General features: G+C 42.3%; 1 protein-coding gene across 1 annotated transcript; it reads left to right on the top strand.

Moving 5' to 3' along the window:
* The first annotated feature begins 18530 nt into the window (after positions 1-18530).
* On the top strand, positions 18531-71810 carry LOC143935365 (protein-glutamine gamma-glutamyltransferase E-like). The gene is made up of 13 exons (XM_077459186.1): positions 18531-18595; positions 41287-41460; positions 44384-44617; positions 44702-44820; positions 44901-45029; positions 47514-47691; positions 49897-50026; positions 50492-50595; positions 54848-55090; positions 55777-56103; positions 59064-59224; positions 61095-61228; positions 68900-71810. The coding sequence occupies exons 1-13, from the start codon at positions 18589-18591 to the stop codon at positions 69051-69053; spliced, it is 2094 nt and encodes a 697-aa protein (XP_077315312.1). The 5' UTR covers positions 18531-18588; the 3' UTR covers positions 69054-71810.
* Positions 71811-72089: the final 279 nt, after the last annotated feature.

Below are 72089 nucleotides of genomic sequence, written 5' to 3'. Positions count from 1 at the left end.
GAAGCCAGGAAATTGTTTTTCCCTCTTTTTGTCCCAATCCCTCCGGTGAGAAGGAACTAAAATTTCATTATTTGGATGTTAGGAGATGTATCCTACACTATCTGGAACTGACCAAGACATTCAGAAGGTCAGATTCCTTATTTGTTTTGTTTTCCGGGGCCAGAAAAGGTTGTAAAGCGTCCCGACGCACTATTGCTAGATGGCTCAGAGTAGCCATCGAGCAGGCTTATTCAGTTGCAGGGAAAGAAATCCCAGTGGGTATTAAAGCACACTCCACTAGAGCTATGGCAGCCTCCCAGGCAGAAAGAGCGGGAGCAACGCCAGAGCAGATTTGCAGAGCAGCAACATGGTCCAGCTATTCCACTTTCGTAAAACACTACAGAGTGGATCTGGTGTCGGCAGGTGAGCAGACCTTTGGGCGAAAGGTTTTGCAAGCTGTAGTCCCACCCTAACTGGTAAGTGCTCGTTTATCCTCTCAAAGTGGCTGTCCTGAAAGACGATTAGGGAAAATTAGAGTTACGCTTACCGGTAACGTCTTTTCCAGTAGTCTTTCAGGACAGCCCTAGTTCCCACCCGAAATTTGGGGGGAGTCTTACAAAAGACCAGAGCGCAGCAAGATAATGGTATTTGATAAATATGTTATTAATGTGTTCTTGTGTCTCCCCAGCTGGCCGGAGGTAATCTCGATATAAACTGAGGTCCGGCAGGGGAAGTAAGAATTTATGGGCTGGCGCAGTGTTTCCAGAGGAAGAGGAGGAGTCTATCTCATAGTGGCTGTCCTGAAAGACTACTGGAAAAGACGTTACCGGTAAGCGTAACTCTAATTTTTGCAAGTGTTTTTGAATATTCTTAATATGACTACATATCAATTCAAATTCTCTCCTTTTTCATACTCCAGATCACTTGCCCTGCTCAACAAACTGGACTCCCTTGTTTTTATCCCCACAGTCCAGCTGCTTTTCTTGCCACCCTTCTCCGTTCTACAATCTGGTCTTGCTGTTTCCTTTTTCCCCTTTCTCAACTCTACTTTACTGCCTCTTTTATTTACCCCACCAAAAATCCTATTTTTCTGCCTCCTTACTCCTCTATACAATCCAGTCTAGATACTGTAGGCCCGAAGCAAAAAAAAAATAGAATATTAGACGAAGGGTAGACATGACTAAGACAACAGAGGAATCAAGGAGATATAGGGTCAATTCTAAGGATCAGGAGATTTGAGGTTACTTACCAAGTTTGGCTAGATTGAAGATTGAGGAGGGGTTATGAAGGTGTCAAGGAGTGATTCGAAAATCTTCAAACAATTGGAAATAAACTTCCTACTCTCTCACCCTGCATTATGGATTGGTGCTAATTGGTGGTAAGACAGTTGGGGTCTTCAGAGACATTCAAAACTTAGTTATATCTGATACAATCTATGGGATGGCATCCTATGTTGAATTTGTTACATGTACAGTAGTTATCTGGAAAGAGTTGGGATTGTCCCCGAGCTGGTGTGGTGTCATTGTTGGTTCTGTTTTAATCACCTCAGTACCCTGCCTTAGCCTAAAGACTCTTGCAGAGCATGGCTCTTGTTCTGAGTGGATGTCCATGAATGTCCTCCCAGGACACGCCTCCCGTGTGCCCCCTGGGGTGAATATTGGGCACGTTCTGTGACCACTGTGTCCTTTGGACTAAGCTGATCTCAGATCTAGGTAAAGAGCCAATCACAGTGGCCATTTACCAAGTGATCGGCTGTGTGCAATCACAGCTGTTCACATGTAAACAAACATGGCCTCCAAAACTGTGATTGGCAGTGAGGAGTGAAATCAAAAATGTACGCCATTAGAAAGCCTGAAGGCAGTGCTTGGTTTTCGGGGTCCTGTATGTGAATAGACTGCCAAAAAGTCTCACACGTGTGGTATCCCCATACTCAGGAGAAGCAGCAAAATGTATTTTTGGGTGTAATTACACATATAACTATGCCATGTTTGAACAATATATCATTTAGTGACAACTCTGTGTAAAAAAATAAAAAATAAAAATGTAATTTTCCCCAAACTTATGGCAAAATATAAAATATTCCATGGACTCAACATGCCTCTCAGCAAAAAGCTTGTGTCTTTTTTCCAAAATGGGGTCATTTGGGGGGGTTTTGTGCTATCTTGACATTTCATGATCTAAAACACTGTGATAGGTAGTGAGGAAGTGAAATCACCATTTTACACCCTTAGAGAGCCTGAAGGCGGTAATTGGATTTCAAGGTCCTGTATACGGCTAGGCTCCCAAAAAGTCTCACACATGTGGTATCCCTGTACTCAGGAGAAGCAGCAGAATGTATTTTGGGGTGTAATTCTACATATAACTATGGCATGTTTGAGCAATATATAATTTAGTGAAAAAAAAAGTTTGTAATTTTCCTGCCACTTGTGGCAAAATCTAAAATATTCCATGGACAATATGCCTCTCATCAAATAGCTTGGGGTGTCTACTTTCCAAAATGGAGTCATTTGGGGGGGGGCTTTGTACTGTTCTGCCATTTTAACACCTCCTGAAATGAGATAGTCATAAACTAAAAGCTGCATAAATTCCAGAAAATGTACCCTAGTTTGTAGACACTAACTTTTGCGTATATATACAATTATTGCCATTTTTTTTTACCAAAGACATGTAGCTGAATACATTTTGGCCTAAATGTATGACTAAAATTTAGTTTATTGGATTTTTTTTTTATAACAAAAATTTGAAAATATAATTTTTTTTTAAATGTTCAGTCTTTTTCCACTTGTATTTCAAAAAATAAAAATCACAGAGGCAATCAAATACCATCAAAAGAAATCTCTATGGGGAAAAAAGGATGCAAATTTTGTTTGGATATAACATTGCAAGACTGCGCAATTGCCTGTTAGAACAGCGCAGTGCCAAATTGTAAAAAGTGCTCTAGTCATTGAGTAGCCAAATCTTCCGGGGCTGAAGTGGTTAAAGTCTTCTCTAGATCTTTGTACAATTGGCTTTGCAAAATTAATTTTGATTGAGTTCCTTAAAAGTCCTATATACCGTAACATGTTCTCTGGTTATACATAATTTCCAGAATGTTAGCACCAATCTCAGTTTCAAGTCACATGTAAGGTACTATATATTCTTTGTACCTAAAAATCCCATATTTAATTCTGCTTTAAATTTGAACTGCTGTCTCTGTTTCTGTTGGGGAGGTTTTACTTTCTGTCTCCCTGTTTCTGGATATCTCTCCTATGGGGCCACAAACAACAATATATACAAATCATTTTTAAAATGAGAAGGGCTAACCTTGTCACGTTTATATTGCTGCCTCTAACCCCCTAAAATTATTGTCCCTTACCTGTCATCCTGGTAAAGCCCTGTATGTTCAGTCCAAAATGCAACACATCAGTGCTTATGATAATTGGATGCCATAGTAGCACCTACTTTGTTGTAAGTATATATTTCATAGTTTTCAACATACTCCTTCGCCGCCAGCTCATGTACAGACTGGGAGATCTGGGAGTACACAGATACCAAAGAAACAAGGTGCTCTGGCCTCTGTACTCACAAATGATAAAATCCAGCATGTAAATAATAGTGTTGTTGATGATTTATCTATGCTTAGCCGGCATGTAATACATAAACTGTCTCCTACATCCATGACATGGCTAGACACGGCACTAGATGAATCCCTCCAGGGGTACCAGCCCTTTCCTCAGAACTGCACTGGCTGACAAAATACTTGATTGGATGCAGACGCTTTTTGGTCAACCGTTTTCTGCCTGGCTTTTTAGATTTTTCAATAGAGGGGCGTTGACCATCCACTGAGTAAATTTTGCCTAGTTTTGATATTTGTACAGTGTATGGCCAACTTTACATCATGTTTCAGTGACCACCTTTAGTAAGGGTGAAAAGTTTTGGAGCGCCATAGTAAACTTTTATAAGGTCCCGCTTATCTTGTTATAAAAGTTTTTATTATGTTTTCATACAACAGATGTACAGTAATATCATATGTGGAAATACAATATTTGACGGAATAGAAAATAATTAAATTAAGTTTTATTAGTAACTAGAAAAGCTATAATTTCTGGGAAAATTGTGTGAAGTGTTCTTGCCTCTACCTATTGGAGTGGGCGGAGTAACTGGGTGGAGTGGCTTGAGTAACTGTGTTGTGCTGTGTGGTTGGAGTGGCTGGAGTAACTGTGAAAAGTGTTAAAAAGCTTAATATTTTAAAAAAATATAAATAGTAGTAAAAAAGTTGAAGAAGTCCCATCATTAGCTGAAAGAGTGATACATTTTTTTCAAAAATGATTTTTTTTTCAATTCTTTTTTTTCATGGGGTGGACATAATGTTTTGCCTGATAATGGGGTGGTCATAATGTTTTTGGCTGATCATGAGGTGGTCATAATGTTTTGGCCGATCATGGCGTGGACATAATGATTTGGTTGATCATGGCGTGGACATAATGATTTGGTTGATCATGGGGGGGTCATAATGTTTTGGCCGATCATGGGGTGGTCATAATGTTTTGGCCGATCATGGGGTGGTCATAATGTTTTGGCCGATCATGGCATGGACATAATGATTTGGCTGATCATGGGGGGGATCATAATGTTTTGGCCGATCATGGCGTGGACATAATGATTTGGTTGATTATGGGGGGGTCATAATGTTTTGGCTGATCATGGGGTGGTCATAATGATTTAGCTGATCATGGGGTTGTCAGCTTTTGTCAACTCTCACTCTAGTTTTGAACATTTTGCCATTCATTCCTATGGGACCAATTTTGCCACAAAAACAACAATATTTCGTGAACCATTCAGCGAAACGTTCCACAAAGTAATGGCACACCAAATGGGAACAATCTGCACGTTTCGGTATATTATTGTCTATGTAGTGTAAAAGCTGTGGGAGGAGTTATGGTGGTAAATTAGATATAATAAGAATAATAATATATATATGCGAGATAACAGTAAGTGGTCTTGCTATGCAAGAACACTTAATGAACATTAAAACAAGCTATAAGGTAAAAATTAGTAGATGATACAAAGTTACTTGTAACATATATGACTGAAATTAGGATACTTCTTATTCCAGGAATGATTATGGAGAATAGAAATAATTCAATAGAATATTTATGGTTTTGAGTGAAGAACCAGGTGGTTAAAATATGTATGAGATGGTACATTAGGAGTGTTACAGGGCAAGCAAGAGAAATAGGTATGTTTTCCAGGCCCAAGGTGCTGCAAATTGGCTCGGCATTATCTGGAAATATGAGTAATATTTCAGATTATCCCGCAAGACTCCTATTATAGTAAAAATAACTAGTGTAAAGAGACGGGGAAGCTTAGATAATGTTATGATGAAGGTCCCCTTATCTCATCTCATTCCTGTCTCTTTGCTCTCTGGAGACCCTGGGCAAGGGCTGGTAGACCTTTGATCATTGCCCTGTGTCCTGTAACCTTGATGCACCTGAAGCTGCTAAAAATGTCACAAGTAGCTGAGTCCTCATAAAATCAATCTCATCGTCACCATGATTTATCGGATAATGAGCATGTAAAAATGTCAAACTGATGTGATAATCTCTGCTGTGTTGTTGTAAAAGCAAAAGAGAAATATTATGATCCTGTCACACAATCAACTAGAGAAATGTACTACCATCTGATGGAAGAGAGGGTGTAAAAACTCTAGCAGATAAAACCCTTGTATGACACAGCCCTTCGTTTTAAAGCAGTAGTAAACCTGCTGACATTTTTTTTCAGACCTGTAAGTGAAAATGCATAATGAGCTAGCATGCACCGCATACTAGCTCATTATGAAATACTTTCCTTAGAACGAGGCCCCCGACATCCCAGCTGATACACGCCGAGGGAGCTGACATGTTCCCTCGGCGTGTCTTCCAGATATCGCGGCTCCGGTGCTGTGAGTGGCCGGAGCAGCGATATCGTCACTCCCGCGCATGCGTGCAGGAGATTTCTTTCTGGCAGAGTCCAGTGTCTGCTGGGCTTCCAGCCGAGAATCCCCTGTGCGCATGCGCCGCTGCAGTCAGCGGCTCATTGCGAGGGGAATATTTTTTTTACCTACAGTTAAGCCTTATTATAGACTTACCTGTAGGTAAAAGTAAAAAAAAAAAGACTATACAACTACTTTAAGTTCTAAAATAAATGTAATATGTTCTACTCCTTTAGTAGTACATGATTAACTTTGAAACTACTACTTGATTTAAAAAACATTCAAATCTTTGTTGTAGAGACTGTTTGCATAGCTGAACTTCACCAATCTTAGTAAATAGGGTTAAGCTATGTTTGCCTCAATTATCCATTTATGTGCAAAATATATATATATTTTTAAATATGATTGGGTGATAAAAGTGTATACACCTTTACCTTAATTGCTAAGGTACTTTGCTAACTGAACAATCTCTGCTCCTTTAGGGCCCTCATTAGTCTATGTTGATGTGCATTGTATTAAAGTGCTTGTAAAGCTTCTTTAAAAAAAAAAGACAAATATGTTATACCTATCTGCTCTGTGCAATGGTTTTGCACACCACAGCCCTGATCCTTCTCTTCTGGGGTCCCCCGTCGGTACTCCTGGCTCCACTACCCCGCCAAGTGCACCCATAGCAAGCTGCTAGCTATGGGGGCACTCGGGCATGCTCACTCCCAAGCCCTGCTCCTGGTGTTCATAAGAGAAAGCAGGGGTCAACCCCGACCCCACTCCCTCATTACTGGCTCTGATTGACAGCAGCAGGAACCAATGGCTCATGCTGCTGTACCTGAGCCAATGAGGAGCAGGAGAGCCAGAAGAAACTTGGCTCTCACACACATCGCTGGATCAAGATAAGTATTTAGAGGGGCTGTGGGGGGGACTGCATGCAGAAGGTTTTTTACCTTACTGCATGTTGCAGTAAGGTAAAAAACCTTCTGCCTCTACAACCACTTTAAGGCAGCCAATTCATTTTAAGTAGGCTTCAACATATGCAAACGCATGGAAAAATAAATACTTGCATCACTTGTGGTAACGCAGTGTACCACAATGCACAAATCTTTCACATCTGTGTGTTGTTGTGTGCAGGCACAATTTTCTTTATTGTACATGTGCATTGGGGTGCCACTTAGAATGAATGGCAGGGCATCCCAATCCTAATAAATCAACCTAATTGTGTTGCAAATACTGGCCATACCAGACTTTCCGCCAACAAATGTTGACTAGCATGCTCTCAAATTTTTCCGCCAACAAATGTGTGTTGTCGGACTTTCCGATCGTGTGTACAAAAGTCCAAAGTATAAACACGCATACTTGGAATCAAGGACGAGCCAGAAACGCTTGGTCTTGTAAAACTAGCGTTCGTAATGGAGATGTCACGTACATCTTGTTCGTCACTACGTTGGTAATTGTTGGCCAAAATTTGTGTGACCATGTTTATGCAAGACAAGTTGGAGCCAACATCCTTCGGACAAAATTCCACAGTTTGTTGACAGAAAGTCTGATCGTGTGTATGAGGCTTAACTCTGCTGAAGAGACAGATGAGTACACCCACCTTAAACTCTGCTGGAAATCCATTAGGTACACCCACCTCAAATTTTGTTGGTAATCCAGAAAGTACACGCTAGAGTTTGGGGACACTTGTTTTAGGGGCAAAGTCAGGAGTATGTTTGTTGTTTGTTTTTTTGTATCACATCCTCCTGTTACAGCAAATTCTACTAAACACTTTCAAGTTTCCAACTAGGGCACTGGCTCTGTTACTATAAGAACATTTTATATATTCTACTATTTATAATTTGCTAACATTTTACAGCTCCTCTCAGCACTGGAAGCCGAATACTGTGACACCACCTGTAACACATTTTAAAGAGCTATCTGCAGAACCAATTTAACATGTTGAACCAGAACAACATTGTTGTTACAATGTAATGCATTTGTTAAAAAAAAATGCAGCAATGTGGATCGAGAACTAAAAACACCTGTCTGACATTGCTCTAAATATCCTGATTAGTTTAAAGATTTTTTTTGGTCAAGGCAACGCATTACAAGAAGACCGTTAGAATTGTTTGGTAATGGCAATTTCAAAACGCTACTTCTAAATAATTGAATTTATTTTCATGCCTTATTTTTCTTTTCCTCTCAATTTTTTTTCCATGGTAGACATTTTTACTAAGGGCAGATTAATCCATCTCCCTTTACTTCCTGGAACTCTGTGTAGAACTCTAAGCGTGGTACACACAATGAGAATATTGGACAAACTTTATTATTTTTTGCTTGCTAGCCTCATATCGTAAATCAAGAGGTTCCTTAAGTTATGAAAATTCTTGTACGACAACAGAATACAGCTTCGGAATTGATGTAATGTCTTGTATTGTAATGTATTCTTTCATTTCCAAACATGCGTAGACTCTGTCTTCTGATTTATTTATTTTTTTCAGAATACTGTACCGATTAAAGAAAATCTTCATTCTGATATTTGTCCCTGCAGATAATATAGCATCAACTGTCATGATCGGCTCTCGAAAGCTGTGTACTAATGATCAGATTATCATACGATCTTTTGGAAAATTGGTATTTTTTGTCCGATTTTTGGATCGTGTATACTAGGCTTAAGTTTGCCTCCTGGAATGTGGCAGTAAGTTGCCAAGATGCAACTGTGAAGCCCTGGCTACATCACCAGTGACTTAAGAAACAAGAAAGTAGAAAAATAGAAATTGTAAGTAAAAGCAAAATATGGAAGATGGTTGCACATCGCCATGCAGAGCTGTATGTTGCTCTGATTTTTATTGACGGGGGAAAGGTCTATTTTAAGGTCACATTCACGCACAGTTTACCCAGTGTTAACACAATGCACATTATCACATGGATATACAATATATACAGTATGTTGCAATGTGGTGATATTTGTTTTGAATGTCCCTTAACACACCACATTGCTCTCCATTGTAACACACCACAAAATGCATATGCATTGGGATGTGTTGCATTGGGAAATAAAGGGTCTGAGATGTTATAACGTGCCTTGGGACATCCAAACAAAATGAATGGGCAGCCTTAAAGCAGTAGAATAGTCTATTTTTAAACTTGTACCTACAGGTAAGCCTATAATAAGGCTCACCTGTAGGTAAAAAAAAATCTCCTAAACCTGTACGGTTTAGGAGATATTCCCCGTGCAATGAGCCCCTGACTGCAGCGGCGCATGCACACAGGGGATTCTCGGCTGAAAGCCTGACAGATGCCGGACCTTGCCGGAAAGAAGTCTCCCATGTGCTTTCGTGGGAGTGACGACATCGCGGCTCCAGCCACTCAGTGCTGAAGCCGCAATACCCAGAAGACACGCCAAGGCAACATGTCAACTCCCTTGGCGTGGACCAGGTGAGTTACCGATGCCTCGTTCTAAGGTGAGTATTTCAGTGCATACTAGCTCATTATGCCTTTTGCCTTACAGGGGTATTAAAAAAAAAAGTGTCAGAGGGTATACAACCACTTCAATGCATCGTACCTCAATGTGCAAATTCACAAGTTTTAACATAGCTCCCAACTGTCCCTGATTTCGAGGGACTGTCCCAGATTTGGAACAATGTCGATTTTGGTCTGATCTATAAAGTTGTATATAAAATGCACCTTTTATCTTTCAAAAAGTGTTTCTCAGTGCTAAACCTTTCATCCAATTTCTAAAATGCTGCATTTGTAAATTTTAAAAGCCAATATAAAGGAAGAGTAGTGGTAAAAAAAAGCCCTTATGCATTTAATTAACCTTTTTTGGGGTTATTTCTCCGTTAAGGGGGTGTGGTAGGGGCGTGTCTTATGCCTACATACGTTTGCTAGTAGGTGTCCCTCATTCAAATCTCAAAATGTTGGGAGGTATGGTTTTAACACTACAACATTGTAGCTCCAGCCTTCGGCAGCAGCATGTAAATGCTTGACAGCATGAGAGCAAATCCAATGAAATAATAATATAAAAATAACTGTATATTATAGAGGCTGGATTCACACCTATGCATTTTTAGTGCTTTTTGCAATTTGCAGATTTGCTCTACAGAACATATTCCATAGGAAACCATGTTAAATGGAGTGTAGTGCAAATCTGCAAAATGCAAAAAAGCACTAAAACTGCATAGGTGTAAATCCAGCCTAAAGAAAAAAAAATGGCAACAACAATAAAAGCATCCTTTTTTGGAATAAAAGGCATTGCAAGAGGCTCAGAAAGAAGACAACTATGCAATATTAGTGAGGTTTTTATTTTTGTTCTGGATAGAATGTAGGATTAGAACATCTGTTAGTTTCCTTTTGCTCCCAATGTCCCCATTAGATTTATTTTCTCTGACTTCCTCTGCTTGTCTCACCAGCAGAGTACCAGCAGTACGAAACATAAGAAAAAAAATGTAGCAGAGATAAATGCAGCAATAAAACCCCCAAAACTATATGCTAGAAATCACAGCTACAGTTCCTTTAAATGCTGGCCTATTGTCAGACAGGTATGCTCACAGATTTTTTTTGTAAAAAAAAAAATAACATGTAATTTTAGAGCCATTATAAAAATGATGGTGGTAGTGGTCATGCCAAAGGGAATATATCATCAACCAACAAATTGCTGGGTGCAAAAGATCAAGAAACCTTAAGCAAACATTATAGAAACCATTCATTAGATTTGTAGGTTTGCGTGTTTATATTAATTGCTGTTTAGGCACCAAGTGTGCACATTTTTAAGATGTACTTAGTTCTTTTAAATTTATGGCATTCTGCTTGTGACACGTGTCTGGTGATAAGTTGGGTCACAGACTTTTTTGTGCATGAGTTTAGTGCTAGAGAATTGAACCCATAAAGGATCAAAATCACAAGATGCAATTAAACCAAACCAGTACTGTATTTTGAAAAGGAAAAGGTTGGCCTAAATGCCACTACCTTTGTTGTTGATATCTTCCCTTTATTTCACTCCTCCTATTCACCTGCTGGAGCCCTTAACAATGCAATTTTTCAGTGAAGGACTGGGCTGGGAAGCTGTGGGGAATTTGCCCCTTGAGCCAGTATAAATAATTGGATTGTCTGGCGTCTCTGAGTGAGTAGAGATGCACTATATTGTCAAAAGTATTGGGAGAATGCCTTTACGTGCACATGAAATTTAATGGCATTCCAGTCCTAGTCCATAGGGTTTAATATTGAATTGGCCCACCCTTTGCAGCTATAACAGCTTCAACTCTTCTGGGAAGGCTGTCCACAAGGTTTAGGAGTGTGTCCATGGGAATGTTTGACCATTCTTCCAGAAGGGCATTTGTGAGGTCAGGCACTGATATTGGATAAGAATGCCTGGCTCGCAGCCACCGCTGTAATTCCTCCACAAGGTGTTCTATCAAGTTGAGGTCAGAACTCTGTGCAGGCCAGTCAAGTTCTTCCACCCCAAACTCACTCATCGAAGTCTTTATGGACCTAGCTGTGTGCACTGGTCCAAATCATTTGGTTGATTATGGTGTGGGGTTGTTTTTCAGAGGTTGGGCTTGGCCCCCTTAGTTCCAGTGAAGGGAACTCTTAGCCGTCAGCATGCCAATACATTCTGAACAATTTTATACTCTCAACTTTGTGGGAACAGTTTGGGGATGGCCCCTTCCTGTTCCAACATGAGTCGTGCCAGTGGACAAAGCAAGGTCCATAAAGACATGGATGAGCAAGTTTGGGGTGGAGGAACTTGACTGGCCTGACCTAAACCCTATAGAACACCTTTGGGATGAATTAAAGCAGAGACTGCGAACCAAGCCTTCTCATCCAACATCAGTGCCTGACCTCACAAATGCGCTTTTGGAAGAATGGTAAAACATTCCCGTAGACGCACTCCTAAACATTGTGGATAGACTTCCCAGAAGTATTGAAGCTGTTATAGCTACAAATGGTGGGCCAGCTTGATATTGAACCCTACAGACTAAGACTGGGATGCCATTAAAGTTCATGTGCGTGCAAAGGCAGGTGTCCCTATACTTTTGACAATATAGTGTACCTCACCATTCAGACACTGATCAGCAACCACAGTCAGATATGTGGTGGCCATTATTTAGCTATGTTATAAGCTGCAAATACAATATCTGGCAAAGGAAAGTCTTTAAGATCCAACATCCATTGCAGCTCTTACATGTCATGTGATTCGATGCCAAGAGCTCCAAAGAAAGCTGACAATTGAAGATGGAAAAGTGTGCCACAATAAATCATGTCCATCATGAACATCTACTTTTTATCATGCCCACCAATCACTGCAGCACCATTGAATACTTTGCGGTCTACTCTTTTAGCCAACAGAAACATGTCCCTACCATAAAAGGGTAGTTGGTTGTGTTTTCCACCCAAACCATATGTTCCCATTCTCCCCAGAGCATCTCTCTTTATTTCTTTTCACTATCATCACCTGAATCACCAATAGTTTACCCTGGTAAGAACCCAGAACTTGCATACTATTTATTGTATATTTTAGTATACCTTTTCTCCATGCTTTAGTGGGCTAATAGGATGGCAGGGGAGGAAAAGGAAAAGTAAAAATCAGCAGGGTAGGGGATGGGCTGTCAAGCCTGGTATTTTACCATGAATGGGAAAAAAACAAAAAAAATACAAACAAGAACGCTACTGTGCGACATTTTAGACTAAATTGGCAGCATAAAACCACAGTAAAAATGATGTATGCTATAAAGTACATTGTAAAAGGTGGCCATAAAAAAGCACAGGGCTTTGCATTTTCCAACTGTTCTCTATCAGTCCTGTGTTTTTCTTGTTTGATATATTGAGCAGCCTTCCTCAGAGTTCTGTGGAACCCTAGGGTTTCTCCAGAGGTTGCTAGGGGTTCCTTGAGCAATAAGTAGTTTCTGCCTCTCAGATTACTAACTGCTGACAACATTGATCTTTATACCCAACTGCAAAGGGGAAATTTTCCCAATGACCACAAATGTAAGGTACATTCTTCTTAATGACCATCATACTATTGTAACATGAGTTGTAGATAGAGTAATTATTAGCAGGGGTTCCCTGATACCAGAACGTTTTTTCACGGGTTCCTCCATGTTAACAAGTTTGAGAAATAATAAGGATAATAACTTTAAACCTACAATGATTTTTAAAATGATTCTGCTGATTTAAAGCACTTGCACAAGGTGAGGGAAATCCTGAAAACAGGACTACTTGGGTGTATTTGAGGTTGGAAACCACCTAACCCTAAACTTTACACCAAAATTAAGGCATAACTTCATCTCTTATTCTATCCATGACACTCAACCCTAACCTTCAGGGTAAGTCTGAAACATAGCTGCAACCATTGAAGCAGAATTAAACTGTTGTGTGCTTGATGGACTCTTTCCATATTGTGCACCATATAGTTGCACATTATAGTACACTTACCTTACTTGTATGCCCCTCTCTAGTGCTTTGCTCCTCTTCTTTTCTGCTACTATAAAATTCCTCTTCAGCAATTGGGAGGTCACTGATGATGTAACTCATTGTATGGCCACTTATGATGTAGAGCAGGGATATGCAATTAGCGGACCTCCAGCTGTTGCAAAACTACAAGCCCCATCTTGCTCTGCCTCTGGGTGTCATGCTTGTGGCTGTCAGTCTTGCAATGCCTCATGGGATTTGTAGTTCTGCAACAGTTGGAGGTCCGCTAATTGCATATCCCTGATGTAGAGTAACTCCTGTGCATAGGAGCTACATAGTCTCCGACACCAACATCTTACAGATGCCAAGAGTGTAAACTGCTCAATGCATGCACTCTAAAGTGTACATAAAAAAAATGCTAGGGAAAAGAGGAAGAAGTTTTTTGTCTGAATGAAATACTTGTATAGCGCACAATGCGAACTGAATCGCCTCAGAAGAGACTTGCCATGTTTCATCAGCCAAAATTCCTTACCTCCTAGCAATATTTAATTTGTAGACTTTATTTATGGTTAAACTCGTAAAGCTAACTTTACAGTCAACTGTCTAAGTGCCAAAAATTTTGCAGGATTCAAATATCAAGCCTATATGATCTACAAAACAACTGACAGACACTTTGAAGGCAAAACTTTTTTTATTAATCCAGTTTTAGATACACCGGTTTGGTTTTTATTGCTGTATGTGTCCCTGTTGGGGATATTTACCCTCTCTATTTTCCCCGGTGACTGCTATCGTTGAATGTGAAACTGAGGGAAAATCCCAAATTTGGGGATGTCGCCAGAAAAGGAATAGAGGGGAATAGAAGGGTGATCTTCTAATGGGTTCACTAGTTCTGGTGACCCTAGTATACTCTCTTTGAAGGGATGTCCTCTCACATCTTGTTGTGGCTATAAGACAGGAAGTGAAGGCTAATATCCCCAATAGGACCCCAACGGCACAAAATAAACAACAGGTGTTATAACTCTTCCTTACGCTATCAAAAAGGAAAAAAAGTTTTGGCTTCAGTTCTACTTTAACATTTCTGAATGCATCATACTAAATGTAAATTTCAGGAACACCCAAGATCCCTTCTGAGTCTGGTAGTCACATTTTCTTTGTATCCCCCAGAGGTTTTCATAAAACATACTGGTGCAATTTCAGTTTTTTTCCACAGTACCACCTGCTGCCATTGCAGCAAAAAATACTCAACTAAAGGCCAGGAAATGTTTTCAGACATCATAGGCTGCAAAGGAGTCTTCGTCATTCATTCTGTGAATAAACTATTGGTATTGTGCACCCAGAATTTTGCACCTTGTGGAAGGAAATAATTCTGTATCAATAAAAATACTAATGATCATTATTAACTGTAGTTCAAAATAGACAAAATAAATATATGAAAAAAGAAAAACATTTTTATATTCTTCACAGACTCTACCACTCGTTTCGCTTATTCTCGTTCACTAATTTCTTTTGAATCTCTTTTTTCTAGATGACACCCTCAGAGACATGCCATTTGCTTTGTTTACAAATTCCAGTTTGATACTTATGAACTCAAGTCAGGGAGAGCTTGTGCATCATGGGAGAGGGATTTGGACCAGAAGTTGTTGGATCGTGATTGGAGGAATGTCAATACCTCAATTCATAAGGGCACGCTAGATGTCTTAAATCAAAAAAATGGATACAAGCTCAGGAAACAATGGTACAAGGCACCTACTGTACTCCACAAGATGTCACCTTTGCTCTCAAATTCTTGTTGGTGCTGGGAGTAGGACAAAGGTACCACTTCATATCTGGTGGTTCTGCCTGGTGATTCAACATATTTGGAAGGTAGTTTATTATACAGTGGTTACATTTTCTACTCTCCCAGTAGACGTTTCTCCAGCCCATTACCTTCTTCATCTCTCGTTTATGCCGCTTTGACTATATCAGTGCACTGGCATGCTGAACTGATTCCATCAACTAAAGACTGGCTTCAGAGAATCAAGTGTATTGCTGGTACAGAAGAACTGATCCACATCGCTCAGAACAAGGTTTCATGTCTACTTGGGTCTGTTGAACGCACTTTTGAATGACACCTTCTTATCAAGCAATTACTGTGGACACAGGCTGTACTTTCAGAATCTGGTCTGAACACCCAGATGGCCCCCTGATAGTTTGCGTCCTTATAGTGTGTTGCCTTTAAGGCTCCCTCGACCAAGGGACATGCCCAGAGGTAGGTATTCGGGCAGGTTTCTTAATGGTCACTTCAATTCATTCTCCATATCCCCCCTATTGCTTTTGCCCCCCAAGGGGAGGTTTTCCCTTCTTCCCCCTCTCTGTTTTTTTTCTCTTATCCTCCTCCCCTCTTTCCCCTTCTTTTTTCAGACCTCTTCTTTCCTCTTGTTCCTGCTGTCCTTTTCAGGCCCTTGAGATGAGTTGGCCAATTTGAGACCTGGCCTACATACAAGATCCATGTCTGGTTCTGGGAAGGATGTGCCCTACACCCTCTTATGGGGATAGTATAGTTCTGGTAATAGGTGATTTCTTTTTTTATCATAGGGGCAGATAGCCCTGTCATATTGGCTGGGTAATTCTGATATGTTGCTGATTTGTTAGCCTAATGCAAACAATATGGTCTTTTTCCCAACAGGAGCCCTGGCCTGGGAATGCTAGACTTCTTAATGCTATACTTTCTATTGATGGCTGATTATATTTCACTTTGTACTCTTATTCTGTGTTATTTTGTGTACTCTGTATGTGTATTGATCTTTGATGGTTCCTATTCTTTTTCTGAGTATTACCTGCAAACTGCTGGGCATGTGACAAAAATATATTCAGTGTTCTCGTTTTTCTCCATAGCAAATATTTTTTGATGTTTTTCAAACATAGAACACTTAAGCCCCGTACACACGATCGGACTTTCTGACAACAAAACCATGGAATTTTGTCCGAAGGGTGTTGGCTCAAACTTGTCTTGCATACACACGGTCATACAAATGTTGGCCAACAATTACGAACATAGTGCCGTACTAGTCGTACTACGTGGTTTGTCAGCTCTTTAGCGCCACCCTTTGGGCTCCTTCTGCTAATTTAGTGTTAGTAGAAGTTTGGTGGGCGTTGATTCGCGCTTTTCTTTTCACGTTTTTCATTTAGCGTTTTTCAGTTTGCGCTTTTCATTTCGTGCTTTTCAGTTCTTTTCTGAATGGCCGTTCGTCAACCAGACGTGTTGCGAAATCGGAGGCGATAACGTGTTATTTATTATTGGCCTTGGAGTTATTGCTTTGACATTATTATTTTTTGTTGAATATTGATCTGATTTGGTATATTTTCTATATTTTTGGATGCATAGAATGCACTTTTTGGTTAGGTTCTGTTGGCAGATAGCATGTCTAATTTTTTATTTTATTTTTTTATGGACAATAAAAAAAATTGAGGAGAATAATACTTCAAAAATACAAATAAAGATTGTTGCGCTAACTCAAAAATAATAATTTAATTTAATAATAATAATTTTTTTAATAATAAATATAAAATAAAAAATAAAATAAACAGAATGGCAGCTCGCACTATATTGCAGGGCACAATATAAACAAAGAAAATGCGGCGCACAAAGCAAAAAAATTATATATAAACACATTTAACCACTTGACAACTGGGCACTTAAACACCCCTTGTGACCAGACCAATTTTCAGCTTTCGGTGCCCTCACACTTTGAATGACAATTACTCAGTCATGTAACACTGTACCCAAATGAATGTTTTGTCCTTTTTTATTTCCCCCACAAATAGAGCTTTCTTTTGGTGGTATTTGATCACCTCTGTGTGAGGAGGGAGAGTGGCGCTGACAGATGATCTCATACGTTTACATATGAGATCATCTCCCATTGGGCACGCCGATCACGCTGTAAACGGCCAATCACAGCGGGGGACACGGCCAGCACAGAACTTCCCTGATGCACACTCGCGGGAGCGTGCATTGCGGAAGTAAACAGGAGGACGTCCAGGGAGGCCTCCCGTCAAATATGGCCAGCTTTAGCATCTCAAGAAATGAGATAGGCCGTCAGTACTTCAGGTGTGATCAATTTTCAGAGATTGGCACCATAGCTTGTAGACTCTATAACTTTCACAAAGACCAAATAATATTCACCAATTTGGGTTATTTTTACCAAAGATATGTAGTGGTATAAATTTTGGCCAAAATATATGAAGAAAAATTACTAATTTGCTAAATTTTATAACAGAAATGAAGAAAAATGCATTTTTTTCAGAATCTTCGGTCTTTTTTCTTTTATGGCTCAAAAAAAAAAAAAAAAAAAAACAGTGGTGATTAAATACCACCAAAAGAAAGCTGTTTGTGTGTGAAAAAAAAGGACAAAAATTTCAAATAGGTCCAGTGTTGCATGACTGAGTAATTGTCATTCAAAATGTGAGTGCACCAAAAGCTGAAAATTGGTCTGGTTATTAAGGGGGTTTAAGTGCCCAGTGGTCAAGTGGTTAAAGAAGAAGAGAATATGCATTTGGAGATTTCATAATTTGCCACGTCACAAATGTTAATTCTCCATTATGAATGCTAGTTTACAAGACCGACCGCTTCTGCTTCCGAGCATGCGTGTTTGTACTTTGGACTTTTGTCCGACAGACTTGTGTACACACAATCAGAAAATCCAACAACACACATTTGTTGGCGGAAAATTTGAAGACATGCTAGCCAATATTTTGTTGGCAGAAAGTCCGACAACAAATGTCCAATGGAGCATACACACAGTCGGATTTTCCACCAACAGCCTGACATCAATTTTCCATCCGAAATTTTGATCGCGTGTATGGGGCTTTACTCAGTATTGCGTCAAACTGCAGTTCTCAAATGGTTGTCTGTACCCTAAAATCAACTGCCAAACTGCATAAAATCAACTGCCAAACTGCAGCATTTTAGCAATGTAGAGACCTAAGCAATCAAAATGGCTCATGTGATTCCTCTCACTGAAATAGAAGTCTTTCATGCAACAAATGAAAGTCATTCAATCATCTGTCTGTAATGTGATGTTTAATCTTAGGATCTGTATTACCTTAAAATGATCTTGTATCTATCTCTTCTGTCTAATAACATACGCCTAATTAAAGTACTTTGATTCCTTTCCAACGTATTTACATTGTGATTAACTAGTAGGAGGAGAACTAGCTTCAGTTATAAATACAGCTTAAATCTGACCTGCTGTCTTTATGAACGCACACAGTCTGAATCACAGAAGGAATACATCGGCACAATGGCAGGTGAGTACTGCAATAAATTCATTTGAAGATGTTTTCCTATATGAATCAATGACAGGTACAGAACCCGGGTGAAGATAGACTTGGACTCAATTCTACCTTCAGTTGTGCTATTTCATTGTTTTGTTGATTGAACATTTGTATGTATGTTGAATTTATATGTTGTACAATATGTATTGTCTGATTGGAAGTTCATGAAGCTTTATTCAGAATATTCATTACTTCCTTATTTATTCAAAATATAACAGGGATCAAACATCCTTTTTAGAAGTGAACTGCAGTATATATACTCTGGAAAATTTTACAGTTATTGAGCATCTTTAAAGTATATCAAAAGACAGATATGGTTGTTAAGAGTTAGAACCTCTATCAAATGTTTATGGCTGTCTGTATCTCCTTTTGGGGAGCTTCACCCCCATCTATTTGTCCTGTTGACCATTGTTACCAAGACTGAATGTGAGAGAAAATCCATATTACAGAGCAAAAATATGGATACTTGTTCTGGTGACAACTTCCTAAGAGAAGATTTCCCTTCATTGAAAGAAAATCCTCACTTCCTGTTGTGCCTTGAGACAGGAAGTGAAGGAAAATCTCCCCAAATGAACACAAGCAGTGAAAAAAAGGGGTTTTAACATTTTTCCTTTCTACCTAAAATTTGAAAAATGGTTTTAGATGCTTTAAGAAGTACTATACATGGTCATTGTGTATAATTTCATTTTTTTTTAAAAGTAAAGTCTCATTAACTGTATAAAAGGTGGAAAGATAAGACCCTTTGTATTTTATTGCTGTCCATGTCCTGGGTGGCCAATTTCACCTTACTTTCTATCCTGATGAACAATATGATGGGTATTTGGACAGTGTGTGAAGTTCAAGCACCTGCTACAGATAACCTCGGGAAAGAACAATCCCAATAACAGTAAGTCTGGCATCCAGCTGATCCCCAATCTAAGAGTTGTTGGCTGTTCAATCATACAACACAATGAGCAAAGGGGTAGAAGGATCTAACAAAGAATAATGGTAAGGTGAAGGATAGCATCACTTACCCAGTATTGAAATTACTGTACTTCTAAATAATATCAGTACCAATATAAAATATTATTAACAGTAGTGGTAATAATGGTCAAAGTAGTATTAATAGCAGTAGCAGAGGTACTGGTATATTCATAGTTGCTATTGTTTCTTGCATTCAGGGCTTTTTTCCAACGGGAACACTGGGGAATGTAGTTCCTGCAGCATTACATTTATATAATAGCAAGGGGTGTGCTGGTGGATCCATTGATGCTGGCTGCTGGAGGATCTATTGTCACTGTGGGATCTGTTTTTGAGTGAGGGCATATTGTTGCTGGTTGAGGATCTATTGTTGAGGGTGAAGTCTATTGTTGCTGGCTGCTGGAGGGTCTATTGATTCTGCCTGCTGAAAGATCTGATGTTGTTGCTGGGGGGTCTAATGTTGCTGATGTGTTGCTGTGTGGGGGACGTGTCTATTGTTGTGTGGAGGAGGATCTATTGTTACTTGAGGGGACCTATTATTGTTGGGGTGGGGTCTATTGTTGTTGGGGGGGAGCTATTATTGCTGGCTCCAGCATATCTGTTTTACTGCTTTTCTTGTTATTGGACAAGAACAAATTCTATACAAATTGTTTAGCACCACAAAATGATATTTGGGACAGGACTGACAGGTGGGTAGGGAGTAGAGCCAAGGGACGGTGCTTGGAGGTGGGTAGGGCGCATAGACAAGGGGCACTCAGAAGGGGGGGGTTCCTGCACCTATTTTCTGAAAAAAAAGCCCTGCCTGTATTTATAAATTTGCCAGCAATTTGTGCATTTTTGTAAATATTTTATTATATCTTTTCATATGACAACACTAAAGAAATTACACTTTGCTACAATGTAAAGTAGTGAGTGTACAGCTTTTATAACAGTGTAATTCCCCATACACACGTTCCCATTATCAGACCACAAAAGTCGCTTTCGGACAGATCGTTCGATAATCTGATCGTTAGTATGCAGCTTTCATCAGCTGATCATGACAGTCCGTCCAACCAAATCCGAAGGGACAAACAGGCAAACTTTGGTCGGATGACAGCCCATCATATGACAATTGTGTAGTCAGTACAATATGCGTACTATAAAAGACGTTCGACAAACACCACACATGATCGGAAACACAAAAATAAACCAGAAGGACACACGGATCACACGTATTTGAAATCATTTAAAATGCGTAGCTACGCACAACGGAAGATTTTTCCAGAATCGTACGACAAAAATCTTACACACATTTTGCACTGTTGTATTCGATCTTGGTTGTATGCAACAAAATGTGAACGATCTGTCTTACGATAATCGGAACGTGTGTACGGGGCATATGTTTGCCCCACAAATGCTCAATAGGGTTTAGGTCTGGAGACATTCTTGGCCAGTCCATCACCTTTACCTTCAGCTTATTTAGCAAGGCAGTGGTCGTCTTAGAGGTGGTGTTTGGGGTTGTTATTTTGGAATACGGCCCTGCAGCCCAGTCTCCGAAGGGAGAGGCGCATGCTCTGCTTCGGTATGTCACAGTACACATTGGCATTCATAGTTCCCTCAATGAACTTTAGCTCCCCAGTGCAAGCAGTACTCATGCAGCCCCAGACCATGACACTCCCATCAAAATGCTTTACTTTAGGCAAGACACACTTTTTTTTTTTTTTTTTTTTTTTTTTTTTTTTACTCCTCACCTGGTCGCCGCCACACACACTTGACACCATCTGAACCAAATACGTTTATCTTAGTCTGATTAGACCACAGGACATGGTTCCAGTAATCCATGTCCCTAGTCTGCTTGTGTTCAGCAAACTGTTTGCAGGCTTTCTTGTGCATCGCCTTTAGAAGATGCTTCCTTCTGCAATGACAGCCATGCAGACCAATTTGATGCCGTGTGTGACGTATAGTCTGAGCACTGACAGGCTGACCCCCCACCCCTTCAACCTCTGCAGCAATTCTGGCAGCACTCATATGTCCATTTTCCAAAGACAACCTCTAGATATGACACTGAGCATGTGCACTCAACCTCTTTGGTCGACCATGACGACGCCTGTTTTGAATGGAACCTGTCCTGTTAAACTGCTGTTTAAACAGGACAGAGGTTGAGTGCACATGCTCAGGATCAAATCCAGAGATTGTCTTTGGGAAATAGACATATGAGTGCTGCCAGCATTGCTGCAGAGATTGAAGGGGTGGGGGGTCAGCCTGTCAGTGCTCAGACCATACACCTCACACTGGATTCAATTGGTCTGCATGGCTGTACTCCCAGAAGGAAGCCTCTTCTAAAGATGCACAAGAAAACCTGCAGACAGTTTGCTAAGACAAGCAGACTAAGGACATGGATTACTGGAACCGTGGTCTGATGAGACCAAGATAAACTACAGTCAAGCATGGTAGTGGGAATGTCATGGTCTGGGGCTGCATGAGTGCTGTTGGCACACTCACTACTTTACATTGTAGCAAAGTGTAATTTCTTCAGTGTTGTCACATGAAAAGATATAATAAAATATGTACAAAAAAATCTGAGGGGTGTATTCACTTTTGTGAGATCCTGTATATACTGTATGTGTGTGTGTGTAGCGCTGGCTCCTTACGAGCATGCACTATATGTTTTTAAAAGTTAATATTCTTGAAACCACAGTTGGGTTTTAGGACTAATTTTACTAAATTATGATTTCAGTACCAGTCCAGCTGGATTGCACTGGGTTCTCCTTGGCCGCAGGTGTCGCTCTCAACGCCGGCAAGTGGTAGAACGCAGTTTAGTTGGGTGTACTGAGTGCCACGTTTTCTCGGAACCAGCCAAGTGAGAGTGTTCTCCTGATGTGCATTGTGGGAGGTGGTATTTAAGCTGCTGACATCACTTTACGCGGTTCAGTGCCAGAGAACTTTTCTGTCTGTTTGGTTCTGGTCCTCCTGACCAGCCCCCATGGCCCTCCTGGCCTGGGGTGCGGTTCCATGCATTTCCAAGTCTCAGGGCTGGATAGCCAGAGGCAAAGCAACTGAAGGGACAGGCCTGATTGGATGTCGAGGCCTGGTGATTCAAGGATGGTCCGGTGCCGTCTCATCTGAGAGGCCCAGCAACGGGAGAAGCATCCAGGGGAAGACTCTTCAGGAGAAGGCCATGCACAAGGCTGGTTTCTCTGGAGCAGCCTGGAAGCTCAGTTGTATAACATTTCATGGATCCACACTCATAGGGTATCGCTGGACCGGTTGTGAGATACTGTTACCGTATGATAGCTCTATAAATTTGTCTATGTCCCTCAGTTACGCTCAAGTCTATGGCAGAGACTTTTTCTCAAGTATTCTACGCTCAAGTCTGTGGCAGAGACTTTACTTAACACCCTATTGGCTGCTAGTGAGAGGAGGTCTATTCGGGGGTTGTGAAAATCCAGCTGTGAAACGGTTATTCTCTGGATTCCTTCTATAAAGACTTTCCATTTTTGACAGTCCAAAGTACCTGAACTTCCCCCTAACCCTCTACCCTAAACTGAGAGACCCTGTTTCTATTTCAAATAAATAACCCAAAAGAAGATCCAGTGTCTGTCAGTTTCTTTGGGCCATCTACCACGGGAAACCCTAGACAGAGGCGAGGTCAAGAAGGTAACGGTAAGCCCAATAAAACCAGAAGCTCCTTCGGGGGTCAGTGGTACATGTGCATAATCAGGAAAACCATAGAAGCTTCTGTTTTTTGAAAGGGGCAGTGGAGAACATAATTCACATACACGTGCACAGTTGGATATAGGGGTAATGTGCAATTGTTGGTGATGAAGGGAATCAGTGTCGGACTGCATATCCAAATTAGTTTATCTCCTGATATTTAAAACAGATCAAACCATATTTGTGTACTTAAATGTGTTAAACCCTTCAGAAGAATAATATTTTATGTATTAACACTGCTGACAAGTAGTGTGCTGGAGGCCAAGTCAAGGGTTATGGGTTACAGCAAAGTTTCTACTTACATTCCATAAGAGATGCTTGAAAATGGGCCGCCCAGAGGATTTTTTTCTGACACAAAATATCCTAAATTTGGCTATAAATGTTGTATTAGGTGAGAGGCACCTAATACAACCATTTTCATATTTGATACTCGATCGGGAGAAGCCTGCCAGTTGACTGCTCTGGAGGAAATAATTCATAGTTAATTAGGTTGAATAAAGACACCAGTCCATCCAGTTTAACCTGAGTGAGTGTCTACAATTGTCCCTTTCCCTGTACATTGCTACACCCACATCCCTATCCTCAAGGAGCCCACAATCCAAGGTCCCCATTCATATACTAGGGCCAATATTGGACAGAAGCCAATTAACCTACCTGCATGTCTTTGGATTGTGGGAGGAAACCGGAGTACCCGGAGGAAACCCACGCAGGCACAGGGAGAACATGCAAACTCCAGGCAGGTAGTGTCGTGGTTGGGATTTAAACCAGCGACCTTCTTACTGCTAGGTGAGAGTGCTAACCACTACACCCCTTACCAATATAAGCAGTACTGGCAGAATCTGGACCTGCCTTCTTCATCCTTTAGGAATAAACATGATCAAAAAGCCAACATCCATTGTGTTATCTCATGTTACTGCATGTTTATCAGAACACTGTTGCTTCATCTTATTGTCAATACTGTGAACATTTTTATTTTTTCTGTTAGTCATTTATTCTCATGTTACTGTTCTTAAAGGGGTTGTAAAGGTTTGTTTTTTATTTTCTAAATAGGTTCCTTTAAGCTAGTGCATTGTTGGTTCACTTACCTTTTCCTTCAATTCCTCTTCTAAAATGTTTTTTATTTTTTATTTTCTTCGTCTGAATTTCTCACTTCCTGTTCCTCCTCAGTAAGCTGTTCTGGCTGACTAAACACCGCTCGGATGATGGTGTGAAGTTTACTGAGGAGAAACGGGAAGTGATAAATTCAGACAAAGAAAAAAAACATTTAGAAGGGAAATCTAAGGAAAAGGTAAGTGAACCAACAATGCACTAGCTTAAAGGAACCTATTTAGAAAATAAAAAACAAACCTTTACAACCCCATTAATGTACATGCTTATATATGTTTTCCTTGGATTGTAAAACTTTAAGATCTTTAAATAAAGAATACATACTGGCATTAGGAAAAAAAAGCAAACGAGGGTGTTTAAGCAACTGTCGGTTGTGTGTTTCCCTCTGGTTGGCAATCAGACTTTGCCTGCATGGTAGAGTAACCTTTCCAATCTGTGGGTAGCTATTATGGCATCTACAAGAATATTCACATTACCAATCCAGGGCTGCAGAAGCCCATACAAAGTATATAACCAGCTTTATGGAGGTAGAGTTTGAATTGCCCCAAAATCTTAACAAATGTCTTACATTCATAAAAGGTATAAAGAAGGTAGCATTTTAGCCAAACACATATTGGATTGGTTGTCATACATGATTTATAACCATATTATTGAACAAAGAATTAAAGGATTGCATAATAACTGATTGCACAAAATCTGTTTGCATTGCACGATAATCATTCAATAAGCTGGCTGAGTGTTCCACTTATTAGGCAGGAGAATCACAATTATGGGTGGGAACAATAATATCCTAGAGCAATTAAATAGACTGAACACCTGAAAACAAAACTTTTAAAGCACCACATCAGTACACTTAAATTATACATATTAAATGTAAAGTCTAACATGTTACAACTCCTCCCAAAGTGTATTATTCAGTTGTGATTAGGCTGGAAGAATCATGCAGCAAATGCAGACTACGTGAAGACAGAACTCTTGGTCAGTATTTTAATTTTTGTTTTTGTTACCTGTTGCTAGGGATTAGCAAAGCTGAGCATTTTCATTTACACAAAATTTCTGGAAAAATCAAGGAATTTCAGCAAATATTTCATAGTTTGGCAATACGCATTGATGTCAATGGAAAGGCAAATTCATGATGGTTTCCAAGGTGCAATGGTCTTTAAATGGCTCTTGGAGGTCATTGAAGCTCCTGGGAAATGTGCATCAGTACAGAAGCTTTTTTTTTTCCTTGGGGAAGGCAATGTTATTTACAGACAGAATATAGCGGGAGATAGGGGCAGAGAGTTGACACCCTGCAACACAAAGTTCCCAAACAAGTACTACCAGCTATTAAAGCGTATATGAGCCTTTAGTGGTTGGGTATACATCTACTTTAACAACCTATGCATTATTTCATTAAATTGCAGTGCTGGGGTACATGTTATGTGCCCTGGTTGTGTGCACAAATATGCACACCCAAAATACTTTTAAAAAACAATATTTATACATAACTGATTGCTAGCTAGCTTGTCAACACCTTACCTACGTTGTGTTTATTGTAATGTGGTATTTGTCTATTAAATTGGTTATTTTCCCTTTTATTTCATTTTTTTTTTTTTTATGATAATTTTGAGCTTGGGGTGATTAGAGTGCATCCGACAATTGTTGCTGATCGTATTCTGTTCTTAGTAACACCCAGGATGTGTTGTTTGTAATAAATTTGTAGTGCCCTGCCCTAGTTAGGCTAAGTTTAGTTTTTGGATCTGCTGTACTCAGTGGAGTAGTGTTCTATTTCCCTAAGTTTCCCCTGAGACCTCTTTCACCCTACACCGCTCCTAAAGCACCCCAACCTATTGAAAACAATGGGGCAGCGCCGCCAAACCCTTTTTTGGCCGCTAGTGGGGGCTAAAACTGCCCCGCTAGCGGCCAAATAGCGCCGCTAAAACAACGGTTAATTTGCCACTAAAAATAGCGCCGCTTTACCGCTGATGCCCGCCCCAGTGTGAAAGGGCTCCTAGCTTAGTGGTTGATTACTCCTGCCTGCCTCTTGAAGAAGCTTCCAGAGAATAGATAAACGATTGTGAGGCTTGCTCAGGGTGTTCTTGTCCTGGGACTGCTGCCCTTGGGGGCAGCCTGTGTATAGGAAAGCTGATGTTAAGACTCAGCGGGTGCTTGGCTGAGTGCCTGAAGGAAGGATTTAAAGGTATCTGCAGGACATCACCTAAGGAAGCCAACCTTTCATCACAGAAAACTGTTGCATTTAGGATGGTGGGTAACAGGTGTCCTTGGACATTGTGAGTAGGACCCTTGCTTAAGACTCCAGGTGTTCATGTGCTTTAGGGGTTGAATGCCCATATAAATGCATAAGTAGTCCATATAGTGAACTTGATGTTGAGTTAATCACTTTAAAGTCATTACAGAAGACAAAGAAGGGACACTCTTTGGAGGAAAATAGATTTAATCTCCAAATATGTAAAGGCTTCTTCACAGTAAGAGCTGTGAAAATGTGGAACAGATTCCCTCAAGGGCTGGTTCTGTCAAGCTCAGTAGATTGCTTAAAGGCCTGCATTATTTCCTAATTGTACATAATATAACTGGATTCTAATATTTATTGGTAAAGTTGATCCAGGGGATATCCAATTTGCCTCTTGGGGAATGGCAGTAAATTGCCTTTTGGTGGAACCAGGAGGATTTTTTCCCCTGCTGGAGCAAATTGGATCATGCTTTGCTGTTTTTTTTTCTCTGGATCAACCCTGGGTATGGGATTGTGAATATGGGATTATAAGATTTATTTTATTTATTTTTTTCCTTTTTTGGTTGAACTAGATGGCGTCTTTTTTCAACCAGACTAACTATGTAACTATGTAAGCTGTTGCATAAACTGGGACTGTTCCTAAAGAGTCTCAGAATTAACTGGCTATCCCTTCTTCCTCCATCAAAGGCTGCGGCTAGCGGATTTGTGATGAAAAGGATGTATCGGGGGGGGGGGGTTGGGGGGGTTCTTTTTGGAGTGTACACTATCCCACTCAACTCCTGTGTCTACAAAAAGACATCCCCTAGACTGACCATGTTGTCGGGGTGTGTGAAACTTTGTATGGTCCTGGCAGTCTCTGAACATGTGGGAAGACCTGGGACATATGCAGCGGTCCCTTCAGGGGAGAGCACTACACACCTTTGTTACACTGCTTTGTCATCTGTGGCCCCCTAATTATTGTAGTAAAATTCATGGCTATACGCTGACAATCCTTCCTAGTTCATATGCCCAAGATTGAGGGATGTTCTGTGCAACTACTGCTAGCAGCCTATTAAAAACCAATGACAAGTGGTCGTACCACTCATCATGCACATCCAAGCATTTACATACTTACAAAGCCCTTTCCTTAAAAAAAAAAAAAAAAAATGTATGTTTATCTTCTTGGTTACAAATTCCCCTTGCTGCAGTGAAGGCTTTCTCTGGCATGAGACATGCAGCAGGGTAGTCTAGTACCTCAAGCTCATAATGGGCCATCCCAGACAGTGGTACATCCTTGAAACCCTGTAGTCCATAGATAAAATAATAAAAACTTGAAAACATTGTGTTGACAGGTGGCAAAATGGCTGGGTCTGGACAAGTGTTTGGCTCTCAGTCATTTTTCTGTCCATTCCACCTTGCTTCTGGCCTCTCTCTTTGATGAAGAAGACGTCATCTGGTTCTCTCTGGTGTTGCCTTTTTTTAAAACAAAAAAAGTCCCTTTTTTACACTCTCCTATAAGGTGAGATTGCTTGTAGCTATCACCCCTGTGAGGACAGTTCCTGAGCTGGTGAACATTTTTTTTTTTTGTTTTTGCATAAAAAGGTGGTATTTAGGCCTAGGGCTACCTTTTACTAACCAGAGCCAGCATCAAAAAAGTTCTGCTAAATTCTCACTGTTGATGCTGCTATGGCAGGAATAGCTGAAAAGGAAGAAGAGAAAAAGGGTAAAAAAAAGCAAGTGACTGCTCTGTGCTCATGAGGAGAAGGAGGAGGAAAATGGTGTATAAGCAGCACTTTAAAATTCCGTGACTGCTCTGTGCCCTTGAGGAGCAAGTAGAAAGAAAAGGGTGCATGAGCAGCACTATAAAGGAAAATGACTGCTAAGCCCCTTGAGGAGGAGGAGAAAGCAGTGCATTAGCTGCACTATTACTGTAAGTTAAGTGGTTGACACGTACCTGGTGGAGCTCAAGCTGTAGATGGGGCTTCTCTTGCACCTCTTATCCAACACCCCTGGTAGTGATTATAGGAGGTGAGTTGACACAGAGTGGCACAAGGGCTGTTATAACAGGCAGCACCAGCTGAGGTTTGCAGGATGCAGATGACTGTGGTGACTAGGCAACAACCAGGAACTGGAATACGGTGAAGCTTGATCAGCTGGCAGGTGCGTAGCAAGGACAGAAGCCAAAGGATCATGAACAGCCAGGCAGCGAAGGTACAGGAACAGAAGACAGAAGCAGAGAACAAGCCAAGGTCACAATAGGCAAGCAGGAATCCAGAGATTAGTCAAGGGTAAACCAGGTCAAGCAGGCGTAGGCAGAGATAGCAGGTCAAGGTACAGGTTAAACAGGAACTAGCTGAAGACCATTCAGCAACCTGTATATGCCACAGCTTAAATAGGTATTTTGGTTCCAGTACACAGCATGTTCCTTCTGTGCACACACTAATACATTTACATGTGAGTGCTAATGCCGTTCTATGTTGAGCCTTTGCTCATAATTATGAGTATAAACATCTCATGGCCTCATAGTTCCAACTGAGCTTCTCTTTGGCCCCGTACACACGGTCAGACATTCCGACCACAAAATCCGTCTGATTTTTCCAATGGATTTTGTCCGAAACTGGTGTTGCATACACATAGTCGGACAAAGTTGTCGGAAAATCCGATCGTTCGTAACGTGATGACGTTCATGCGTTTTTTTTTTTTTTTTATTGTATTTTTTATTAAATTTCAAAGCAAGTACAAAATAATCAAGCAATGAAATGATCAGTAAGCAGAAATAAACATAGATTATAACGTAAACGTTAACCATAGAAGTCAGATAATGTCCATAGATGCAGGCACAAAAGTGAACTGCATACCTGTTTCAGTTAAAATAAATAACGTACAGTTTATGAAAAACAAAAGTGACAATAGGCCGGAGGCCAAAGGTAGACAAAGCAACAAAACAACCATAAGAACATCATGACCATTCTCAGGGGAAGGAGAGAAAGATACCCGGACTGATACATATAGAAAGTTAATGGGAGGGGGAAAGGTGGGCGTGAAGGTCGAAAAGAAGGCACTACCATCGGCGACTGGAGCCGTTAAGGGTGTACAGACCGGGGGGACCCAAATTCCGACCGGTCCCAGGGTTCCCAGACTTTATCAAACTGGGAAACCAAATCATGTATTGAGGCCGTCAGGTACTCCATTCTCCGTATTTCGGACACCAATTGGAGAAATCTAGGCCAGGGGGGGGTTGCGCCAGACAACCAGCATAGCGGGATGAGCCTCTTAGCAGCTAAAAGAATATATGAGATCAGCCGGTTGATATTTTTGGGTAGGCCTGGGAGAGGGAGACCCAACAAACAGTGTAGGGGGTCGATCGGAAGGGAAACCCCCGTCACCTCCATCACCAACGACCCCACCTCCAACCAAAAAGGACGTATCAGGGAGCACTTCCAGAAGATGTGGAACAATGACCCGACGTCGAGCCCACATCTCCAGCATCGTGGCGAAACTGAGGGATCAAATTTGTGGATGACATCGGGGGCCCTATACCAGAACATGAGGATTTTAATTGCCGTTTCCCTTTGCGTGACACACTTAGAGGACTTAAAAGTAGAGGCCCAGATCTTATCCCAGGTCTGTAGGGGGATGGGTTTGTCTAACAACTGAGACCATTTACTCATGTACAGATGTGTAATTTCATTTAAGGGGGTCGACTCATGGAGGATTTGGTGAATAGAAGAGATTAGATGTAATTGGTGGGGACCCTGGGCGCAAAGGTGTTCAAAGGTCGTGGGATTTGCAAGGGTTAAGGTCGGAGATTTGGAGCTGAAAAAGTGCCTAACCTGTAGGTAAAAGTAAAACAAGTGCTTGGGGATGTCATATTTGTCACGTAAGGTTTCAAAGGTGTGAAGTCTACGCGAGATGGGGTGCAACAGGTTTCTAAGTTGGAAAAGGGGAGGGGCTAGCCACGTGAAGATCCTGCCCAAAGACAGTCCATCCGGGATACTGGGGTTGAACAACACATTCGTAAGGGGGGGGCAGGGCGAGGAAAGGGAGTATTTTTTGTTGCATCTTTGCCATATGTCCAGGGTAAAGGACATTGGGGCCGTACATTGGCTCCTGAGGTTAGGATGCAGAGGGGAAGAGGCACCCCAGATCAAGGAGCATGGATGCACCGGATACAGAACCCCCTTCTCAATGGCAGCCCACTGACTCGTGGCGTTAAGAGAGGACCAAGAGGTAATAATTCGTAAATGGGTAGCATGATAATATTTTACGATATCCGGAGCTCCCAGACCTCCCCGAGCTCGAGGTGCAAATACTACTGAACTGGCAAGGCGGTGAGATCTGTCAGCCCATATAAATTTTAAAAACCGTCTAAGTTTAAGCTGGGGGGATGGAAGGGCGACGGGCAAAATGATAGAGCAACCTGGGCAAAACTGACATTTTAAGCACGTTAATCCTGCCCGAAGTTCATGCGTTACGACTGAACTACGTTGAGGCTAGTAGCCAATAGCTTTGGTCTCGTAATTTGATCTAAGCATGCGTGTCCGATCAGAATTCTCTACAAACGATCGGACAAAGTCCAATCGGATCATGTTGTCGGAAAATTTTATATCCAGCTCTCAAACTTTGTCGGTCGGACATTCTGATGGATAAAGTCCGATGGAGCCCACACACGGTCGGATTATCCAACAACACTGTCCGATCGGACATTTTCCGTCGGAATGTCTGACCGTGTGTACAGGGGCTTACAGTGGTTGCTATGCACTCTTGAGGAGCAGAAAGTAAAGTGTATTATAGCAGAGTTAGCCAATTTCTATCATACACATACCTTGAAGTCTGTGTTTGGATTACTTTTGGAATAATCAGGGATACAATGATGTGAACGGGTTGGGGAAATGTGAGTTTGTGTTTTTGAAGTGTTTTCACATTTTATCAAAAGTTTGGCAGTGCAATGTGGTACTGCAAAAAAAATAAGTTTTTCAATCTACTATTAAATAGTTGTGCCACTGGTAAATGTCTACAAAATAGAGGACTTTAGCTTTATTTTTTTTAAGAATAAACTTTTTTTGTAGTTTCCAGATGTGTTGTGGCTGCCATTGTGTTGGTCAATTCAGACCTATTACCGATGGATACAAAATCAAGCGTAGCAGTAAAAATATAAACTAAAAATAATTAGCCCAAACAATCTTCAGTAAAGTCTAATAATTGCAGCAGGACACTCAAGGCCAAGTGCACAACACCTTCAAATAAGCTGATAAATTAAAATAGTGCAGTGCAAGAAATATTCATATATTAAAAAACATATAAATCTTATAAAATATGTAAGAGGAAGTCCAAATACATTTCTATAAAAAGAGGTAGTGTCTCTAGATTGAACATGCAGGTGTTATATAATATGCAGCACCTCCACCATACACACAGATGGCCGCTCACCTTAGGGCCATGACCCCCCCGAAGGAACAGGATGGTCAAACAAACATTCCCATGAAAGGATCTAATAGTCTCCCAATGGTCTGAGTAGATCCGAGGCAGACAATTTCTCTGTGGGGTCCTGGATATCAATATAAAAGAAAATAGAATCTCTGTTATATAATCATTTATTCAATAAATGTAAAAGCACTTACAATTCTGCCACTTGTCACAAGTACACAAACAAGCGCTCTGTGTATACAGGGCCGTCTTTAAGGTAGGGCAAAAGGGCAGCTTCCCTGGGCCCTGTCATTGTTGTGGGGCCTACAAGAGCTGTCTCATACTTGCCAACTATCCCAGTTTAAATTCCCTTGTCCCTTGAATTTTAGTCCTGTGCTGTGTCCCAATATCTCAGTGCGAAGTGCTGGTACTAATGCTGCCCAGCTCTGCCATATTGTTGTGTACAGATGACTCACCTGTAGATAATGTGTTTACATGTAAATAACCATCATTCATATGTAAATAGTGGCGGCATTACTAAGTAAATAGCTGCGGCCGGCGACATTGATATGTAAATGAAGGTGGTATTCATATGTATATGATGCCCCCCTGCAGTGAGGAGATGATGTGCTGTAACCTCTAGCGACCAATCAGTGAGCAGTATTACTGTACAGTAATCTCTAGCAACCAATTAAGAAGCAGAAATAATTTGCTGTAACCTCTAGTAAGTAATCAGTAAGCGTCAGTAAGCAGTAATGGTATGCTGTAACCGCTGGCAACCAATCGCAATTGCTGCCTAATCTGATACAGTAAACTGATTAAGTCTACTATTTATTGTATGTCTCAGAGCAGGTGGAGAGTGAAATTACATGGGGGGGCCCAAGAATTTTTTTTCCCAGGGCCCAATCAATATTAAAGACGGCCCTGTGTGTATAAACATATAATCCAGTAAGATCATAGCGGATGACGTCATGCGTGGCTCCTTCCACATACACGTTACTTCCTGGGCAGGACTTTGTCAGTGTGGTTTGTGCTAAGCGGCTTTAAATTTATTGAATAAATTATTATATAACGGAGAGCACCAAATTCTTGTATTTTTGCTTTTATATTGATATCCACGATCCCACGGAGGAATTGGCTGCCTCGGATCCACCCAGACCATTGGGAAACGATTGATCCCCTTCATGGGAATGCTTGTTTGACCATCCTGATGGTTCAGGGGGTCGTGGTCCTAAGGTGAGCGGCCATCAGTGTATGGGGTGCTGCATATTATATGATATATATATATATATATATATATATATATATATATATATGTGTGTGTATATATATATATATGTATATATATATATATATATATATATATATATATATATATATATATATATATTGTATATGTTCAATCTAGAGACACCACTTTGCACCATCTGGGATATTTTTTTATGAAGTTTTTATTATGGAAATTTATTTAGACTTTCTCTTATATATTTTATAGGATTTAGATGTTTTTTAATATATACATATTGATTGTGGTGCTTTTCATTTATTAGTAAAAATGTACTTAAAAAAAAGCCTTTTACTGCCTCACATTAGGGTTGCTGCTGCACTTAAGACAAGCTAGAAGTAAAAGTTAAAAAATCAGTTAGGGTTACATATCCAAAAGTTTGTTGCAAAAATACGTAGTCACTGATGTTGTCTGTGAAAAACGCACTGTCATGTGCCAACCACATATACCATATTTATCGGCGTATAACACACACCCCAAGTTTAGGAGGGAATTTTAAGGAAAAAAACTTACATTTAAATTCCCATCAATGCAGCCTTATCAGTGTCCATCTGCAGCCTTGCCTATCATTGCAGTCTTGCCCAGTGTCCATCTGCAGCCTTGCCCAGTGCCTTTGCAGCCTTGCCAATCTCTTTGCAGCTGCTGATTATTTAAAATTGGCGCCGATCTCCACTGACTGTGAGCGGAGATGAGCAAGTACCGGCGACATACAGAAAGCCGAGTTTACTCGGCTAGACTCGACTCCTCTCGCAGTCCCGCCCATCTCTGCTGACTGTAATCGTAGATGAGCGAGCGCCGGCGGCATACAGAAGGGCTGAGTATATATCAGGGGCAGGACATGCGAGAGTAAACTCGGCTTTCTGTATGTCGGTGGCGCTCGCTCATCTCTGCTCACAGTCAGCGGAGATCGGCGGGGATCGGCGTAAAACACGCACCCACGCTTTTCCCCTGATTTTAAAGGGAAAAAATGTGTGTTATACACCGATTAAATATGGTAGCTAGCATAAAGGCATCTTCCAAGCATGTTATTGAAAGGATTTCTGTTTTCCCCATGTCACCCTCCAAGTCGCATTAAAAAGTGGACACTTACCTCTCTGTATGTTTTTTTTTTTTTTATATTTTTTTTTTTTAGTTTTGGAATGGTATTTTCCCCCTTTGGCCTGCTCAGCTCTTTATGCCCTTTGTTGACAATTCCTTGAAATTAGCCTTGAAAATGTCTAGAAATTATTATACCAAATAACCCCTATAGACTTCAATAAAGTTCAGTATTAGATTCCCAATTTTTGGACTTCTGTGCAGGGTTCAAGCCTGGAAGATGGGCCATAGTTGTTTTTTTAAGCTATTCTGCTTGATTAAGAAGGAGGCTGCGCAAAGTTACAATTGACCCTCAGGCCAGACTTTGAACATGCCTGCTTTACACATTTCTTCACACCTACCTAAAATTTCTGCACAACACCCACTAGCTTCTTCCCACAGTACCTAGGTGAGGATCATGTAATGAGTCTTTGAGTGATGTCTCTGGGAATGATTATGTACTGTGCTGGATATTCTGCATTCCCAGAATACCAAAGGTTGGTGACCTCACCCTCAGCTTTGCTGTAGCTTGGGTAAGGTAGTAAACATATTTACAAATCTTTTTCCCCATAGCGTTTTCTTTTCACTTCAATGTGGCCATTTTTTGTTATGGGGTGAGGCCCTGTTGTATCAAGCAGACCTTGCTTTTTATCACAAGGTTTGTTTTAATAAAAAAAATTTAAATCACAAAAAATGCATTTTTAAGCCCAACTCCATACAAGACTTTAATTGGGGTACCCACCGCGTGTCTGCTAAGCAGTGCTTTTCTTTGCATGTCAGAAAATCATGCGATTTTGTGCATGTTCCTGACATGCATAGATAGGAAACTAGCCCCAACTAATCCAAACATGTATTTATTCGGGCTCATTATACAGTATGTTATTATTGCTAGTGTCTCTGAACACCCTGTCATGCTACAACGGGAAAATAGAACTTTATTATTATTATTATTATTGCTAAATATTATTATTGAAGATTATTATTGTGGTTGTTATACCAGAGCCTAAACATACATGATGGAACATGAGGCATGCCATTAATCCACATAGTATACATTTATAAATTACATCAGATCAGAACATGACGTCTTACTTTAGTGATGAATCAGCTTCCAAATTATATGCGATATATCTGATTTTCCTGACACAAAGTTTCCAACTCATCGATAATGTGTACTGTGAGTATGTGATATACCTTACATATGTTTTGTGAAACTTATCAATATACATTTAAAGGATATAAAAACCCAAATTTTCATATTCCTGATATGTGCCTGCTGTGCCATGCACGTGTGTGAAAAAGTATTCATGTTCTCTTTGTATTGCTTCCTTTGTGTGAAATCCCTGATTGTCCTGCCAGTCCATCTGCTTTCCAATTAAAAACTGACCACACTAAGCAGGAGAACACACCGTGGTTAGTTCTCTAGCTATGTTGAGAACTCAACCCGCTCTCCTCCAATGAACAGACTTGTCCTGACCCCCCCCCCCACCCCAAAGTTCAGTGTACTGACATTTCTCCTCTCCAACCTCCTATTGAGCTGAAAACAGAGCTTATGTGGTCACTTATAAAAAAGGGTAAAAAGTGTTGATAATGGTGTTTTTTGTTTTTTTGTTTGTTTATATCTATACTCAAGTGTTTTGCCTTTTATTTATATTGGAGTGATTCCAAAGGCAAATTTTTTCTTTTTTTTATTACAAACATGTTATACTTGCTCTGTGCAGTTGGTTTTGCACAGAAAAGCCTGGATCCTCCTCCTCTCGGGTCCCTCTTTGCTGCTCCTGGCCCCTCCCTCAGCTTGCTACAGGGGGCACCCAAGCTGAGTCAGAGCTCCATGTATCCATTCAGACAGAAAGCAACCTGACCGCCCCCTCCCCAGATTGGCTGACTGACTTTGATTGACAGCTGCGGGAGCCAATGGTGCCGCTGCTCTGTCTCAGCCAATCAGGAGGAGTGTCCCGGATGGCTGAGGGGATCGTGGACATCGCTGGAGAGAGATGGGGCTCAGTTAGGTAATTAGGGGGGGTGCTGCTACACACAAGTTTTTTTTTATCTTAATGAATAGAATGCATGAAGATAAAAAACGAACCTGCCTTTACAACTCCTGTAAGCCAAATGGGTTGTTTTGCAAGGTTTACATATTCTTTGAAGAGATTTATCCGTTTTTGCTCTTTTTTTTTTTTTAAATGAGTACAAAGTAAATTTTTTTTTAAATTAAAATAATAAAGATGTTTGTCCTTACCTACTCTGTGCTATGGTATGACACAGGCCCCTTACCTCCTCTTCTCAGGTCCCCTGCTGGCACTCTCTGCTCCTTCTCTTCTTTGTGTGACCCCATAGCAAGCCCCTTGCTATGGCAGCACACATGTGGGCCTGCTCCCAAGCCGGGTTACGGGTTTCCAAATACACACGCAGCCTGGCTTGGCCTCGTCTCCACACTTCCACCTCACAAGATTTGATTGACAGCAGCTATAGCCAGTCTTGACAGTGCAGAGAAGATTAAGATTTGAATATTTGTGTGATGCAGGATGCTTATATAATGAAAAGAGTTTCATTCAGATTGCCATTTAGCAATCTTCCCATAAAGGAAACGATGCCCTAAGAGATTGGAGCAGGCTGTGAAGATTCTATGAGCTAAAACATTACAGAGTCTCAGGCGCAAACTTTATTACAGCACGGGGGGGCAGTGTGTACAGGGAAGGGGGGGGCAGTGTGTACAGGGAAGGGGGGGGGCAGTGTGTACAGGGAAGGGGGGGCAGTGTGTACAGGGAAGGGAGGGGAGTGTGTACAGGGAAGGGGGGCAATGTGTACAGGGAAGGGGGAGCAGTGTGTACAGGGAAGGGGGAGCAGTGTGTACAGGGAAGGGGGGGCAGTGTGTACAGGGAAGGGGGGGCAGTGTGTACAGGGAAGGGGGCAATGTGTACAGAGATGTGTACAGAGGGGGGGAGCAGTGTGTACAGGGAAAGGGGGGCAGTGTGTACACGGAAAGGGGGGCAGTGTGTACAGGGAAGGGGGGGCAGTGTGTACAGGGAAGGGGGGGCAGTGTGTACAGGGAAGGGGGGCTGTGTGTACAGGGAAGGGGGGGCAGTGTGTACAGGGAAGGGGGAGCAGTGTGTACAGGGAACCAGGTAGTGAGAAAAGGGAGTGGGAGCAATTTTTAAGCCATGCCCATTATTTAGCATAATTTAAATACATCCACATTTTGCCTTGGTGCACTACTCCACAGGTGGAGATCTTCCTAATGTGTCCCTAGTTCTCAAATCCAAAAGCTGGGAGGTTTTCAGATATACAACTATGAAGCTGTAGACACAGAAATCCTAGGCACTGAGAAAATGCACTTCATGAATCAAAACAAAAGGTGAATTTTTCAGGATAGTGCTTAGGCAAAAGAAAAATTTTCCCTAGAACATTGCAGATATTCACATTTGGAATTCAGGTCTTCTTTAGTGGCATTTTTAAGTAATGAATTACTTTAAACTCTTATCGCCGGCACCCCTTGGCCCTTAAAGTGGTTTATGATGCCAGGGACAGGGCTTAATGTCATGTGACTGGCGTGATTGGCTGTCACGGTGGCCACGTGATCTGAAAACTCCCAACTTCTCCTTTCGATTAGGCGATGGCATCAAGGGGTTAAAAAGATTCTACCTTTAGACTGTACACACTAGACACAACCATAAAATATGAATTCTGATTGATTAACCACATGCCGACCAGCGCACAACGATGTACGTCGGCACACTGGCACGGCTGGGAAAATGGCTGTACAGTTACGTCCCCTTAAAATCGCAGAATTGTGGGTTTCCTCAGTGACCACGCCTGTGGGTCAAACGGACTCTATGTCTGTCGGGGGCCCGTGATCGTGTCACAGAGCGGCAGAAAGGGGAGATGCCTATGTATACAAGGCGTTTCCCTGTTCTGCCTAGGGACATGACCGAGATCTACTGCCCCGTCATCGGGAGCAGTGATTGATGTCATGTCAGTGGTAGCCCTTCTCCCCCACAGTTAGAATCACTCCCTAGGACACAACCCCTTGATCGCCCCCTAGTGTTTAATCACTTTAATACAGGGCACTTATAGTTTCCATTGTAATCGGGGATATTCCTCTAGGGAGACCTCTGAACTTCATTGGAATCCAGATGGTCTGATTCAGGACAACTTTACTCATGTTATCTTCCAGTAATACCCATTTTTTATATGGGGCATTGTAAACCCAATCCAAAATTATCCTCACTACCGCTGCTATATGGTATTTTTGAAAGTCTGGAAGGGATATCCCTCCCTTTTCCTTAGGTCTACTCATTGTCTTATAGGAAATACTTCCTCTTCTATTCCATATAAATTTCTGGATCAAGGATTTAATAATTTTAAAATAAGCCTTTGGGACATTAATCGGGAGACTTTGGAAGATATATAAGGTATTTGGGAGGATCATCATTTTAATTACACTTATCCTACCGAACCATGACAGTCTATGTGCTGGATATTCTTTGAGATCTTGTTTAATTCTATTTAGGAGAGGGAGAAACATTAAGAACATGGGATAAGGTACTTAAAGGTACAGTAGGACAAAATAATAGCCCCCTAATGCCCCTGTCAGGAAATAATTATTTTCCCCCGGGGAAAGAAAATAAAATGTTCTTAAAATGGACCCATAAGGACCAACTGAGATTAAGGGACGTGATAAAAGTAAATAGCTTGTGTTCTCTAGCGGAGTTACGAGAGAAATATGGTAGAACACCGTGGGACGGATGGGGGTATAGACAACTCCAACACTTTGTAGAGTCCCTCCCTAAACCTCTCCGCTTAGGAGATAGCCTAAATCCCTGGGAAAAACTGATTGACTGAGGGGGATTGGGTAGACAGGGGATCTCTAAAATATATAGGATCTTAATAACTTTGATGGAGGATGAGGCTATGTCATCTCTGGGGAGATGGGAAGGCGAACTGAATCAATCAATTTCGGAAAAATTGAAAGGGAAAGTCATGGACTATATCCATTCCACTTCAATGGATACAAGGACAAAAGAAATTAATTATAAATTAATGATTAAGTGGTATTATGTCCCATCTAAAATGCATAAAATGAATCATGACCTATCACCCTTATGTTGGAGAGAATGTGGGAAGGAGGGAACTCATGCCCATATATGGTGGCAATGTAGCTTAATTCAGTCATACTGGGAAGAAGTGCTGGGCCTAATTAAAGAGATTGATGGGACAGAAATAGAACTGGATCCCTGGAAATGCTTGTTCCATGCGACCGAGGGCCCTAGGGAAAAATATAGGACAGCACTTACCCCATTTTTGCTGAATGCAGCGAAAGCATTGATTCCGAGATATTGGAAAGTAAAGGAAATACCAGGGGTAGGAGAATGGTTCAGGGAAATGGATAGAATGAGGATTATGGAAGAACTAATACATCTTCAAAGGGGGGTAGGAACAAGATTCCAGGATACTTGGAGGAACTGGCTGGAATTTAGAAAGTCCTCAACTTATTTGGGAATTACGGGGGATGGGGGGGAGCGTCTAGGGGTCTGTCGCTGGATGTCTCCATAACCCATGCCTTTTTTTTTTCAAGGGGGGGGGGGGGGAATTGGTGGCAGGGGGAGGGGGGCACAGGGAGGGGGGATTTTTTCCCCCTCCCCCATTTTTTTTTTTTTTATTAAGGATCGATCCGGTCGGGTACCCAATGTGAACTTTCTTATCCCTTATTTTTTTATGAATGTTGATAATGTGGAAATAACATGAATGCTAAACAAAGTGATTTGTAATAGTATGTATAAGAAATATTTTTTACTGTTTTTTGTAAATGTGGAAAACGAAATAAAAATACTTAAATACAGGGCACTTATACACCCTACTGCCCAGACCAATTTTCAGCTTTCATCGATGTCGCACATTGAATGACAATTGCGCGGTCTTGCTACACTGTACCCAAACTAAATTTTTATAATTTTGTTCTCACAAATAGAGCTTTCTTTTGGTGGTATTTGACCACCTCTGGGATTTTTATTTTCTGCTAAACAAATAAAAAAAAGACCAAAAATTTTGAAAAAACATTTTTTTTTGTTTGATTTACAAAACTTTGTAAATAAGTAAGTTTTCTCCTTTACTGATGGGGCTGCAATGACGGGCACTGATAAGGCGGCACTGATGGGCACTGACGAGGTGGCACCAATGAGGTGGCACTGATGAGGTGGCATTGATGGGCACTGATGGGCACTAATATGCGGCACTGATGGGGCACTGATAGGTGGCATTGATATGTGGCACAGGTGGGCACTTATAGGCGGCATGGATGGGCACTGATAGGTGGCACGGATGTACTGTAATGTATGTCACTGGATGCCAATCGATGCCAAACAATAATGCCTGCCAATCAGTGATGCCCATTGTGGGCAGTGATTTGTATCTATTATGGGAATTGGCATCCAATATGGGCACTGATTGGCATCCCTGGTGGTCCAAGTGGCATCCCTGGTGGTCCTAGTGGTGTCCCAGGTGGTCCAGTGTGGGCATCCTTGGTAGGGGGCTGCGCTGATAATGGATCAGCACAGACCCCCCTATCAGAGGAGCAGCCGATCGGTTCTCCTCTACTCGTGTCTGACAGGCGCAAGTGAGGAAAAGCCGATCACCAGCTCTTCCTGTTTACACTGTGATCAGCCGTGACTGGACATGGCTGATCACATGGTAAAGAGTCTCCGTCAGAGACTCTTTACCTAGATCGTGTTGCAGGGTGTCAGATCGGTTAACCCCTTCCCTGCCAGTTTAATTTACACATTAATCAGTGCATTTTTATAGCACTGATTGCTGCATAAATCACAATGGTCCCAAAATAGTGTCAAAAGTGTCGGATGTGTCCGCAATAATGTTGCAGTCATGATAAAAATTGCAGGTTTTTTTTTTTAATTTGTTATCTTTATCTTTTAGACTTACAGGTCATCAGCTATGACTCTTATCTCCCTGCTAATAAACCAAATCATCACACCAATGCTTATGACTCTAGTGACCCAATCTTCAGACGAGGACAACCATTCACCATGACATTCAACTTTAACCGAGCTCTTCAGTCAGGAGAAAATATCATATTTACCTTTGATATTGGTAAGTCAATATTATCATACTATAAAATACCAAAAATACCAACAACCATTTATATAGATAATGTGGTTGATTTACTAAAGACAAAAGGGCTGTTCACTTTGCAGGGGAATTTTCCACCGAGCTTGGTGTATGAGTTGAAGCTCTGCCGACTTCCACCATCTGATCATGGGCAAGCAAAATAGAGTTTTATAAATTTCCCTTCCATGCGATTGGGTATCTTTTGTGATTGGGTACCCCTAAACAGAATTACGGCAATTGGCTTCTTTTTCTTTTCAACAGTCCTACCCCCATAACCACCATTCCGGCTTAGGCCTTAATGACAAATCATTAGTGCTGCAGTTCGATGTAAGGTTGGAGTCTGACATGGACTATGATGTGAGGAGGACTGAGCTGGGGACGTTAACCTAAGGGGGACCTTACTCGACTTACCAATCTCTTTGATGGACTAGAAGTGGTAGTAGTTCTAACAAGCTTCACACAGTTCCTTTCTCTAGAGACCAGAAACAGGGGTTTGCCCATCATAGGATTCAATAAATGAGCAAAATATGGACACAGTTTGAGACATAAGGTGCATCCTGCAAATTCTTATTCCAAAGTGTTTGACACAACAAAAAAGGTCACCTTGACCAAACATGCTCATATCTCAATGTTTCAATGGGCAAGATTTCTCAGTGCTCTTCTGTATGTACTTACCCTAAGGCACCCTTAACACTTGTGTCAAAAGATTTTCAGAGACATTTGACAGGCACCTGTTTTACGCGTAATTGCCAATGCATTGTACACTTGAATGGGTCATGTTTGGCTGGTTTACTGCATACCTTATGTGGCATGCACTGCAACTCAACTGTAATTCTAAATAAGCCCTTGAAGGAGAAGTCCAGCCTGAGCTTTTTAAGCGTGGCTTCTCCTAAGGGTCACAGGAGTGCAATTCGTTTCGCACTCCTTTGACCCGTTTTCAGCAGAGAGTAGTCTGAAGTCTACTCTCTGCTGATGTCACCAGGATCAGTTGACTTCCAAAGTCTGAATCCACTAGCTGCCTTGACTGATGGCAGTCTCAGCGGCTCAGTACTCCAATGAGTGTGGAGGAGCAGAGCAGGAGAGATGCTGACTGACAGTCAGCAGCTCTCCACTCGGGAGAGGTGAGAGAACCGAGACATCGGCGGTGTTCGATGGCTCGGTTCTCAGTAAAGAGGTGGCGGGGGACATATGCAGCATCAGCTGCATTCACCTAGGTAAGTATGAATAGAAAAAATATCATTCTTCCCTTTTAAGAGTTGGTCCAAATTAAAAACTTTACACTGATCAGCCTTAAGATTATGACCACCCACCTTATATTTAGTTGGGGCCCCCTTTGCCACTAAACCAGCCCTTACCTGTTGAGGCATGGACTCCATTAGACCTCTGAAGGTATGCTGTGGTATCCGGCACCAGTAGCAGATCCTTTGAGTCTTACAAGTTGCGAGGTGGGGTGCAAATTTCTGACACCTTTCCATAGGAACCAGCAATAATTTTATCAGCAATTAGCGTTAGTAGCTCTTCTATCGGATTGGACTACATGGGCCAGTCTTCGCTCCCCCTGTGCATTAATAAGCCTTGACCAACCATGACCCTGTTGCCTGTTAGTAAGTTTTCCTTCCTTGGACCATTTTTGGTAGGTCCTGACCATCCCAGTGGTTTAGTCATTACAATTAGGCTTGTGTCAATATCTCTCAAATTCTTACATTTGCCCATTTTTTTCTATTTTCAACACATAAACTTCAGGGACAACATATTCACTTGCTGCCTAATATATCCCACCCACTTTCAGGTGCCAGTGTCCCAAGATAATCAATATTCTTCACTTTACTTGTCAGTAAGTGGTTTTTGTTAGTATAGGCAAATGTCAGGCTTGGCTGGCAGCCAAGCCTGTCTGTTTGTTTGGTCTGGGTTGGGAGTAACTCAGGCAGAGCTGGGTGACTCACAGGAAGCATCACTGAGACCTCCCACATCTTTTCAATAATTTCTGCAATCTGGAAAGGAAAGGAGACAGGAGAGATGGAGCTGCCTGGAGTGTTCTGATGAGCCCTGACCAATCCCCAATCTGGATTGGCAGGGGGCAGGCCTCCTCAAATACTCGGGGTCAGCCCAGCTGGGGAGGAGTAGTTTGGGTGGAAGCTGTTGATGGAGTGCTAGGCTGTCGTGGCCTTTGAGGGAGCTCCCCGGTCTGGAGTGACCTTGGGTGTGAGCTTGGGTGCGGTCAGGACCCTCTCAAGACACACCGAGGGCTGGTGATTAACACAGTCAGGAAGCACTGGGGAGGTACGCCTGTGAGGACTGGGAGATTGCAGTCTGGGATGGGTGCAGAGCCAGTGGAGTGGACTGTGATGGCACGAGAAGTGGAGGGAGGCAGCTGCAGCCAGGAGGACTGGCAGGACCTGAAGAGGTGGTGCTGGAATCAGTAGCCACGTGGACAGCCAGCATAGGGACTAACCATATTTTTGCTACACCATAGGGGCCTGAAGTCCCTGCCTGCAAAGGGCATTTGCTTTGGGACTGGTGAGGGCAGTGTCAGGCCTGTATATCAGCACTAGCTGGTCCTGGAGAGTGAGATCAAGAGCCAAATAAAGTGCTGGAGAGAGAGAGATCAAGAGTTGAGTCTGTGCTGGAGGAAGTTGTATGTACTGGAGATGTATATAGTTTAGTCCCTACATTTTCTGCAATCAACTGGGCATCTCATATCTACCCTATCCTCATACAAGTTTAATCCCCTCAATAAAAATACAAAAAAAGCGCATTGACTGTTTTCTGTCTGGGAGTGACTGAAAATAGTGTGTCTGTCTGGGTAGGGTGACAGACGGACCACAACTACAAGCCGCCCTTACTGGGGTACCGCTACATACACTTGTGTATTTAACTAAAATGTCTGATGTTCCCTCTCCTCTAGGTCCTTCTCCATCAGAGAGCTACAGAACAAAAGCAGTGATTCCTCTGTTTGGGGCTGGAAATAAGAGCTCATGGAGTGCGATCTTGCTATCCAACAGCAATAATAGCATTAGTGTGGCTATAAACAGCCCTTCGGATGCTGTGATTGGACATTACATTATGAGTATTACTGGAAACTCTGGCAGGCCACAGCCCATTTGTGGACTGTATCTCCTCTTTAACCCTTGGATTCGAGGTATAAAACATGCAGCACGTTTTTAAACCATTTTATCGGTATGTTAATGAATAGTTGGTGTTTATGTTTTTTCCTAATTTCCAGAGGATGATGTATTTTTACCTGATGAGAGTGAAAGACAAGAATATGTTCTGAATGAAAAGGGAGTGATATTTGTGGGAAGTGAACATAGCATCTCACCTCTGTCTTGGAGCTATAATCAGGTATTTAGAGTATAATATAAATCTTCATGGCTTACATTGGTGTAAAACTGAAACGGTAGCTGGTAACTGTACTATGTTAGTTTGACAGGAGCATGCTTGAGATTTGTCTTACTATAATGGACAAGAGTGTTAACTACAAAAAAGACCCAGTTTTGGATGTTTCCCAAAGAAATGATCCGCTCTATGTATGCAGGGTAGTCCATGGAACGGTGAGTTTTAACCTACATTACACATCATTTGCACATAGACATGATGTAACTAAACAAGAAGTCAGGACTGGCCAAGATGGCTGTGGCTAGAAATACTAGGGGGTGTATTTCAAAGTGATTTCTCTACAAAATAAAGCATGGAGATATGGCTAGAGGTGAGTCTGTTTTGAACCCTTGGCGCCCTTTAAGGGGTTTGCTATGCCAAGAGGTGGGTAGGGCTTATGGCCAAGTGATTGCCGTGATTGGCTGCAACAAAGTCGGAAAAGTCCAGATCGCAAGTAGCAATTGGGAACTCTCCGTGAGCTGCCGGTCACTGTGCCGGAAGTGCACAAGGAGAACGCTCTCAGCACAGCGCTGTTGGCGCTATCGGATGCAAACATGCAGCTGTTCGGTGCCAAAGCCCAGCCGCCGAAAGGCCGCATATTTGCATGCGCTCTGCGCCAACTGGTTAAGTATTAAAAATTATTTCATGCCATTTTCAGTCTCAGGTGCTCAGATACAGTTTAGCCTCTTGCTGCCAAATCACGTACCCAGTATGTCAATTAACTTCAAGTGGTTTTACCGGAAGTGATGCCTGCAGCCACAGGCATCATCCCGGTACTGTTTTTTTAGAGGCAATGGTCGGCTCTCTTGTAATAAGAACCGGAGCAGCTAACCAGCCGCTGAGTTATTACACCGTCTTCCGCAGCTTGCAACGGGAGACCCGGGCTACTAGTCAGCACGTCAGCACGTTAGTCGGCTAGTGGGAAACTCAAAGAAAGCCAGGATTGGCTTTGATCAGGTTGCCGCTATGGTAAACTGGAAGCGATGACATGACATCACTTGCGGTTCACCATCCTCTTATTGGCGATCTTGGCATTTTGAATGTTTTCAAGTGCAAAGGAAGGATTTGGGGTCTTATAGACTCCAGATCCTTCCATAAAGAGTACCTGTCACATTCCTATTTTATTTGTTATATTTACAGTTGCTTTAATTATTATTTATATTTTTTTATTACATTTATTGCTGTCACAAGGAATATAGAATTAAAGCAACAGTGTAAAAGTATAACAAAATAAATATAAATTATTAACCAACAAAAAGTGTTTTGTGCCCCCATCCCCTCCATGCTAGCGCGCAAAGGCGGACGAATGCTTTGATCCCGCACGCACACAAGCTGCGATCACCTATTTTACATGGGGTATTGCTGAAAATGTCGACTCATGGACAGTACTTCTAGCACTAGACCTCCTCTGTAAATCTAAAGTGGTAACCTGTAACGGCTTTTAAACCATCGCCTATCAATAGTAAAATTACAATTATAGCATCCAGCTGAAGTAATGTTTAAAAGCAAGTTCAACCACTTGACCTCCTGAAAATGTAGCCCCCCCCATTTAACTGACAATTGCATGGTCATGCATTAAAACTAACTGACACTTTTGACAAATTTGTGGAAACCAGTGACACTAATACAGTGATCAGTGCTTAAAATATGTACTGTCACTGTACTAATGACACTGGCTGGGAAAGGGTTAAACATCCAGGGCGATCAAAGAGTTAAATGTATGCCTAGACAGTGTTTTTGTTTACTATACATGCTGCTTTTACTAGGGGAAGAGATGGATTTGAGTCTCTACTTTGCAGAAACACAGAACAGAACTCTGCTTTGTTTTCATACTTTGCATGATGATTGCCAGGTGCCAGCGGATATCAAGTGCCCGGCAGATCGACTACTGCTGTGAATTTTCATAGCTGAAGAGGCGCGCTGGTGGCATGCACTCACCCCCTGCAGGCAGAAATGCCAAATCACGTATCTATATGTGATCTAGCTCACAGCTGCCGCCTTGTAGCAGTAAAATCTGTCTAATGTTCTAGTAAGTGAGGAGAAATCTTTGTAATGAAAATTCAGATAGCAATAAAATCCACAACGTAGTTCTAATCCTTCCCCACTGTATCCAAAACTAAAAAAGTTTTGGCTGGATTTAGAAAATTAAGTTGGCTAGGAAAGTCTATAAAGTGGGAATACGGACTCTGGGGTTGATTTACTAAAACTGGAGAGTGCCAAATCTGGTGAAGCTGTGCATGGTAGTCAATCAACTTCTAACTTGTTCAATTAACACCCATTCATTTCAATGGGCAGGGCAAACGGCCCCAAAGATGCTGCTTGCAGGACTTTTTTTCCTGTCCTACAAGCCCACCGTCCCAGTGTGAAAGCACTCAGGATTTCACACTAGGGTGGCTTGAGAGCCACTTTTTAGGTGCTTTACAGGCACTATTTTTTAGCGCTAAACCGCCTGAAAAGTGCCTTCAGTGTGAAAGGGGTCTAAGCATTGTTAAAAAACAAAAACACAAAAAATAACTGGAAGCTCTTCTTGCTACTTGCCTGTCTGCTTGGCTAATGTCTAAATGCACCTTAACATTACCTATGAAAACCATAGTTTTCTAAATAACTTGAGAGTTTATCTAACTGGCCTCTCTCTGTTTTTCACATACTGTATCTGCAAGTTGAACAGTAAAGATGAAAATGGGGTTCTTGTGGAAAACTGGAGCGGGTTCTATGACGATGGGATCTGTCCCACCAGCTGGAATGGAAGCTCTGTAATCCTAAAAGATTGGTATTATAAGGGTTTTAAGCCTGTGAAATATGGACAATGCTGGGTATATGGTGGATTACTCTGCACAGGTAAGAAGACATCTACATACAGTTTTAATTGCAGCATGCTTTATTTAATCTAATAAATACAGCTTGAGACAAAATAAATTATCTTTAATAGTCCTTGACATTGAGTCCTGGGGCCCTCCCGTCCCTTCTGTTTTGAACTATATTGTAATTGTACTGTCCCCCCTCTACTTTGTAAAGCGTTGCACAAACTGTTGACGATATATAAATCCTGTATAATAATAATCCAAGTGGCTTACTCAGTTCCAATGAGTGTCAGGAACATACACTAGTATTTATAGTCACAAGGGTTGCTCAGTGTCCTTAATCCAATCACCATGGAATGTGTCAAGGCAGACATTGATTTCCAGGAGCACCATGGAAGTTATGAAAGTATGTGAAACCACCTTGTTCTAAATTTATGATGCAATCACACTGGTGCCATGAAGCTGGGACATGAGCTAATTGTTACAGTTAACTAAAGGTATAAATTGTAAAATTGCAAGGTTGTTATAAGTAGGTAATAAATGGTGTTCAAAGTTGCCGCCCTTGTTTAAGGATGGTTGTATCAGTTTGAAGTAGATGGCCTTTTTCAGATGTCTGCTGTCCAAATAGTCAGGGCCGCCATCAGGGGGGTACAGCCGGTACACAAGTAAGGGGCCCAGGCATCCAAGGGGCCCCGAACCACGGGTCACAACCCGAGCCATCTTTAACAGGAGGCAGCTGATGTCACAGCGGACCGGTTTTCAGGATGCAGGAAAGGGTGGAGAGGTAGGCGGATCCCATGTGTGTGAGTTGGGGCCCACTGTCTGGCACTGTGCGGGGTAGGGTGAGGTCAGCTGCCAGGTTGGAGGGCCCCATGGAGGAGGACATCAGGGGGGAGGAGCTCCCCCGCTCTTCTGTGCATACAGGTCGGGGCCCGCTGTCAGACAGGCTCTGCTACTTTCAGGTACTAGTGTGCGCAGGGGTGGGTGAGGCCAGTTGGTGCCAGTGGAGGGCCACATGAAGGAGCAGGTCAGGTTGGAGAAGTCCCCCCACTCTTTCTTGCAGCTGTCGCTGGAGATCCTGGTGGAGATGGGACACAGGCTCAGCTACACCTCCTGGCACTGCTGACAGGTGAGAGCTGGGAAGAATGGTGCTTTCTTAGGTGTGTGTGACACTCCCTCCCACCTGTCCCGCTGCCTCCACCTGTCCCGCTGCCTCCCACCTGTCCCGCTGCCTCCCACCTGTCCCGCTCCCTCCCACCTGTCCCGCTCCCTCCCACCTGTCCCGCTCCCTCCCACCTGTCCCGCTCCCTCCCACCTGTCCCGCTCCCTCCCACCTGTGACACTGCCTCCAACCTGTCCAGCTGCCCCCACCTGTGACACTCCCTTCCACCTGTCCTGCTGCCCCCCACCTGTCCCGTGGTCCCCCACCTGTCCCGCTCCCTCCCACCTGTCCCGTGGTCCCCCACCTGTCCCGCTCCCTCCCACCTGTCAGGCTGCTCTTCTCCTGTGACAATCCCCCCTCCTCCAGTTTTGCTGCCCCCCCCGCCTGTCCCACTGCCCCCTCCTGTCATGCTGCTCTTCTCCTGTGACACTCCCCCCTCCTAACCCACTGCATGCCACCTGTCCCCCTGCTCCCTTCCTGTCCCACTTCCCACCTTCTGTGGTAGGAGAAGATGGGACTGGAGGGGGAGGAGGAAATGCGATGGAGGAGATGGGACTGAAGGAGGAGGAAGAGGACTTGGGATAGAGAACATGGGATGGAGAAAAAGAAGGACATGGGCTGGCCAGTGGGTGGATTCCATGGGACAGCCAGTGGGAGGGCCCTGGGGAATGTTGGCGGTCAGGCCCAGGGGGCCCAGGCCTAAAACTGTGTAAGTGGCCCCACAATTTCTGATGGCTGCCCTGCAAATAGTACACCACATTGTTCCTGAAAGAATGTCCCTTTTATTTAAGGTGTAGGAAGACAACTAAGTCCTCCTTTGCTGGTGACTGGATTAAGAGGATTGAGTTACCAGTGTGGCTATATTGTATATGTTAGGGTATGTTTCGGACTCTAAATACAACTGAAGAAGGCACTTGGATGAGGGTTAAGAGGTCTTCAATATTACAGAACAAGGCCGAATAAGTGCAACATATTACCACTAGCTTTCAGTTTTATACATTTGTATCAAGGGAACCATAGTGTTTATTTTTGGTGCCATTACTTTTTTTTTTTTTGACACCAATTATTTTATATTTGCAGTATTGAGATGCTTAGGCATTCCAACAAGGGTCATCACCAATTTCAACTCTGCCCATGACAAGAATGCAAACCTGTTTCTAGATATGCTTTATGACAGCCATGGAACAAGCAATGAACAGGATATGATATGGTAAGCACAAGGGTATATGAAATGGAAACTAGATGAATCAAAATGTTTCACTGTAGATAAAATAACTTCCATAACCTGCATTTGTCTGAAGGTCCATTCAGCTCTGTGGTAATACATGCATTGCAAAAGCTTTAGTGTACATTAAAATGTACTGCGCTATTGTAGTCCATAATGGGTACTGACAGTGATAGTGGGTTCAATTGCAGAAAAACATGGTCCTGCAGAATCATTCCTCATTGCCATTGCAACCCACATAATACCTTGTATTTCTCTACAGTGCAATGTAGCACAGCCAAATCGCAGGGCATGTTTAGAACACTGCTGCTAATCATTTTTAACAGATTTACAAAAAATAATTTTCTTAAGAAAACTGTATGCAGAGGCATGTTGCTATACATAGTGAAAATTGATTTACATACACTTTACGCTCAATATTACATAATATTCTTATACATATCCTTTCAGGAATTTCCATGTCTGGAATGAATCCTGGTTCACCCGTAAGGATCTAGGCCCAGCCTATAATGGTTGGCAGGTTATGGATGCAACACCACTGGAGTTAAGTGAAGGTATAAATATTCAGATTGAGATTGTTTCTGTTTATTTCACAGTTGTACTGCTCGTTATTTTTAGCTATATGGAAAATATATTGTGATAAGAGCCAATAAACTAAAAAGAGGATTTACCAACTCAGACAAGAATATCAGCTGAAATATAAATACCAAAAATAAGTATTTAATTATTTGATATTGAATATAGGTGTACACCCTGACTGGATTACATTTTGATTTACTAAAACTGGAGAGTGCAAAATCTGGTGCAGCTCTGCACAGAAACCAATCAGCTTCCAGTTTTTTTTTTGTTTTTTGTTTTTGTTAAAGCTTAAAGGGGTTGTAAAAGGTGTTTTTTCACCTTAATGCATCCTATGGCTCCCACTGCTGTCAATCATAGCCAATGACGCGGGTGTCGGGGGGAGGGGACGAGTCCTGCATTCGGCGGCTATGGATGCGGGAGTACGCCCGCAAGGTAACCCCCTCAGGGAAGCGCTTCTCCGAGGGGGTTATCAGAAGTGGGGAGGAGCCATAAGAGACCCGCCAGGGGACCCCAGAAGAGCAGGTGTCACTCTGTGCAAAACACGCTGCACAGTGGAGGTAAGTATGATGTTTGTTATTTAGAAAAAAATAAAAATACACTTACAATCACTTTAACCACATGCTGACTGCCACACGCCGATTTACGTCAGCAGAATGCCATAGATCTATCCCCTATTTTGTAGACGCTATAACTTTTCCACAAACCAATTAATATACACTTATTGCAATTTTTTTTTTTACCAAAAATATGTAGAAGAATACATATCGGCCTAAACTGTGGAAGAAGCTCGATTTTTTTTTTTTTTTTTTTTTTTATATATATTTTTTTGGGGGGATATAATATAGCTTTTTTTTCAAAGTTGTCGCTCTTTTTTTGATTATATCGCAAAAAATAAAAACCACGGAGGTGATCAAATACCCCCAAAAGAAAGCTCTATTTGTGGGGAAAAAAAAGAATGTCTATTTTGTTTGGGTACAATGTCGCACGGCCGTGTAATAGTCAGCTAAAGCGATGCAGTGCCGAATCGCAAAAAAAGTCCTTGGTCAGGAAGGCAGTAAATCCTTCCGGGGCTGAAGTGGTTAAGAGAACAAAGTTAAGCAAAAAGGTAATTGGCTACCATTCAGAGCTGCACCAGATTTTGCACTCTCCAGTTTTAATCAACCCTATAGCATGCTTAAGCACTGTGTATGAAATTGTATTTATATAATATACTTGTTTTGACCTTTTTTTTAAATCCTTTGTTGCACACTGGTGCTGCTGATCATCATTGGTAGTTAGTATGGCAGCAGCTCAGCAGCTGACCCGCATGGTGCCCAAGGTTGTAATGCTACCCAGTAATGCTTATGCTTAAAGCAGAGTTCCACCCATTTAAAAGTCAGCAGCTACAAAAAGCGTAGCTGCTGACTTTTAATAATCAGACACTTACCTGTCCTATGGTACAGCGATGTGGGTGCAGAAAGCCCGGCTCCTCTGCCCCTCCTCTTTGCGGCGCCGGCATTCTAATTGTGGGCACCTGGCTGTGGATGGGCACATGCTAGCCGCACTGTGCACTGTAAATGGCCAGGCTATCTTCTGGGGGGACCTGTGACATGTCCCATAAGATTGTAGGGAGGGAAGGGGGAGAGTTGATCTTCCTTCTGGCGCCGTGGAGCCAGAGGAGGAAGTGGGAGCTGAGTGCCTGTAAAAACAGGATACCCGCCCCTCCTCCCAAAAAATAACATGCCAAATGTGGCATGTCAGGGGGTCATCTGCACTTAAAGTTGGAAGTTCAATTTTTGGGTGGAACTCTGCTTTAATCCACTCGCTGGCTTGTTGACACTTTTTTTGGGCAATTAGAGGACATTTTTAGCCATTTTGCCAAGGCACCCCTGGTGAACCCAGAAGGCACCCCAGCATGCGCCACACACTGGCACATGATTGTATGCTCCAAATACACAGTATCTGCATTCAGAGCATTAGCCTGTACTTGGGTGTGTGCTTTTTCCAACACCTAGCACATAACTGGAGGCCATGCCGTGCGGCCCATGTACAGCCATGTTTAGGAGGACTAAAGAGTCTATATATTGGCATGGCAATCTCTACACACCGTAGGGCTTCAAAAAAATCACCTTGGGTTGTGGTAGGGATGAGTAATCAAGATTTGAAGAACCATACCATAATGTTCCATCCCAAGCACATATATACTATATTACCAAAAGTATTTTGATGACTGCCTATACACGCACATGGCATCCCAGTCTTAGTTCATAGGGTTCAATATTGAGTTGGCCCACCCTTTGGAGCTATAAACGGCTTCAAATGTCCTGGGAAGACTGTCCACAAGGTTTAGGAGTGTGTCTATGGGAATGAAGAGCATTTGTGAGGCACTGACGTTGGAGGAGAAGGTCTGACTTGCAGTCTCCGCTCTAATTCATCCCAAAGGTGTTCTATCGGGTTTAGGTCAGGATCAGTCAAGTTCCTCCAGCCCAAACTTGCTCATCCATGTCTTAACGGACCTTGGAGCAGCAGGGGAATAAAAAAAGTTAAAGTGGTTCTAAAACCAAGACATGTTTTACCCTAATGCATTACTTGCATTAAGGTAAAAAATGTCTCAGTGGTTGTATCGCTCCCTCACCTCCATTTATATATACTTATGTGTACGCAGCAGCGTTTATTATTTTACTATAAAAATAAAATATCCTTTGCTACCACTTTATGAATCTGTTGCTGGGAAGGAGGCAATTGAACTTTGCAGGCAAAATGCAGATTCACTTTAAGAAGAGCTTTAATATATTTGGCACTTCTGTGGAAGACCGTTTAAAGTGATACTAAACACACAATGTTTATGTTGATTTCACTGTAATTATTTTAATTTAAAAAATCTAAGTACCCTTTTCCTGATCAGCATACAATGGTCACCTGACCCAGCTCTTTCCCAGCCTGTCTGCAGGAAAACAAGCAGGAGGAGCTTCTAGTTGCTGGTCTGCTGCTGGTCACATGTTCAAAATAAATGAAAGCCTTTTGAATACAGAGTAAAAATTAATATCAATAAACTGTTTTACATTGCCATACAAATATATATTTGAAATTAAATCTTTATAGTTTTTTTGGTAATAACATGGTGTGGGCAGATTTCTGACAGTCACAGGTTGTCATGCCCCTTTAGCCTGTGTCTTAGAATAAGAGGGAGGCGAAGCCTCAATTAATCTACGTGTAATATCCCACCCCCATTGTGTTTAGTAACAGAAATCAAAGAAAAACACACTGCTCCAGGCAAATCTTCAGGTGCAGATTGATGACAGGTGCAGACCATGGCTCACCACCATCCAATGCAAATAAAATAAAGAAATAGTCGCACTCCAAATATACAAAAAGCTTGGATAAAACACAGGACACAGGACAGACAAACACAGGACAAGCAGTTGACACGTTTCGCAAACAACAGCTTGCTTGTCTGATACACTTGTCACAATAATACATCTATGCAAGCTTTGTGGATATTCAGAGTGCGACCATTTCTTTATTTTATTGTATTTAGTAGGTTGGTGGGCATGGAATAGGAGGGAGGGAGTGGGCTGTCATTTACCACTGTGTATACACCCACATGTGTGATTCTACAGTCACATGGGCTGCTCAGATGTGATAGATAGGAAATGCTCAGCATAGAAACTCACTGAGAACTGAGCATGTGCAGAGCTACATAGTTAGGAAGGTTGAATAAAGACACCAGTCCATCCAGTTCAACCTGAGTTTCTACAATTGTCCCTGTCCCTGTGCATTGCACACTCACATCAGTCCCTACCCTCAAGAAGCCCACAGTCCAAGGTCCCCATTCATATACTTGGGCCAATTTTGGACAGAAGCCAATTAACCTACCTGCATGTTTTTGGGGTGTGGGAGGAAACCAGAGTACCTGGAGGAAACCCACGCAGACACAGGGAGAACATGCAAACTCCAGGCAGTCGTGGTTGGGATACGAACCAGCGACCCTTTTTACTGCTAGGTAAGAGTGCTAACCACTACACCACTGTGCCACCTGTGCCACCACAGGTGCTAAATCTCTAGCTGAATTGGGGACATGAACAGAGAGCAGCAGGACCAACCAGGATTTTTACAAAATACAATACAAAACAATAATACAGCATTTATTGATAATTTTTTATGATGTGGGTTTAGTGACACTTTAAGTATAGAGATTTTAAATGATGTTGCAAATGTTTCTGTATTCATAATACTATCTTATTATAGGATTATATCGCTGCGGGCCTGCATCACTGGTGGCCATTCGGGAAGGAGATGTTGACCTCAAGTATGATGTTGGCTTTATGTTTGCTTCAGTTAATGCTGACCTAACACAATGGGTAACATCTAGTGATGGCACTAAAAAGAGACTCTCTAATGACACCAAATACATTGGAAAATATGTCAGTACAAAGGCTGTGGGGAGTGAAGACCGTATGGATGTCACACACATGTACAAGTACCCAGAAGGTAGGAGAAGTCTGGCAGATCCCAGTCCTTATGGTACAGATTAAAAATATGTAGAATAATACATATCAGCCTAAACTGAGGAAAACATTTTGTTTTTTATATATTTTTTGCCAATATTTATAATAGTAAAAATAGTTTTTTTAAATTGTCACTCTTGTTTATAGCACAAAAAATAAAAACTGCAGAGGTGATCAAATACCACCAAAAGAAAGCTCTATTTGTTGGAAAAAAAGAACAGTTAAACGACCCAGTGCCATATTGCAAAAAGTGCTCCGGTCAGGGAGGGGGTAAATCCTTCCGAGGCTGGAGTGGTTAAGCACAAAACTCTGCCAGTAATGTGCTTCATTCACTCCCATTGAAGTCTAGAGGGCCAAAAATGCAGTATGCTGCACCATAAGAAGTACATACACCTTTTCAAAAATCACACAACACCATGTTACATTGATGTTAACAGGCACCATAGCGAATAATGTCATTTTCAATGTCATGCATTGCAGTGTGATGGCAGAAACTGGAAAAATCGCACTAATGCGAATGGGGCCTTTCTTCTTTTTAGATTCAAAATATTGTTCTGAACAGTGTACACGCCTACTCCTTTTCCCGGTCACTTGTGCCTTTGATTCAGTTATAAAAAAAAAAAATTGTTGTAATAATAAAACACATAAAGAGCCTCATTCTCTTTACAGGGTCCTTTGAGGAACGGGCGATATTTAACAAGGCAATTGACAAGTTGTTACAGAGTTCTTCTGTGGATTTTGAGAAAAAATTGCAACTTTTTAGAAGAAAAGAGGAACATAAACCACATCCAGGAACGGGACTGCGTGGAGTATTTTCTTTGTTCCAGAAACCAATGCATGGACAGGACATAAATATGATACTAAGCCTAAAAAACACGACATCAGGAAGTATCAGAGTGATTGTGAACATGACCGCATCCAGCATTCTGTATACTGGGAAACACAAGCATGAGATCTGGGAAGATGCAAAGGCTCTTCCTCTGCATTCTAATGAAGGTATGGATGTGGCCACAAGTTCAGAAACAATATGGTAGTGATTCTCATAAGACATGGGTGGTTTGTTTCGTTCTGAATTGAAATTCGGACATTCCTTCTTATTTTTTTTCTTACAAGACCGCTGATGAGAAGAGGTATTTAGCAGTTTATATTTACTAAAATAATTGCATGTCCATTTTGTACTGTGGGAGACCAGATACAGTGAATGCAAGGTCCTGGGTTTTGTAACACTTTAAATGGAAAATGTTTAAGTAAAGTTTTTAAAAGCTGAAGTTTAGGTATGTATATTTTGCCATACTTTCCTTGGTCCAGCTTGGACATACTGTACCTGAAAGCAGGGCTGGTGCTACCACTAGGCAGACTAGGCAGCTGCCTAGGGCACACTGTTGCCAAGGGCGCCCGGCCACTGGTGTTCATACTTTCTTCTATCTGCAGCAAGCAACTAAGTCTCAGCATCAGCAGGCAGCTGCCACCTTGTTTGCACATAGTGTCAGAGGCTCAGTGGCAGCAGAGGGCTGTGTCTGTGTCCCGACTGAATGGAAGCAAGCAAACATTCATTGATGGGCATGGGGAGGCTGCATTGATGGGTGCTGGTTTGGCTGCATTTGATGGGTGCTTTATTAAAAAGGTGGGGTATACATGGGCAGGACAAAAGGGGGTGGGGTCAGGGGTGGAGCCAAGGGGGATGGCAAAAATAGGTTTCTCCTAGGGTGTAAAAAATCCTTGCACCAGCCCTGCCTGAAAGATCCCTGTAAAAGCTGGAAATCCCTGTGATTGTTGCTGGCTTCTGGGACCCACACCGAATGGCTGCCCTGCTGCTTAGTGAACAAAGGAGGCTTCTCGATTGGCCGAAGCACCATTTAGTGAACACTTTGCATTGCTTAATGAATGCAAAGTGTTCTCTGATTGCACAAGGTGAAAACGTGGGATGGTGATGTCATGATCTTACTTGTTTACTATCCAAAAAAGGTTGTAATTTTGGGGGTATGCACACTGTCCTGGCATTTTTATTGGTCTTTGTTTACAGATGCAGACAAATTGGAAACTGAATTATATACGGATTTTGTATTACCTTGGCCCTGCCCCTTCTGCTGTTTGAGCAACTCTCTATTGGTCCTTTCATATGCGGTAGTAAACTCTTTAAAAAAAAAAGTTTCCCCTTGCAAGGCAATATCATACTAGCACATTATACACAGTTACATAGTCAGGTTGAAAAAAGACACAAGTCCATCTAGTTTCCATAAAAATAAAAAAAAGATTTCATATAAGTCCCATATACACAATCCTATACCCACAGTTGATCCAGAGGAAGGTAAAAAAAAACAGCAAAGCGTGATCCAATTTGCTACGGCAGGGGGAAAAATCCTTTCTGATCCCCCAAGAGGTTATATTATGTTTATTTAGGAAAGTTTCCAGGCCTTTCTTAAAGCAAACTACTGAGATGGACAGAACCACCTCTGGAGGCAGTCTATTATGAGAGACGTACCTTTAAATGAAAGCCCTCCAGCAGTGCGCTGTCACTGCTGACAGGACTTACATCTTCACCCAGTCTTCCTTCCGGGTTCATGGGATCGGGCTGTCTGACTGGCCGATGTCACTTTTGTGGGAGTTTCAGCCACGGCACACTGCTCTGAAGGAACAGTACAGGTATGCTGTTCCTTCAGAGCACATGCACTGGTGAGGTCACTGGCTGCTGGTCTAGAGAATATCTCCTAAACCGTACACCTTTAGGAGATATTCATTTTACATATAGGAAAGCTTTATTATAAGCTTACCTGTAGGTAAAAATAGAAAGCAAGAGTTTGCTACCACTTTAACCACTTCTCCCAGGTTGACATCATATGAAGTTGGGGACTTAAAGTGGCAATATCTGAATGAATACTGCAGCTACGGGCATCATCCAAATGTATTTTTTCACAGCAGGTGATTCCCTGCAATGTAAAAGCCATCATAGCGACTGTTTCGCCGCTTGATTTCTTTTACGGGGGGGGGGGGGGGGCATCTCCTCCCGCTGCACTCCGGTCTCACCTGTGCATTCAGGGAGCCAGAAAATGAATCCACCAGTGGTGGCGGTTTATCATAGAGCTAGTCGTGGGCCAGATGGTCCCCTGGCCATCTCTATGACCCTCAGAGGCTGGATGTAAACAGCCCAAGATAAAAAAAAAATTTTGAACTCAGGCTTTCCAGCATAGAGGAGAGATCTGGGGAATTATAGACCCCATGTCTCTCTGTAATAGGAATAAGAGTGATCAATACATAAAAATGTAAAGGGAAAGTGTAAAAAAATAAACAAAAAATAAACTTTAAGTGCCCCCATCCCTTTGTGCTCGCATGCAGAAGCGAAAACATACATAGGTCCCGCCCGCTTATGTAAATGGCCTTCAAACCACACATGTGAGGTATTGCTGCGATTGTTAGAGCAAGATCAATATTGGTAACACTAGACCTCCTCTGTAACTCTAAACTGGTAACCTGTAAACATTTTTAAAGTGTAGCCTATAGAGATTTTTAAGTACAGAAGTTTGACGCCATTCCATGAGTGTGTGCAATTTTAAAGCAGGACATGTTACTTTGCTTAACATCATCTTTCCCATTATACAAAAAAATAAATTATGGTAAATATTGTGTTTTGCTTTTTTCTTTCCAAAAAAATCACCTTTAAAAAATTGCTGCAAAATACTATGACATAAATTATTATTAATAAACAAATTGCAGCTGCCATTTTATTCCCTAGGGTACCTGCTAATATATATAATGTTTGGGAGTTCTGAATAATTTTCTAGCAACAAAAATATATAATATTACACAAAGGAGAGAAGTGTCATAATTGGCTTGGGTGGCAAGTGGTTAAAATAATACAATAAAGTATCCCTGAAATATAGATTTCTAGATATGCCATACTAGTACTGTGGAATCTGTGAAAAATTGCCATTGTTTTACTTTTTTTCAATTGTTCCCAGAAAAACTCATATCCATCACCCTGACATATGCCATGTATGAGAAATATGTGAGTGAAGATAACGTGATTCGTATGACAGCTTTGTGTGAGGTTGAAGGGACAGAGGAACGTATTTTACTGGAAATGGATGTAAACTTTGCAAAGCCTTCAATCAGCTTCCAGGTAACATGATTGTAAATCCTGAAGAGGAAACGTATTGTATGTGCAAACAATTACGTTGGCTATGAACCTCTAGTCATTTTGATGAGTGACAATTATGACTGCAAGTGACAAGTAATGACTGCAAAGGACACCAATGATAAAGTTAAAGTTTTATTTCATCCCCCAGGTTACTTATTACATATTTCACTTAGAATAAAAAGAAAAAAGAAGGTGCTGCCATTTAAGTGTATCAATTTAATAGTAAAATCACTCAATGAATTAAAAAGATTGCATTCACAAAGGTAAATGAATACGGGCAAATGCTCTGTCTCCTTGGGATGGCGGTAACAGCAGGCAAAGGTTCAGGAGAGGTAGATGAAACATTTATGGATCACTGCTAGGATAAACAGGAACACAGAGAAGTGTCTTCGTCATCAAAGCTTGCCTGGCAAGCAGGAGGTGATCCTTGGTACCCTTATGGTGGAAGCCCAAACTCCTCGTTATGCACGCGCCCAGGGCAGGACTTAGAGTGGTGGGGGCCCCTGGGCTTGAGTCACTTTCGGGCCCTACCTTCTATACATTACCGTATTTATTGGCGTATAACATGCACCCCAAGTTTAGGAGGGAATTTTAAGGAAAAAAACTTTTAGAAGGAAAAAACTTACATTTAAATGCCCATCAATGCAGTCTTATCAGTGTCCATCTGCAGACATGCCCATCCATCTGCAGCCTTGCCCATCCATCTGCAACCTTGTCCAGTGTCATTACAGCCTTGTCGGTGTCATTTGCAGCCTTGTCATTTACAGCCTTGTCAGTGCAGTCTTGAAGTTTAAAAATGGCGCCACTGAGATAGAGTCCTGTGTATTTCGGTGGCTCTCGGTTCTTCTCGGCGGTGTAATGACATATTCGGCGACCCATCGCAGTTAGCTATGGAAGTGATGTTCCATTGCCGCCATCTTGGTACACCCCGCACTCGTCCACAGTAAGGATACATCAAGAAGGGGTAAAGCGGACATGCTGTTACACCCACCGGAGTTTTGCATTTTACACGTATTTATAACAGTAAAGTCAGTTTATATAGTGAAATTCAGGACTTAGAACTCCGTTTGACTACTTAGATCTTCAATTTTAAAAGCAGCGGCAACCCTGCTCATCTCACAGGTTTGCTAATCTGACAGAAGTTCGCTGCTTTTAAAATTCTAAGTAGTCAGACGGAGATGCAAGTACTGTATTTCACTATATACTAACTTTAATGTTATAAATACGTCTAAGATGCAAAACTCCGGTGGGAGTAACAATGTGTCTGCTTTACCCCTTCTTAGTGTATCCTTACTGTGGACGAGTGTGGAGTGTAGCAAGAAGGTGGCAAAGGAACGTTACTTTTGTAGCAAACTGCTATGGGTCACCAAATATGTAGTTACAGTTACTCTCGGGTCCTCTCGCAGTCCCGAGCGGAGCCAAGAGTAGCCGAGTGTACTCAGTCCCTGTGTTATGTCCATCATAGGGCTGGACTGGGCATGACTGTGAGCCGAGCCGAGTGTACTTGGCTATATATTTCGGCGGGGCCCATGGGCTTGAGCCCAGTCAAGCCCAATGGTAAATCTGGCCCTGCACGCACCTCCAGCGAAGCTTTGATGAAGATTTTTTCACTGGCCACACAGCTTTAAGTTGGTTTATTATCCAAGCTTGACCTTGGCATGTTCGTGAAAGCCTGATCTTTAGGATATGGACTATTTGTACAGGTAGATCTGAAATTACAGGGGGAGAAAGCAGAAATGGTCAAAGAGTATACAGGCAGATGCAGAGAAAAATTAATATCCAATGACAAAACACCACTAGTATCATTGCCCCTCCTTGCTGGTTCCTAATTGACAAATTTAATGATTTACAGGTTCCAAAACATATTGTTCTTAACAGAGAGGTCAAAGCAGATGTTATAATCATCAACACTTTACCTGAAATACTGACCGCCTGCTCATTGCTCCTTGAAGGAAGTGGACTTATTAATGGAGTTCTTCAGAAAGAGTAAGTCATGTCACCAGCAGACACAGTCGTTTTTTTTTTTTTTTTTTTTCATTAAAACATTAATGCAGGCCATACATGGGTCGAATTCCAAACAAATTTTGTATTGAAAATCTGAAATTTGTGTGTTTTGTGATCCAATGCTGCCACCACTGATTTCAAAATTTGACCAACCAATCCTTCAATTTCAACTCATGTTGCGATAGAAAAGAATATTTGAGGCCAGGAATCTTCTTTTCTTTGTGCTAATGTTCTTTTCCTGTTCTTATTTTTAAATTATATTTCTCACATGATTCTTGCATCATTGATTCAAAAAATTTCCATCATTCTTGATCACTCAAATTCGGCTGTTGCTACTGCCCACTAATGGTGCGAAAATTGAACGAAAATCCTTAGTTCTGATTTTCAAATAAAAATTATTTCTTAATTCGAACCATGTATGGCAGGCTTAAGATTGTTCAGGTGATTATATTTGAAGGCAGAATCAGCCATTCACAAATCAGTTTGATGTAGGAAATGGTAAGACAAAGTTTGCAAACATTTTTGCAGTGTATATAGATTACCTTGAACAGTAGACACATGCAGTTTGTTTTGTTCCGAGCAATTCAGATGAAATTTTCATTATTCTGAGATTTGGATGTATCTAATAATCTGAAAAATAATAGTAATGAATTTCAACAAATCCAAAGTAAATTATAACAAAACAAAGAAATTATTCCTTTCATTCAGATGTTTGAAGCATCTGAAGTAGGGATGAGCTTCGTGTTCGAGTCGAACATACGTTCGACTCGAACATCGGCTGTTCGCCCATTCGGCGAATTCCGAACGTTATGGGCCGTTCGCGCCAAATTCGTGTGGCGCTCACGGCCCACAATGCACTGCGATGGCGCAGTGCATTGCTGGCTCATGATTGGCCAAGCATGCACTGTGACCCTGCATGCTTGGCCAATCGCAGCGCCAGCAGCGAGGAGAGCCATGATTGGCCACAGGCAGGATGCCTGTGGCCAATCATAGCTCAGGCTGTGTAGTGCACGCCCCACACTATATAAGGCCGCCAGCGCGGCGGCCTTGTGTAGTGTGTTGGCGTCTGAAGCAGTGGGTGTTCTGTGTACCTTCAACACAGTACACACCAATCGTTTTCGGACGATTTTCGATCTTGCTGTTGTATAGTGGTTGTTGTCTGCGTGCCCTGACCGCAGTATACACTGCTATATTCACCTCACCTATATAGCTAGTGATCTATCTTTTATAATAGAGCTTGCAGTCAGTAGTGTTAGGAGCTTGTGCGTGCTGTCTGCGTGCTCTGTATCCAGTACATACCGCTATATCCACCTACATAGCTCTTCTCTATTTGAGCCCACTTGCCATCTGCAGGAGTTATTGGAAGTTGTGTGTGCCTCTAGCACAGCACAGTATACATCTGTATATACCCCTTTATCTCTGGTGTTCTATAATAAAGGCATCTGCAGGAGTTAGTGGGTGTTTTGTGTACCTTCAACACAGTACACACCGATCGTTTTCAGCCGATTTTCGATCTTGCTGTTGTGTAGTGGTTGTTGTCTGCGTGCCCTGACCGCAGTATACACCGCTATATTCACCTCACCTATATAGCTAGTGATCTATCTTTTATAATAGAGCTTGCAGTCAGTAGTGTTAGGAGCTTGTGCGTGCTGTCTGCGTGCTCTGTACCCAGTACATACCGCTATATCCACCTACATAGCTCTTCTCTATTTGAGCCCACTTGCCATCTGCAGGAGTTATTGGAAGTTGTGTGTGCCTCCAGCACAGCACAGTATACGTCTGTATATACCCCTTTATCTCTGGTGTTCTATAATAAAGGCATCTGCAGGAGTTAGTGGGTGTTGTGTGCCTCTAGCACAATATACACTACCCAACTGCTTTTTTACCCAACTCCCTTCAGGCCATTACCATGTCTGGAAGGCCAGCAAGGAGAGGCAGACAGGCGCGAGCCGATAAAAGAGGGCAAGCAGGCTCTGTGTCTAGAGACAACAGTGATGGTCGTGGACGCAGTGCATTGTCATCAGCACGTGGCCATGGGACACGCTTGTCCTTCTTTTCGGCAGCTGGACATGTTGAGCTGCAACATGCCAACGACTTGGTAGAGTGGATGACCAAGCCCTCTTCATCCTCCTCATCCTCTCTCACCCAGTCTCAGGGTACTAGCAAAGCAGCTGCCAACGCATCGTCTTCCCTCCTCTCAATGTCATCATCAGTGACTCCTTCCCTAGACCCACCATGTCTTCCTGAGGAGTCTCCTGAACTCTTTGAGCACAGTGTTGGGTACATGCTCCAGGAGGATGCCCAGTGTTTTGTAGCCTCTGATGACACTCAGCTAGAGGAAGGCAGTAGCGTGAATGCAGAGAGAGGGGATGCTCAAGAAGGACAGCAATCTGGCAGTCATGTTCCACAAGCTGCAGCATACTGCCAGGTTTGCTACAGCGATGAAGAGGGAGGGGATGATGAGGGCACTGACTCCACGTGGGTGCCTGGTAGGAGAGAGGAGGAGGAGGAGGAGGAGGCACATGTCCAACGAGGCAGGATGCCCTCCGGGGGCCAGCTTAGGGGCAGCACACCGACTGAATCACACGATTTGCAACATATGTCTCAAGCGTATCTCGCGTGGCCAAAACATCAGCCGCTTGGGCACCACATGCTTGACCAGACATATGTTGACCTGCCATGCAGCTCGTTGGCAAGCGTACCTCAAAGACCCACACCAAAGAACAAAGCGGCCCTCTCCTTGCTCCTCATCAGCTGGCATCTCCAACCCCACTAGACCTTCAGTCCTCTCTGAAACCTGTTCTAAGAGGAATGAAGGTGTAGAATTAGGTGTGTCATAGCCAAGTGTTTCCGGGCACTCTGCTAGCAGTACACCCACGTCCGATTATAGCAGGCAAATGTCCCTGCCCCAGCTGCTGGACCGGTGAAAGAAGTTCACTTCCAGCCATCCACATGCCCAGCGGTTGAATGCTAGCTTGGCTAAATTGCTAGCACTTCAACTGCTGCCTTTTCAGTTGGTAGACTCGGCCCCCTTCCGTGAGTTTGTACAATGTGCGGTTCCTCAGTGGCAGGTCCCCAAACGCCACTTTTTCTCACGGAAGGCGATTCCGGCTCTCTACCGGCATGTGGAAGGCAATGTCCTTGCCTCGCTGGACAGGGCGGTCAGCGGTAAGGTGCATATTACCGCTGACTCATGGTCCAGCAGGCATGGACAGGGACGTTACCTGTCTTTCACGGCCCATTGGGTCACTCTTCTGGCAGCTGGGAAGGATGCAGGACAAGGTGCAGTAGTGTTGGAGGTTGTTCCGCCACCACGCCTCCAAAATGCTACTATTGGTTGTGACACACCTCTCTCCTCCACCCCCTCTTCTTCTTCTTCCTCCATGGCCTCTTCCAGTGCTCTGTCCTCAGAACCAGCGGTGCTCCGTAGGCGTTGCAGGGGCTACGCAAGTATGCAGGCAAAACGATGCCATGCCGTGCTTGCGCTGGCTTGTTTGGGGGACAGGAGCCACACTGGGGCGGATGTTTTGTCAGCTTTGCAGGGGCAGGCCGAGAGGTGGTTGACGCCACACCAGCTTAAGCCAGGAATGGTGGTTTGCGACAATGGCACCAACCTCCTCTCCGCCCTCCGACAGGGACAACTGACCCATGTGCCCTGTGTAGCTCACGTCCTTAACCTGGTGGTGCAGCGGTTCTTGGGCAGGTACCCCGGCTTACAGGATGTCCTGAAGCAGGCCAGGAAAGTCTGTGTGCATTTCCGCCGATCATTTAATGCCTGTGCTTGGCTGGCTGAGCTCCAAAAGGAGTTGAACCTGCCCAAGAACCGCCTTATATGTGACATGCCCACCAGATGGAACTCAACATTGGCCATGCTGCAGCGGCTGCACACGCAGCAGAGGGCCATCAATGAGTACCTGTGCGACTACAGCACCAGGACAGGGTCAGGGGAGCTCGGTTTTTTTCTCACCACGCCAGTGGGGCATGATCAGGGATGCATGCACTGTCCTGTCACCATTTGAGGAGGCCACAAGGATGGTGAGCAGTGACAGTGCATGCATCAGTGACACTGTACCTCTTGTCCACCTCTTGGAGCATACGCTGCGTGGAATAATGGACAGGGCACTTGAGGCAGAACAGAGGCAGGAAGAGGAGGACTTCCTTGCCTCTCAAGGCCCCCTTTATCCAGACAGTGTTTCCTGGAGGAGGAGGAGGATGATTGTGTCAGCATGGAGGTGGAGGCTGGCACTCAGCATCAGCAGTCTTGTAGGGATGATTTACAGTCCCAAGAAACACGTGGACTTGTACGTGGCTGGGAGGAGGTAGCTGCGGATCATGTTGTCCTTAGTGACCCAGAGGACTCCGGACCGAATGCCTCAGCTAACCTACGCTGCATGGCCTCCCTGATCCTGCAAAGCCTGCGGAAGGATCCTCGTATTCTTCGGATCAAGGAGAGGGACCATTACTGGCTGGCCACTCTCCTTGATCCACGGTACAAGGGTAAGGTTGCCAACCTTATCTTGCCATTGCAGAGGGAGCAGAGGATGAGACATCTCCGGGAGGCCTTGCAGAAAGGTCTGTGCAACGCGTTCCCAGAGACTGGGAGGTTACAAACTCCTGGTCCTGGACAACTTGTTGCTGAGGCATCGGTCAGAAGGAGCGGTGGAGAAGGTGGCCGTCTGACTGATGCTTTCAGACAATTTTTTAGTCCGCAGCCCCAAGGTATGATCGGTTCCAGCAACCATCGCCAGCGTCTGATTTACATGGTGCAGGAATACCTAGGGGCAAGGTCAGACTTGGACACCTTTCCCACCGAAAATCCTCTGGCTTACTGGGTCTTGAGGATGGATCACTGGCCAGAGCTTGCACAGTATGCAATTGAGCTACTGGCCTGTCCTGCATCCAGCGTTCTTTCGGAACGTACCTTCAGTGCTGCTGGTGGCTTTGTTACCGATCACAGGGTACGGCTGTCTACCGAATCAGTTGATCGACTGACCTTCATCAAGATGAATCAGTCTTGGATCACCCACAGCTACCAAGCACCTGAAGCTGATGTAACCGAATAATTTTTTTTGAAATATCACATCCCTTCAAGACTGCCTATGCTGATGCTGAGTGACTGTCCTGTTATGTTGATTGTCTATCCTCTTCCTCCTCCGATGATATGTTGGAAGAACATTTCTGGTTCTGGGTGATGCCATCAGCCCAATTTTTCTGCCCCTGTTTAACAGGGGCGTTTAAGTACAATTTTTGATGCAATGCTTTGCAGCAGGGCTAATTCCTGCAATAAAACTAGAGTATATGGGAGAGGTTGCAGTGTCGTGGCACCAGCACCAGTGCCTAAGGCCCAATTTTTCTGCCCCTGTTTAACAGGGACATGTAATTACAATTCTTGATATAATATTTCACAGGAGGGCCCGTTCCTGTGCCCACCCAGAGTAACTGTGAGGACTTATAGTGTTGTGGCACCAGCACCACAACCACCAAAGGTCAATTTTTCTACCACTGTTCAACAATGGCATGTAATTACAATTCTTGATATAATTGTTCACAGCAGGGTGCTCCAGCGCCCACCAAGAGTCACTTTGAGGGCTTACAATGTTGTGGCAAAACCAACACCTTGTTCCGTTTTTCTGCAGAGCATATAGGGCAGGCCCCTACTTTCAAACATCCAACTTACAAACATCTCCTACTTGCAAATGGAAGGAGACAACAGCAAGTGAGATGAAAAAAGATGGACGACAAAACAAATTATACAGGGGTGATAACCCTTCCCTATGTTTTCCAAAAAGCTTAAAAATTGTTTTTTTGACTGGAGCTACACTTTAAAAATGTACCAGTTGAAAATTACAAACAGATTCAACTTAACATAACAAACCTACACAGTCCCTGTCTTGTTTGCACCGCCTGTATACTGCTGTTCTGAGTATATAGAGCCTGGGGGCCACACGCATTTCCTTTTTTTAATATGGGTACAGGGTTCCCCTTAATATGCGTACAAGACCCAAAGGGGCTGGTAATGGGCAGGGAGGGCTACCCATGCCATTTTTCTCAATGATTTTCAACCATATTGCAGGAACCAGATATAACATTAAAACCGCAAGCAGCTTTAAATGAAGTTATTTCCGTTAAATGTCATTTTGTGCAGGGACTGTTCTAAACACGGGAAACACGTGGCACTTCACAGGCATACTACAGACACCCCCCAGGCACCATATTTAAAGGAATATTTCACTTTTTTTTCCACTTTAATCGTCATTAAAATCAGTGCTCCCGCCAAAACTGCCGTTTTTAAAACTTTTTTTTGCATTGACCCATGTCCCCTGGGGCAGGAGCCAGGTCCCCAAACCCTTTTTAGGACAGTATCTTGCATATTAGCCGTTAAAATTAGCACTTTTAATTTCGAACGTTCGAGTCCCATAGACTTCAATGGGGTTCTAAGGTTCGTACGAATTTGGGGTCCGTTCGAAAGTTCTGGTGCGAACCGAACCGGGGGGTGTTCGGCTCATCCCTAATCTGAAGTAACAAATGATCCAAACTGATTTGTGAATAGCTGGTTGTTAAGGACCAGGCGGCTGCTGCCTCCTTAGCAAATATGGCTCAACTGCCATAGTTCCTCACCTACAGAAGAATGTAAATAAAAGAAACAGCTCAATTGGTTGTTAAGAAGCAGCTGGCTGCTGCATGCTTAACAATTATTACTCATCTGCTGTCATCAGATTTTTTTTATTATTGCCCTTTTATTTGTTGAACTAAATGGTCTTTGGTGTCTTTTTTCAACCAGATTTACTATGAAGGGCCAGCATTAGAAAAAAAAAAATCAATGTGGGGGTCTGTGCCTAATTCATACCAGGTCCTTTGGGTCTGGTATGGATTATGAGGGGGAGCCCACGCCAAAAAAAACTAAATGTGTGCCCCCCCATTCCATACCAGGCCCTTAGATCTGGTATGGGTTTTAAGGTAAACTTTACACCCCCAAAAAATGGCATGGGGAAAGCATGCAGCCAAGCAGGTCAGGAAAGGGGGGGAGGCAAAAACTCCCCCCTCCTGACCCATACCAGGCCACATGACCTCAACATTGGGGGATACATTGGGAGAGGGGGACTATCCCCCAAAGCACCTTGTCCTCATGTTGATGAGGACAAGGGACTCTTCCCCACAACTTTGGCCTGAGCATGGCGTACATAGTACCCCTACCCATTCACCAAAAAACATTTAAAATAAAATAAAAAGACAGTTTTTGACAAGTCCTTTATTACAAAAAAAAAATAGATAAACATGTCTCCCGATGTAAATTCAACGTCAATCATGATTAATGCCGGCCACTGACCCACATGAAAAAAAAAAACCTGCTGTCCACTGAGCATGACCGGTGTCATCTAGAGATACTCGTCGAATAATGGGGAATGCTTCGACCCCACCAATAAGTAAACATGGGGATGGGGCCAACGACCCCTATGCCATCATGCAGGCGGTCTCCGCATGATGTCATAGTGGCATGACCACCCAGGAGATCACAAGAAGAAAGTGAATATTGTAGCTAGAGCTTTATTTTGAGGAACTTTCTGAAAAAACTGAGAACAGTCATAGGGTAATAAATAACAATTATGATTCCATTTCTGGATCCAAAATAATCTATGCAATTTCTGTTTTCAGGCTGCCATCTTTAAATCCTGGTGAAAAGACCCAAGTCAGTCTTACGCTCAGTCCTTCCAGGATCGGCAACAGGACATTGACAGTGACCCTCAATTCTGACAAGATAAAAAATGTTAAAAGCTCCTATCAGGTCTTCGTAACTGGGGCTCCATGATTCTATAAACCTAACTGACATATTTTTTTTAGCACTAATTTAGCACTGTCTGTGCAAGGAAAATATTAACATGACAGGAAGACTTGAAGTAATATTAATTTAGCACCCTTATTCTTGCCAACACTGTGCCTAATAATATTAGCATTCATTTTAAAAATGTCCACAAGTGGGTTGTTACAAAAATCTGAATATTCAGAACTAAAGCCCTGCTTCTGGCTCCTAAAAAAAAAAAAAAAAAAAAAAAAAAAAAAAAAACCCTTGCAGTGGAGCCTACCCTCACTGTACTGGTGGTTAAATTCTCAGTAAATCTAAGAGTAAAGGAATAAGTTGTAATACTAACTTTATTCCTATCCATGGCTTCTTCCACACAGTACAACCAACCAACCAAGCCCCTGATGCTATTATATACAATGCGGGATCAATAGTCCAGCATTATACGTGAGGACCTAAAAACTTAATGAGCATTTGACCCCGAGTGGCCCCACTTCAAGGGTTTTTTTTTTTTTTTATACATCTTTACATTTTTTAAATAGTACTTATAAAAGTTTAATATTTGCTCTCTTTATTTTATAAAAAGTGTCTTTATTATCAGTTTTAAGTAAATGTTTTGTGAAACAGACAGAATCCCCTTTTTCAGGACTTTGAGGAGAATGTCTGGCTGGACAGAGGAATGTGTAGCTGCTATAGCAAACTTTCAATGGGTATGTCTGCATCTCTATTCCTACTATGGCATCTATATGGATTGACTCCATCCAGGCCACGCCCCCGATGTGTTTTGCCACACCCACTAGGCTTAATCATGGAGGTCGTACCTCCATGATTAAGCCCTGTGGGCTGGGACAAAATGCACCAGGGGCGTGATCTGGATGGAGAGTAGGATGAGGCTGATCCTACTACTACTATTAATAATATAAACTAAAATTGGTTTTGAAGCTGTGATTTCTGACTGCTAACACTAAATCGGATGTCTTAGATTCCCTTAAAATAGTGATAACTCCTAGTGCAAATATACAACTTTCATAAGTAAGCCAATACACTTAGGGGACTATTTATAATTCATTGGTCAAATGTTACACATATTTGTGCATGCTTTAGCAATTGTAGCTGTCATTTCTTTACGATATTAACCACTTGACCCTTCATGACCAGGCCATTTTTTGTGATACAACACTGTGTTACTTTAACTGACAATTGTGCAGTTGTGCGACATGTACCCAAATAAAATTGATGTCCTTTTTTTTTTCTCCCACAAATAGAGCTTTCCTTTGGTATTTGATCTCCTCTGCGGTTTTAATTTTTGCGCTATAAACAAAGAAAGGGTGACAATTTTGAATAAAAAAACAATATTTTTTACTTTCAGCTATAAAACATATCCAATAAAAAAAATATGAAAAGTTAAAATTTCTTCTTCAATTTAGCTCAATGTGTATTCTGCTACATATTTTTGGTAAAAAGAAAAATACCAATAAGCGTATATTGATTGGCTTGCGAAAGATTATAGCGTCTACAAACTATGGGATATTTATATTAATTTTTCTTTTTTTTTCTTTTACTAGTAATGGCGGCAATTAGCAACTTATAGTGAGACTGCGATATTGCGATGAACAGTTAGGACACTAACTGACACTTTTTGGGACCAGTGACAATAATACAGTGATCAGTACTAAAAATATGCACTGTCACTGTACTAATGACACTGGCAGGGAAGGGGTTAACATCAGGGACAATCAAAGGGTTAAAAGTGTGCCTGACCAGTGCTTTACTACTGTGGGGGAGGTGCTTGTACTAAGAGAAGGCATGGATCGGTGACCCTGCTTAGCAGAGACACATGATCCATGACTCCTGTAGTGACAGAACGGTGATCTGCCTTGTTTACATAGCTGATTTGCAGTGCGTACTGACACGTTGGCGGGTGCCGGTGGACATTGAGTCTGCCGTACAGGCCGATCAGCTGCTGCTCTGTCTAATCACAGGGGGGACGGCCCGCCGGTGGCGCACGTGTGCACCCCAGACTCTGAAGTGCAGGATTACGTACTAGATACGTGATCCTGTGCAGGAGAGCTGCCTTACCGTTGTGTGTATATATACAGTATACAGTCGGCAAGTGGCTAAGCGCTGCGTAAACTCTCAGCACTATATAAATCCTGTATAATAATAATTTATATGATCATTAGCGCCATCTGGTGGGCAAAATGTGTTATATTTTCTCATTGAGGTATTTCAGCAAACTTTACCACATTTTGGCAACCAGATGGAGCCGATGATATATGAATTAATGTTAGAGAGATTACACCTGGGCACGCACAAATCTGTTTGACATTCGTCCAAGGAATGTTTTTTATAACTAGACCCCTTAGAATGAGATTGTATAAGCCTAGTCATTAATGATTGGCTCTTAACAAATCTATCTGTACCCTTCAGTTATTGGAATCTTGAAATAGCTTTATGCTTTTTTTCATGGTTGTGCTGCTTTTCATAGAAGGACCTTCTACCTCAGTTGTACTGTAGGACAATCCTTAGGTTACATCAGTGTACCTTCAAGGCCTCTAACAGTTTCCAGCCCTTCAGTTCACAAGGATCAGTTCAAAGGATTATTTTAAACTGTGACTAACATAGCTGTGCCAGTGTCTGCAAATGTGTAGAAAACATCATCTGTTACTGGTCCTTGAGTACAGGTGATGGGAAACATCCATTAAGATTATTGTGAATATTACTATAATATATATCTATGTAATTGAATAAACTGTTTGCACCTTATTGAATGTAGTGTGTCATTTTTTTAAGCTAGAAATTAATGCTTTTCAGCTGACATCCAGGATCAGCTCTCTTCCAACCGAACATTCCTCTCCTTATATACAGCAACAATGGCAAAATGTTTTTTTTAACACCTTCTGTGGCCCACTGAAATGTTCATTGCTGTGGGATCATCGCATTCTAATTAATTTCCTCCAATCTCCAACAATTGGGTTAAAGGGCCACCATGTTGAATGACAGATCCAATTCAATCAGTCCAAGTAGTGCCTTAGCTGATTTAGG

This window comes from Lithobates pipiens, unplaced genomic scaffold (genome assembly GCF_037356315.1).
Source record: "Lithobates pipiens isolate NorthernLeopardFrog02 unplaced genomic scaffold, aLitPip1_a1.2 Scaffold_28, whole genome shotgun sequence".
In the NCBI taxonomy this organism is placed as follows: Eukaryota; Metazoa; Chordata; class Amphibia; order Anura; family Ranidae; genus Lithobates; species Lithobates pipiens.
Note: the sequence above shows the minus strand (reverse complement) of the source record. Positions and strands in the feature narration are given on the sequence as shown.

What these genes read in the sequence shown, in the direction of transcription:
- LOC143935365 (XM_077459186.1), top strand. An exon ending in CATATTTACCTTTGATATTG is followed by an intron (nt 41,461 to 44,383) that starts GTAAGTCAATAT and finishes CCTCTCCTCTAG; the next exon opens with GTCCTTCTCCATCAGAGAGC. An exon ending in TCCTCTGCATTCTAATGAAG is followed by an intron (nt 56,104 to 59,063) that starts GTATGGATGTGG and finishes AATTGTTCCCAG; the next exon opens with AAAAACTCATATCCATCACC.